Consider the following 72,089-nt stretch of genomic DNA (forward strand, 5'->3'; position numbering starts at 1 on the left):
TGAACGAAGTATCCTCTAGTAGCGAGGCCACTGCTCTTGCCAAATCCTTGGGCGAGATGACAAACATCCTAAAGCAACTCCAATTGGGTCAACAACAACCTCATCAACAACACCCTCCACCACCCTCTCAACAATATAGTCAACAATTGGTCCCCCAAAAAGTGTGTGGCATTTGTTCTTGCTATTCCCACTACACGGACGAGTGCCCAAGTATTCAAGAAGACAACACCTTGGCGGCTACCCACAACTTTTACGACCGCCCGAATCAAGGATACTGATAAACCCCATTTGTAGGGTTTATCTTGTGCTTGATTTAAGGGATTTTATGACTTTTTACCCACATTTATTCAATGAAATAGCATGGTTTTATAACTTCTCCTTTAATTGTGCTTAAGAGTGAAAACATGCTTTTTAGGACTTAAAATAGCTAAATCTAATTCTCCTTGATTCCATTAGATGCCTTGATATGTTTGTTAAGTGATTTAAGGTTTAGGAGGCAAAGATTGGATCAAGGGAATGAAGAAAGAAGCATGAAAAGTTGGAGAACTCATGAAGAAATGAAAGAACCAGAAAGCTGTCAAGCCGACCTCTTTGCACTTAAATGACCATAACTTGAGCTACAGAGGTCCAAATGATGCGGGTCTAGTAGGGTTAGAAAGCTAACATCCGGGGCTTCGAAACGATATAAGATTTGCCATAGTTGCTACACGTATGGTGGCGCGCACGCGCATAGTACGCGCACGCACCGTTGCTGCCACCTGGTTCACTTAAAGCAAAACGTGGCCAGCGATTTTAGAAGCCTTGTGGGCCCAATCCAACTCATTTCTGATGCTATTTAAACCAAGGATTGAAGGGGGAATGGGGATACTTTTCATACTTTTGATCATTAGCTTAGTTTAGTAGTTAGAAGTAGTTTCTAGAGAGAGAAGCTCTCACTTCTCTCTAGGATTAGGATTAGGATTAGGTTTAGTTCTTAGATCTATATTTTAATTCATCTTCTTCAACTTCTATCTTCTCAATTCCTTGTTGTTACATTCCTTCTTCTTCCATTCCTTTATTGTAATTTCCTTTATGTTATTCTTATACTTTGTTGTAGATCTACTATTGTTCCTTCCATTTTCTTCTAATTCAATAAGAGGTAATTCATAATAATTGTTCTTCTTTGCTTTTATATTGTTGATCTCTTGCCTTTGTAGTTAGATCTCTCCTTAATTCTTACAAATTCATGTGTTTACTTGTATTGCACTCTATGTGTTTGATAAAATGTCTCTTATAGCTATTAGTTAGATTTTGTTCCTCTTGGACTAGGTAGAGTAATTAGTGACACTTGAGTTATCTAATTCCTTTATTGATTGGTAATTGGAGAGATTGCTAATTAGTTTGGAGTGCACTAAAGCTAGTCTTTTCTTGGGAGTTGGCTAGGACTTGTGGCTCAAGTCAATTCATCCACTTGACTTTCCTTTATTTAGTAAGGGTTAACTAAGTGGTAGCAATGAACAATTCTCATCACAATTGAGAAGGATAACTAGGATAGGACTTCTAATTTTCATACCTTGCCAAGAGCCTTTTATAGTTGTTAGTTTATTTTCATTGCCATTTACTTTTCATGCTTCTTATCCAAAACCCCAAAACACATTTCTAACCAATAACAAGGCACTTTATTGTAATTCCTAGGGAGAACGACCCGAGGTTTGAATACTTCGGTTTATAAAATTAGGGGTTTGTTACTTGTGACAAACAATCTTTTGTATGAAAGAATTTTTGATTGGTTTGGAAACTATACTTGCAACGAGAATTCATTTGTGAAATTCTATACCGTCAAAAATCCAATCATCAGATACTACCAACAAGGCGGCAATTTCAACCAAGGGTATCCTCAACAAGGAGGAAACTACAATCAAGGGGGTGGAAATTCTAATCAAAATTAGAGGGACAACTCCAACCAATGGAGGGACAATTATCAACAAGGAGGTAGGGACAACAACAACAATGGAGGCAATCAAAGATGGAACAACAACAACTCACAAAACCGACCATACTCCCAAAACCAACCATACAACCAACAAAACCAAGGAAGAAACTACCAAACCTATCAACCACCACATCAACGACCACCACCTCAACCCAACCAATCACAAGCCCCTCAAATCACATACCCTTCTACTTCTCCCAATCAAGATGATACACTCCGGACCATTCTCCAAGGCCAAAAAGAGCTTCAAACCACACTTACTTCCGGCCTCACCGGTCTTACATCTACTCTACAAGCTCTTCTTGCACGCATGGACCCATCCTCTAATTCTGCTCCTCAAGCTCCGAATTCTAGTGCCATTCCCTCTCAACCTCAACCCAATCCCGAAGGTGACATTAATGCTATTACCTTGAGATCCGGGACTCAATTGAAAGAGAGGAAGGTAAAGGACCCAAGTCCGATCATAATCACTCAAGAGGAGGAAGGAATCGAGATAGAAGAAATAGAAGAGGAGGAGAAAGCACAAGTCATAGTTGAGGATGAAGAGACTCAACCAACAAGTGAGGCCCCCAAGAATAAGGGAGCCGTGGAAGAAGAAATTGACCAACCAATCCTATTTCCTACACTTGCAAAGAAAGCTAGGAAGCGTATGGAACTTGACCCCAAAATGGTGGAGATGTTCAAGAAAGTTGAGGTAACCATCCCCCTTTTTGATGCTATCCATCAAGTTCCTAAATATGCAAAATTCCTTAAGGATTTATGCATGAACAAGGATAGAATTCTTGAGTTAGAAACTATTCCATTAGGGAGTTCTATTTCCACTTTAATGGGAGCATTACCCGAGAAGTGTGATGATTCGGGCCCGTGCATGGTCACTTGCACCGTAGATGGGGTTCAATTTCTAGATTGTATGTGTGATCTCGGTACATGCGTTAGCATTATGCCTCTTTCCGTCTACCGTATATTGAGGCTGCCACCATTGAAGAGGTCGACGGCAAGATTTGTTTTGGTAGACAAGAGCATAATAACCGTGACAGATGTTGTGGAAGATGTATTGGTAAATATAAAAGGGTTGGTGTTTCTAATTGATTTTTACTTTCTTGAGATGTCATCAAGCGAGTCCGAGAGGGCATCATCTATCCTACTTGGGAGACCATTTTTGAGGACCTCTAAGTTCAAGTTAGATGCCTACTCGGGAACCTACTCGTTTGAAATAGATGGGAGAGTCGTGAGTTTTAGCCTAGAAGAAGCAATGAAACACCCACCGGAGAATCATTTTCTATTCCGGTGTGACCCAATTGACAACATTGTGGCCGAAGTACATCTTGCGAAGTTAGATGAGAAGCATATGATTGAAGACATAAGTGAAAATCCAAGTGAAGCGAACGCATTACCCCCATCCGGATCATCTGGAAGTTCAAACCTCAAGTCAAGACCAAAAGGTAGAATTAAAGCCATTACCACCCCACCTAAAGTACTCATATCTTGATGAAGCCCACAAGTTTCCCGTGATCATTGCAAGGGAACTACATCCTTAATAAGAAGAAAAGTTGCTGTGTATCTTGAGGAAGAACAAAAGGGCCATAGGGTGGAGCTTGGCGGATCTAGTGGGAATAAGCCCCCAAGTATGCGAGCACCAAATATTCCTCGAAGAAGGAGCTAGACCTGTTCAACAATGGTGCACGAAATTGTGATCATCAACAATGGTATTCAACTTGGTATGCGCATCTACTAACTCAGCACTTTCTTTTAGAACTTCGCATCACTAACCAGCAAGTGTACTAGGTCGTCCAAGTAATAAACCTTACGTGAGTAAGGGTCGATCCCACAGAGATTGTGGGTATGAAGCAAGCTATGGTCATCTTGTAAATCTCAGTCAGGCAGATAATAAATGGTGATAGAGTTTTCGAATAATAATAATAAATAAACAGAAAATAAAGATAAAAAAACTTATGTAGATCATTGGTGAGAATTTCAGATAAGTGTCTGGAGATGCTTTGTCCCTGTTAGATCTCTGCTTTCCTACTGCCTTCCTTCAATCCTTCTTATTCCTTTCCATGGAAAGCTGTATGTAGGTGACGAGCGGATAATTTATACGCTTTTTGGCATTGTTTTTAGTATGTTTTTAGTATGTTTTTAGTATGTTTTAGTTAGTTTTTAGTATATTTTTATTAGTTTTTAGTTAAAATTCACTTTTCTAGACTTTACTATGAGTTTGTGTGTTTTTCTAGGATTTCAGGTATTTTCTGGCTGAAATTGAGGGACTTGCGCAAAAATCTGATTCAGAGGCTGAAAAGGACTGCAGATGCTGTTGGATTCTGACCTCCATGCACTCGAAGTGGATTTTCTGGAGCTACAGAAACCCAATTGGCGCACTCTTAATTGCGTTGGAAATTAGACATCCTGGGCTTTCCAGCAGTGTATAATAGTCTATACTTTGCCCGATATTTAATGGCCCAAAAAGGCGTTCTAAGTCAGCTCAAGAATTCTGGCGTTTAACACCGGAACTGGCATAAGAATGGGAGTTAAACGCCCAAACTGGCACAAAAGCTGGCGTTTAACTCCAAGAAAAGTCTCTACACATGAAAGCTTTAATTCTCAGCCCAAGAAAACACCAAGTGGGCCCGGAAGTGGATTTTTATGTCATTTACTCATCTTTGTAAACCCTAAGCTACTAGTTCTCTACAAATAGGATCTTTTGCTATTGTATTAGAGAGATCTTTCGATCATGTTTTTATGATTGAACCCTCTTTGGGAGGCTGGCCATTCGGCCATGCCTAAACCTTGTTCTTATGTATTTTCAACGGTGGAGTTTCTACACACCATAGATTAAGGTGTGGAGCTCTGCTGTACCTCGAGTATTAATGCAATTACTATTGTTCTTCTACTCAATTCAGCTCATTCTTGTTCTAAGATATTCATTCGCACCCAAGAACATGATGAATGTGATGATTATGTGACGCTCATCATCATTCTCACTTATGAACGCGTGCTTGACAACCACTACTGTTTTACAACCAAACAAGGCTTGAATGTTTATCTCTTGGATTTCTTAATCGGAATCTTCGTGGTATAAGCTAGAATTGATGGCGGCATTCAAGAGAATCCGGAAGGTCTAAACCTTGTCTGTGGTATTCTGAGTAGGATTCAAGGATTGAATGACTGTGACGAGAGCGCGTTTAACATTTTCACTGAGAGGACGAGATTGTAGCCACTGACAATGGTGATGCCCAACATACAGCTTACCATGGAAAGGAGTAAGAAGGATTGGATGAAGACAGTAGGAAAGCAGAGAGACGAAAGGGACAGAGCATCTCCATACACTTATCTGAAATTCTCATCAATGAATTACATAAGTATCTCTATCTTTATTTTATGCTTTATTCATAAATCATCTATAACCATTTGAATCTGCCTGACTGAGATTTACAAGATGACCATAGCTTGCTTCATACCAACAATCTCCGTGGGATCGACCCTTACTCGCGTAAGGTTTATTACTTGGACGACCCAGTGCACTTGTTGGTTAGTTGTGTGAATTTGTGATAAAGAGTTGAGATTGCAATTGAGCATACCATGTTGATGGCACCATTGATGATTACAATTTCGTGCACCAGTAGGGCATCACCGTTGTCAATGGCTACATCCCAACCTCTTAGTGAAAAAGGTCCAAATGCTCTGTCACGGCATGGCTAATCATTTGTCAGTTCTCGATTATGTCGGAATAGAATCCATTGATTCTTTTGAGTTTGTCATCACGCCTAACAATCGCAAGTTTGAAGCTCGTCACAGTCATTCAATCCCAGAATCCTACTCGGAATACCACAGACAAGGTTCAGACTTTCCGGATCCTCATGAATGCCGCCATCAATTCTAGCTTATACCATGAAGACTCTGATCTCACGGAATGGAAGGCTCGACTGTCAGGCGAGGGCAACCATGTGTCGTGCATCAGGAATCCAAGAGATACACACTCTAGCTCTCGCTTGTAGAACGAAGGTGGTTGTCAGACATGCGTTCATAAGGATGGATTATGATGAGTGTCACGGATCATCACATCCATTAGGTTGAAGTACGAATGGTATCTTAGAACAGGAATAAATTGAATTGGATATAAAATATTAGTAACAGCATTAAAACTTGAGGTACAGCAGAGCTCCACACCCTTAATCTATGGTGTGTAGAAACTCCACCGTTGAAAATACATAAGTGATCAAAGTTCAGGCATGGCCGAATGGCTAGCCCCCAAAACAAAAACCAAGATGTAAAAAATCCAGATATGGAACCAAGATGTCAAATACAATAGTAAAATGTCCAATTTATACTAGACTAGCTACTAGGGTTTACAGAAGTAAGTAATTGATGCAGAAATCTACTTCCGGGGCCCACTTGGTGTCTGCTTCGGCTGAGCTAGAGCTTTACGCATACAGAGGCTTCTTTTGGAGTTGAACTCCAAGTTGTAACGTGTTTTTGGCATTCAACTCTGGTTCGTGAGGTGTTTCTGGCGTTTGACTCCAGAATGCAGCATGGAACTGGCGTTGAGCGCCAGTTTACGTCGTCTAATCTCAAATAAAGTATAAATTATTATATATTGCTAGAAAGCTCTGGATGTCTACTTTCCAACGCCATTGAGAGCGTTCCATTTAAAGTTCTGTAGCTCCAGAAAATTCATTTCGAGTGCAGGGAGGTCAGAATCCAACAGCATCAGCAGTCCTTTGTCAGCCTCCTTATCAGAGTTTTGCTCAGGTCCCTCAATTTCAGCCAGAAAATACCTGAAATTACAGAAAAATACACAAACTTATAGTAAAGTCTAGAAATGTGAATTTAGCATAAAAAATAATGAAAACATCCCTAAAAGTAACTAAATCCTACTAAAAACTACCAAAAAATAATGCCAAAAAGCGTATAAATTATCCGCTTATCACAACACCAAACTTAAATTGTTGCTTGTCCCTAAGCAACTAAAAATCAAATAGGATAAAAAGAAGAGAATATACTATAAATCTCAAAATATCAATGAATATTAGTTCTAATTAGATGAGCAGGACTTGTAGCTTTTTGCTTCTGAACAGTTTTGGCATCTCACTTTTTCCCTTGAAGTTTAGAATGATTGGCATCTTATGGGAACTTAGAATTTCAGATAGTGTTATTGATTCTCCTAGTTAAGTATGTTGATTCTTGAACACAGCTACTTTTATGAGTCTTGGCCGTGGCCCTAAGCACTTTGTTTTCCAGTATTACCACCGGATACATAAATGCCACAAACACATGACTGGGTGAACCTTTTCAGATTGTGACTCAACTTTGCTAGAGTCCCCAGTTAGAGGTGTCCAGAGCTCTTAAGCACACTCTTTTTGTTTGGATCACGACTTTAACCACTCAATCTCAAGCTTTTCACTTAGACCTTCATGCCACAAGCACATGGTTAGGGACAACTTGATTTAGCCGCTTAGGCCTGGATTTTATTTCCTTGGGCCCTCTTATCCATTGATGCTCAAAGCCTTGGATACTTTTTACCCTTGCCTTTTGGTTTTAAGGGCTCTTGGCTTTTTCTGCTTGCTTTTTCTTTTTCTTTCTAATTTTTTTGCCACTTTTTTTTTTCGCAAGCCCTTGCTTTTTCACTGTTTTTTCTTGCTTCAAGAATCAATTTCATGATTTTTCAGATTATCAATAACATTTCTCTTTGTTCATCATTCTTTCAAGAGCCAACAATTTTAACATTTATAAACAACAAGATCAAAAAATATGCACTGTTCAAGCATTCATTCAAAAAACAAAAAGTATTGTCACCACATCAATATAATTAAACTAAATTCAAGGATAAATTCGAAACTCATGTAAGAGAGGTGAAGGATTCATGGAATTATTCATAGCCTTAAGACATAGTTGCTAAATACTAATGATCATGTAATAAAGACACAAACATAGACAAACATATAGCATAAAATCGAAAAACAGAGAATTAAGAACAAGGAGTGAGTCCACCTTAGTGGCGTCTTCTTCTTGAAGGACCAATGATGTCCTTAAGCTCTTCTATTTCTCTTCCTTACCTTTGTTGCTCCTCCCTCATTGCTCTTTGATCTTCTCTAATTTCATGGAGAATGATGGAGTGCTCTTGATGTTCCACCCTTAATTGATCCATATTGTAACTCAAATCTTCTAGAGAAGTGTTGAGTTGTTCCCAATAGTTGTCGGGAGGAAAGTGCATCCCTTGAGGCATCTCCGGGATTTCTTGATGATGAGCTTCCTCATGCATCTCTTGAGATTCGTGGATGGCCTCTCTTGTTTGCTCCATCCTTTTCTTAGTGATGGGCTTATCCTCCTCAATAGGGATGTCTCCTTCTATGATAACTCCCGCTGAGTAACATAGATGGCAAATAAGATGAGGAAAATCTAGCCTTGACATGGTGGAGGGCGTTTCGGCTATTTTGTAGAATTCAAGAGAGATGACTTCATGAACTTCTACTTCCTCTCCAATCATGATGCTATAGATCATGATGGCCCGATCCACAGTAACTTCAGATCCAGTAGGGATGATGGAGCGTTGGATGAACTCCAACCATCCTCTAGCCACAGGCTTAAGGTCCAGTCTTTTCAATTGAACCGGCTTGCCTCTTGAGTCTCTTTTCCATTGAGCTCCTTCCACACATATGTCCATGAGGACTTGGTCCAACCTTTGATCAAAGTTGACCCTTCTAGTGTAGGGGCGTTCATCTCCTTGCATCATGGGCAAGTTTAATGCCAACCTCACATTTTTCAGACTAAAATCTAAGTATTTTCCCCAAACCATTGTAAGATAATTCTTTAGGTTTGGGTTCATACTTTGATCATGGTTCCTAGTGATCCATGCATTGGCATATAACTCTTGAACCATTAGGATTCTAACTTGTTGAATGGGGTTGGTCAGAACTTTCCAACCTCTTCTTTGGATCTCATGTCGGATCTCCGGATACTCATTTTTCTTGAGCTTGAAAGGGGCCTCAGGGATCACCTTTTTCTTGGCCACAACATCATAAAAGTGGTCTTGATGGGTTTTGGAGATGAATCTCTCCATCTCCCATGACTCGGAGGTGGAAGCTTTTGTCTTCTCTTTCCCTTTTCTAGAGGTTTCTCCAGCCTTAGGTGCCATCAGTGGTTATGGAAAAACAAAAAAGCTGTGCTTTTACCACACCAAACTTAGAATTGTTGCTCGTCCTCCAGCAAACGAAGAAAGAAGAGAAGAAGAAGAAGAAAATATGGATGAAAGGTGGAGGTGTGTAGGTTCAGCCAAGGTGAAGAAGAGAGGGTTGTGGTGTGTGAAAATGAGGAAGGATAGAGGGCTTTATATAGTGAGGGGAGAGGGGGTAGGTTCAGCCATGTAGGGTGGGTTTGGGTGGGAAAGAGATTTTGAATTTTGAAGGTAGGTGGGGTTTATGGGGAAGGGTAGATGGATGTGCGTGGTGAAGAGGTGATGGGGAAGAGAGATTGAGGTGATTGGTGAAGGGTTTTTATGGAAGAGTGTTATTGGATTGTGTGACGAGGAGAGAAGGTGAGTTGAGGTAGGTGGGGATCCTGTGCGGTCCACAGATTCTGAGATGATCTTGTGGGGTCCACAGATCCTGAGGTGTCAAGGATTTACATCCTTGCACCAATGAGGCGTGTAAAATGCCCTCTGCATGCAATCCTGGCTTTTAACGCCAGATTGATTCTTGTTTCTGGCGTTGAACGCCAGCTTCATGCTTGCTTTGGGCGTTCAACACCCATCTACAGCATGTTTCTGGCGTTGAACGCCAGTTCCATGCTTGTTTCTGGCGTTAAATGCCAGGATGTTGCTTGTTTCTAGCATTCAACGCCATATCCATGCTCTGTTCTGGCGTTGAATGCCAGCCAGATGCTCCTTACTGGCGTTTAAACGCCAGAAAGCTCTTCCTCCAGGGTGTGCTATTTCTTCTGCTATTTTTTATTCTGTTTTTAATTTTTGTAATTTTTTTGTGACTCCACATGATCTTGAACCTAATAAAACATAAAAGAAAAATGAAATAAAAATAAAATTAGGTAAATAAAAATTGGGTTGCCTCCCAATAAGCGCTCCTTTAATGTCACTAGCTTAACAGTGGGCTCTCATGGAGCCTCACAGGTGATCAGGTCAATGTTGTAGACTCCCAACACCAAACTTAGAGTTTGGATGTAGGGATTCAACACCAAACTTAGAGTTTGGCTGTTGCCTCCCAACACCAAACTTAGAGTTTGGTTGTAAGGGCTTTGTTTGACTGTGTACTGAGAGAAGCTTTTCTTGCTTCCTCTCCATGTATACAGAAGAACACCCTTGGGTCTTAAACACAAGGTAGTCCCCATTCAATTGAAGGACTAATTCTCCTCTGTTAACATCTATCACAACTCCTACTGTGGCTAGGAAAGGTCTTCCAAGGATGATGTATTCATCCTCCTCCTTCATAGTGTCTAAGATTATGAAATCAGCAGGGATGTAAAGGCCTTCAACCTTTACTAACACGTCCTCTACCAATTCATAAGCTTGTCTTACTGACTTGTTTGCCATTTGTAATGAGAATATGGCAGACTGTACCTCAATGATCCCTAGCTTCTCTATTACAGAGAGTGGCATAAGATTTATGCCTGACCCTAGGTCACACAGAGCCTTGTCAAAGGTCATGGTGCCTATGGTACAGGGTATTAAGAATTTACCAGGATCTTGTCTATTTTGAGGTAAAGTTTGCTGAACCCATGTATCTAGTTCACTAATGAGCAAGGGAGGTTCACCTTCCCAAGTCTCATTACCAAACAACTTGGCATTCAGCTTTATGATAGCTCCTAGATATTGAGCAACTTGCTCTCCAGTTACATCTTCTTCCTCTTCAGAGGAAGAATAGTCTTCAGAGCTCATGAATGGCAGAAGGAGATTTAATGGGATCTCTATGGTCTCTATATGACCTTCAGATTCCTTTATGTCTTCAATAGGGAACTCTTTCTTGCTTGAGAGACGTCCCATGAGGTCTTCCTCATTGGGATTCATGTCCTCTCCTTCCTCTATAGGTTCAGCCATGTTGATTATGTCAATAGCCTTGCACTCTCCTTTTGGATTCTCTTCAGTATTGCTTGGGAGAGTACTAGGAGGAGTTTCAGTGACTTTCTTACTCAGCTGGCCTACTTGTGCCTCCAAATTTCTGATGGAGGACCTTGTTTCACTCATGAAACTTAAAGTGGCCTTAGACAGATCAGAGACTATGTTTGCTAAGTTAGAGGAGCTCTGCTCAGAATTCTCTGTCTGTTGCTGAGAAGATGATGGAAAAGGCTTGCTATTGTTGAGCCTATTTCTTCCACCATTATTAAAGCCTTGTTGAGGCTTTTGTTGATCCTTCCATGAGAAATTTGGATGATTTCTCCATGATGAATTATAGGTGTTTCTATAAGGTTCACCCATGTAATTTACCTCTACCATTACAGGGTTCTCAGGATCATAAGCTTCTTCTTCAGAAGATGCCTCGTTAGTACTGTTGGATGCATTTTGCCATCCATTCAGACTTTGAGAAATCATGTTGACTTGCTGAGTCAATATTTTATTCTGAGCCAATATGACATTCAGAGTATCAATTTCAAGAACTCCCTTCCTCTGAGGCATCCCATTATTCACGGAATTCCTCTCAGAAGTGTACATGAATTGGTTATTTGCAACCATTTTAATAAGTTCCTGAGCTTCTGCAGGCATTTTCTTTAGGTGAATGGATCCACCTGCAGAATGGTCTAGTCATCTTAGAGAACTCAGATAGACCATAATAGAATATATCTATCATGGTCCACTCTGAAAACATGTCAGAAGGATACTTTTTGGTCATCTGCTTGTATCTTTCCCAAGCTTCATAGAGGGATTTACCAGCTTTTTGCTTGAAGGTCTGAACATTCCCTCTAAGCTTGCTCAGCTTTTGAGGAGGAAAGAACTTAACCAAGAAGGCCGTGACTAGCTTATTCCAAGAGTCTAGGCTCTCTTTAGGTTGTGAGTCCAACCATGTTCTAGCTCTGTCTCTTACAACAAAAGGAAAAAGCATGAGCATGTAGACTTCAGGATTTACTCCATTAGTCTTAACAGTCTCATAGATCTGCATGAACTCAATTAATAACTGGTAGGGATCTTCTGATGGAAGTCCATCAAACTTGCAGTTCTGTTGCATTAGAGCAACTAGTTGAGGTTTTAGCTCAAAATTGTTTGCTCCAATGGCAGGAATTGCGATGCTTCTTCCATCAAATTTGGAAGTAGGTGTAGTATAATCACCAAGCATCCTCCTTGCATTATTATTGTTAGGTTCGACTGCCATATCCTTTTCTTCTCCGAAAATTTCAGTAAGGTTGTCTCTGGATTGTTGTAATTTAGCTTCTCTTAGTTTCCTCTTCAGAGTCCTTTCAGGTTCAGGGTCAGCTTCAACAAGAATGCCTTTCTCCTTGTTCCTACTCATATGAAAGAGAAGAGAACAGAAGAAGAAGAGGAATCCTTTATGTCAAAGTGTAGAGATTCCTTTATGTTAGTAGAAGAAGAAGGGAATAGAGGAAGGAAAAGGTAAGAATCCAAACACAAGGGTGAGGATAGGTTCAGATTCTTGAGATGAAGAGAAGTGTTAGTAAATAAATAAATAAATAGAAGAAGATGAGGGGGAGAGAGTTTGAAAATTAATTTTGAAAAAGGGTTAGTGATTTTTGAAAATTAAAGGAAGAATTAAAATTGAAATTAAAAATTTAAAACAATTAGTTAATTAAAAAGAATTTTGAAAAATGGGTGAGATATTTTCGAAAAATTGAGAGGGAAAATTAGTTAGGTGGTTTTGAAAAAGATAAAAAATAACAAAAGTTAATTAGTTAGTTGAAAAAGATTTGAAAATCAATTTTGAAAAGATAAGAAGATAAGAAAAGATATTTTGAAATCAAATTTTTGAAAAAGATAAAATTTAAAAAAAAAGATAATTTTAAAAGATATGATTGAAAAAGATTTAATTTTTGAAATTAAAATTAATTACTTGACTAACAAGAAACTAAAAGATAAGATTCTAGAATTTAAAGATTGAACCTTTCTTAACAAGAAAGTAACAAACTTCAAATTTTTGAATCAATCACATTAATTGTTAGTAAAGCCTTTGAAAATTATGAATTAAAGATAAGAAAAAGATTTTAAAATTCAAATTAAAAATTTTCGAAAAATTGTACGAAAAATGAAAAAGAATTGATTTTTGAAAAAGTTTTGAAAAGATAAGATTTTTAAAATTGAAAATTTGACTTGACTTATAAGAAATAGCTAAGTTTTAAAAATTTTTGATTAAGTCAACTCAAATTTTTGAAATTTTGAGAGAAATAAGGAAAAGATATTTTTTTGATTTTTGAATTTTAATGATAAGAGAGAAAAACAACAAAAAGACTCAATGCATGGAAATTTTATATCAAAACACATTATGCATGCAAGAACACTATGAATGTCAACATGAACACCAAGAATAATTTGAAGATCATGATGAACATCAAGAACTTATTTTTAAAAAATTTTCAACAAAAAACAACATGCAAGACACCAAACTTAGAAATTTTTCATGTTTAGACACTATGAATGCAAGAATGTATATGAAAAACACCATACAACACAAAATAAGAAATTATGAAGATCAAACAAGAAAATTCATCAAGAACAACTTGAAGATCATGAAGAACATTATGCATGCATGCAATTTTTGAAAATTATTTTTTAAAAAAAATTAAAGCATACAATTGACACCAAACTTGTGACTTGACTCTAGACTCAAACAAGAAACACTATTTTTAGTTTTTATGATTTTATTAATTTTTTTGTATTTTATTTTATTTTATTTTTTGAAAAAATATAGGAAAAAGAAAATAAGAAACTCAAAATTTTTAATAAGAATTCCAGGAATCTTTCAATATTGGCCTAAAGCTCCAATCCAAGGGTTGGACATGGCTTAATAGCCAGCCAGCTTTAGGATATAAATCAGGCATACAACAACTGATATTTCAATTAACTTGCCTCTATGCTGATGGTTTGGAAGCCTCAGTTCAAAAGAATTAGACATGGCTTTACAGCCAGCCAGATTTCAACATGCTTCATGAAACTCTAGAATTCATTCTTAAAAATTTTGAAAAAATTTTGAAAACAGGTGAGAACATTTTGAAAAATATTTTGAAAAATATGTAATTTTTTTGAAAATATTTTGAAAAGAAAATAAAAGAATTACCTAATCTGAGCAACAAGATGAACCGTTAGTTGTCCAAACTCGAACAATCCCCGACAATGGCGCCAAAAATTTAGTGCACGAAATTGTGATCATCAACAATGGCATTCAACTTAGTATGCGCATCTACTAACTCAACACTTTCTTTCACAACTTTGCATCACTAACCAGCAAGTGTACCGGGTCATCCAAGTAATAAACCTTACGTGAGTAACGGTCAATCCCACAGAGATTGTTGGTATGAAGCAAGCTATGGTCATCTTGTAAATCTCAGTCAGGCGGATAATAAATGGTGATAGAGTTTTCGAATAATAATAATAAATAAACAGAAAATAAGGATAGAAAAACTTATGTAGATCATTGGTGAGAATTTCAGATAAGTGTGTGGAGATGCTTTGTCCCTGTTGGATCTCTGCTTTTCTACTACCTTACTTCAATCCTTCTTATTCCTTTCCATGGCAAGCTGTATGTAGGGCATCACCGTTGTCAATGGCTACATCCCATCCTCTCAGTGAAAAAGGTCCAAATGCTCTGTCACGGCAGGCTAATCATCTGTTGGTTCTCGATCGTGTCGAAATAGAATCCATTGATTCTTTTGCATTTGTCATCACGCCCAACAATCGCGAATTTGAAGCTCGTCACAGTCATTCAATCCCAGAATCCTACTCGGAATACCACAGACAAGGTTTAGACTTTCCGGATCCTCATGAATGCCGCCATCAATTCTAGCTTATACCACAAAGACTCTAATCTCAGGGAATGGAAGGCTCGGTTGTTAGGCGAGGGCAACCATGCGTCGTGCATTAGGAATCCAAGAGATACACACTCTAGCTCTCGCTTGTAGAACAGAGGTGGTTGTCAGGCACGCGTTCATAAGGATGGATTATGATGAGTGTCGCGGATCATCACATCTATCAGGTTGAAGTACGAATGGTATTTTAGAACAGGAATAAATTGAATTGGATAGAAAATAGTAGTAATTGCATTAAAACTTGAGGTACAGCAGAGCTCCACACCCTTAATCTATGGTGTGTAGAAACTCCACCGTTGAAAATCCATAAGTGATCAAGGTTCAGGCATGGCCAAATAGCCAGCCCCCAAAACAAAAACCAAGATGTAAAAAATCCAGATATGGAACCAAGATGTCAAATAAAATAGTAAAATGTTCTATTTATACTAGACTAGCTACTAGGGTTTACAAAAGTAAGTAATTGATGCAGAAATCCACTTTCGGGGCCCACTTGGGGTGTGCTTGGGCTGAGCTTGATCTTTACACGTGCAGAGGTTTCTTTTGGAGTTGAACGCCAAGTTGTAACGTGTTTTTGGCGTTCAACTTTGGTTCGTGATGTGTTTCTGGCGTTTGACTCCAGAATGCAGCATGGAACTGGCGTTGAGTGCCAGTTTATATCATCTAATCTCAAATAAAGTATGGACTATTATATATTGCTGAAAAGCGCTGGATGTCTACTTTTCAACGCCATTGAGAGCGCACCATTTGGAGTTCTGTAGCTCCAGAAAATCTATTTCAAGTGGAGGGAGGTCAGAATCCAACAGCATCAGCAGTCCTTTGTCAGCCTCCTTATCAGAGTTTTGCTCAGGTCCCCTCAATTTTAGCCAGAAAATATCTGAAATTATAGAAAAACACACAAACTCATAGTAAAGTCCAGAAATGTGAATTTAGCATAAAAACGAATGAAAACATCCCTAAAGGTAACTAGATCCTTCTAAAAACTACCTAAAAACAATGCCAAAAAGCGTATAAATTATCCGCTCATCAGACAACCTCAAAGGCGACTTAACCCTACCATTCTAGAGGTTATGAAAAAAGAGGTCACTCGACTACTAGAAGCGGACATCATCTACCCCATTTCGGATAGTGAATGGGTGAGCCCGGTCCAAGTAGTGCCAAAGAAATCCGGGGTGACCATAATCAAGAATGAGAGTGGGGAACTTATAGCAACAAGGGTGCAAAACTCTTGGAGGGTATGCATCGACTACTGAAGGTTGAATACGGCCACTAGAAAAGATCATTTCCCACTACCGTTCATCGACCAAATGCTTGATCGATTAGCCGGTAAATCTCATTATTGTTTTCTAGATGGTTATTCGGGGTACTTCCAAATACACATTGATCTAGAAGACCAAGAAAAAACAACATTTACTTGCCCCTTTGGAACTTATGCCTTTAAGCGTATGCCATTCGGCTTATGCAATGCATCGGCAACTTTCCAAAGGTGCATGATGAGCATATTTGAGAATTTTCTAGAGCAATGGATGGAAGTTTTCATGGACAATTTCAGCGTGTATGGTGACTCTTTTGATCATTACTTGGATAATCTTGAAAAATTTTGGATAGATGTACTAAATGAAACCTTGTCTTAAATTTTGAAAAGTTCCATTTCATGGTTAGGCAAGGCATTGTTTTAGGACATATTGTTTCCAAAGAAGGTATTTCTGTAGATCCGGCAAAAATCAATGTTATCTTTAGCTTGCCTTACCCCTCCTCTGAGAGGGAAGTCCGTTTGTTCCTTGGACATGCAGGATGTTACCGAAGATTTATCAAGGACTTTAGCAATGTAGCATTGCCTCTATCTCGACTTTTGCAAAAGGACATTGAGTTTGATCTAAGCAAGGAGAGCATGGAAGCTTTCGACAAGCTTAAAGTGGCATTGACACAAGCTCCTATCGTGAGAGGGCCGGATTGGAGTCGGCCGTTCGAAATAATGTGCGATGCTTCAAACTATGCGGTGGGAGCCACGTTAGCACAACGCGAGGGTAAGAATCCATATGTCATAGCCTATGCATCAAAAACACTAGATGGAGCCCAATCCAATTACACTACTACCGAGAAGGAAGTCTTGGCTATTGTTTTTGCTTTGGATAAATTCCGAGCCTATCTTCTTGGTTCTAAGGTAGTAGTGTACTCGGATCATGCGGCGTTAAAATATTTGTTAGCTAAGAAGGAATCCAAACCGAGATTGATTAGATGGGTTTTATTGTTACAAGAGTTTGATTTGGAAATCAAAGATAGGAGTGGTTCGCAAAACCTAGTGGCGGATCACTTAAGTCGCCTTGAACACACCACCGGTGATGCCACTCCTATCAATGATTCTTTTCCCTGGGCTTGCATTCAATCTCGGAAGTTATTCCTTGGTATGCCCCAACGGCAAACTACTTGGTTTCGCGTACCTTCCCTCCTAACCTCTCCAAGCATAAAAGGGATAAGCTAAAACGCGAATCCAAATATTATGTATGGGATGATCCCTACCTTTTGGAGATGTGGAGCGGGCCAAGTAGTCCGAAGGTGCATCCCCCAAATCGAATTCCAAGCAATCTTGGACACTTGCCATTCCTCCGAAGGAGGTGGACATTATGGACCTCAAAGGACGGCAAGAAAAGTCCTTGATTGTGGATTTTGGTGGCCAACTTTTCTTAAAGACTCTTCTCTTTATTGGAAATCTTGTTCTCAATGCCTTAGATTTGGTAATATCTCTAAGAAGGATGAAATCCTCTAACAAAACATGTTTTTTTGTGAAATCTTTGATGTATGGGGTATCGACTTCATGGGGCCATTCCCAAACTCTAATGGTTTTTTCTACATTCTACTAGCCGTCGATTACGTGTCCAAATGGGTGGAAGCAATACCCACCCGGACGAATGATGCTAATGTAGTTCTCTCTTTTGTGAGGAATAATATAATTTGTCACTTTGGGTCACCGCGAGCAATTGTGAGCGACTATGGTTCACACTTTCGCAACAAAAGAATAGAAGGACTCTTGAAGAAGTACGACATCATACATAAAGTTGCCACGGCCTATCACCCCCAAACGAACGGCCAAGTTGATGTTTCCAATCGGAAAATCAAGCATGTATTGGAAAGGATTGTGAAGCCTAGTAGAAAAGATTGGAGTGCCAAGCTTACCGACGCACTTTGGGCATACCGAACGGCATAAAAAACACCGATTGGCATGAGTCCCTTTCGGTTGGTGTATGGTAAAGCTTGCCACTTACCGGTAGAAATTAAACACAAAACATATTGGGCCGTCAAGGAATGCAATCTAAATTTGGGTGGGGCCGAAATTGAAAGAAAGCTTCAATTGGTGGAATTAGAATGTTTGAGATTAGAGGCCTATGACAACTCTAGGCTTTACAAAGAAAAGATGAAAGCCATCCATGATAAGAACATTAGGAGAAGGGAATTTAGACCCGGTGAACTAGTCCTCCTTTACAATTCAAGGTTGAGATTGTTGCTTGGAAAGCTAAGATTGAGATGGAAGAGACCCTATCAAGTAGAGAAAGCGGAACCTTATAGAGTTTACCATTTGCGCCACCCCTCAAGTCCGGATATTTTCAAGGTAAATGGGCACCGTCTCAAATTGTATCATGGTGAGCAAAGGAAGAGCACCAAGGAGAATGAGGTATTCCGTTTGGAATATGTACCTCTTAACAAAGAGCATTGAGCTAGTGGAAGTCCAACTTAAGGACGTTAAACAAAAGTGCTAGGTGGGAGACACCCCACCATGGTGAGATCTATCTTTTGCCCTCTTTGCATATAGCCATCGAACACTTCTTTGATTTGTGATTGCTTAGTCTTTGACTTGTTTAGTTAGACTTGATTTTATTGTTCATAGAAGTGTGCACTATGGATTACGTGAATGGTAGAAAACACCCCATTTCTAGGTCTTACATGAAGTCTTAGGTGTTTTTGGCCTTTGGCTAGCTACCTACTGAATTTGTGATGAGATGTGCATTCTTCATTCTAAAAAAAAGGTGGTAGAGACATGAGCGCACGCGGTGCGCGCACGCGTCCATAGCACGGATGCAGGCCCATACATTTTCCAGAGAGTTGGGCCGCTCTCGCGCCAACGTTAGGCCCCCAGCATAACTTAATTCGCACTGACGCGCACCGTGCGCCAGCGCGTCCATATGCTCAAAACAAAATGCGCGTGACCACGCACATGCCGCGTCCGCACCGAATTACTGCCGCAATTCCCAGGCAAAGGACCCGAGAGTTGCGCCAACTCCAAGCTAACTTCATGCCCCGCGCCCAACCCCCTTTGCGCGTGCGCACACTTGGAGCGAACGCACCGATCTGCCACCTCGTGAATCGATGCGTGAGCGCACATGCCGCGCCAGCGCCGATTGCCCTGCCGCACCTCTGGTTCATTTTCCAGAGAGTTGTGCCAAACCTAGGCCCGCTTTGTGCTAGAGGCACAACACCACTGCCGCGCCCGCGCACATGCCACGCGCGCCAATTTGATCACCACAGCCTCCGCGTGTCCGCACCCTGCACGTGAGCGCGCCACCACTCTTGCAGCCAACCTTTGGTACAAAGTCCAGAGAATTGTGCAACTCCTGGGCTAACATTGTGATACTATCACAACCACTTTCATGCGTGCACGCACCTGGCGCGCGCGCGCCCTTCCTGCCCCTGCCGACCTGCGCGAGCGCGTACAGTGCGCGCACGCGTCGATCTTGCGACGTGAGAAATAAACTAGCGCACCCATGTTGGAACCTCTCACCCCTTCTACCATTTTCCATCTCCTTTCTTCAAATCCTCTCATCTATACCATTCAACCCCCCTCTCAGCCACCTCCGGCAACCGCCCGCCTCCGGCGACCCCCATATTTTCTCTCTCTTCTATTTGTCCACCTTTCTTCTACTCCTCTCTCACCTATACCTCTATTACCTTTTTCCCTCCCAAGGTACTCTTACCTACTCTCCTCCTTGTTTGCTTATCTCTTCTCCCTTCCTTAGTTAGTTAATTTTGTTCTCTTTTAAGTAGCTTCTCTTCCTTTTCACTCTTTATTGCTTATTTGTTTTTGTTTTTGCTTTTCTACCTCTTTATGGATGTTGTGGGTCATGACTTCTTTTGCATTGCTGGATTACTTGTTATGCTGGATTTCATTGCAATTGTGGCGCACTATGATGACTAATCTTGCTTTGTGGGATATTACATTGCCCCATTCCCTTCATTTGCTCATTACAAAAAGAATGCACGCCAAGTGTTTGATGAAAAGCACACATGACCTTTTGAGCTCATTTTGACTCATTGCTTTCCAATTAGTGCTCTTCTCTACTAACTTGGATTTTCCTTTATGCATTCTTCACATTTCACATTTCTGCTTGCCCACCTCATTATGACTTGCCTTCCATTATTGATGTCTGGGTGTACGCTTCTCATGCCTCTTACTTGCATGCTTATACTTCCCTTTCATCACATGCTAGTGATATGCCTTGTTTACAAATATTGTCTTGGTTACATGTTGCAGCTGTCATGTAGTAAAGACACTTATTCCCTTATGGCATAATATCCTACTTGCATGCTTCTCATTTATTTGTGTTTCTTTGGGTTTGATGTTTCTCCCCTTTTCACTTTCACAGGATGGTCATCAAGAAGGACAAGGGGAAGCCCCCAAGAAACCAACTGCCAATAGAAAGCACCAAGAGCCTAAGGCCAAGCCCCTCCTGAAGAAGGCAAGGAACACCGCCAATATTGATGCATTAGAGAAGGACAATCCTCCAAAGGACTCAAACAAGTTTCCAAACCGCTACTGCGAACTCATCTACCCCATAATGACCAAGCGAAACTATCACCCGGAGCCCCTTCTAGTCCTTCCGGCTCACATCGCTCCGATGGTGATGCCCCGCATTGAGCGGAGGCAATGGAGGTTTCTAATGAGACAACAAAAGGAAGCCAACTTATCCTGGGTGGTGGAGTTTTACTCCAACAACCACTCACCCCTTCTCACATCAATTTTTGAGCACCGAAAGCAAGTCCCGATCATGATGGAAGCCATCCAAAGAGTGCTTAAGACCGGGCCATTAGCAGACGGGTATGATGCTTATCAAGAAGTTTTGTCGGCACGCTGTGAATGTGGGTTCGATTGGAATGCGATTCTTTGAGTAATAGCCATACTCGAAGCCTCTTGGATTCGAGGGACTATAAAGCAAATGCCTAAGGGCATCGATGCCCGTTACCTCACTCAAGAAGCCACGGCATGGGCACAAATCCTAGCTCACTACGTGCTTCCAAGCACCCATAAGTCATCCATTACCGCCGAGCTTGCCTTATTGGTTTGGTGCATCTTAACCGAGAAACCAGTTGACATCCCGCATGCCATTCGACAAGCTTTGGGCCGTATTCATGTAAAGGAAAACTTGCCCTTTCCCGCCATGGTAACCAAATTAGTCGCAACGGCCGGTGTTCACCGCAAGACCAAGGACTGGAGGGCCTTAATCCCGGCCGAAGGTGATGTTGTTCCGACGAAACGGTGCATCAAATCCCCGGTGGGTACCGAGGACCTTGGCATGGCCATTCCCACTTGTAACCCTACTACTTCATCCACACTACCAAAATCATCCAACCAACGCCTTGAAGACCTTCACAGGAAGTTGGACCGTTATGAGCGGCGAAACCAACGCCGATATGCTCACGTGAAGAAGCTTTTAAGTGTTGTCACCCCACCTATGGAGGAACCGGATTTCTCCACGACCACTGCAACCTCCAGCGAAGACAGCATTGATGAAGGAGATGAAGGACATTCCAGATCCAGCAACCCACTGCACATCACTTATAGCACGGAGGACCGTGCTAAGTTTTAAGTGTAGGGAGGTCGGCCGACCGATCTTTGTAGGTAACACCCGAATAAACTTTTGAATCTCTTTGTTAGTTAGGATAGGTTACATGATTAGGTTTTCTTTGACACCATTTGCATGATAAGTCCACTTGGTTGGAGTAATGAATTCTCTCCTAGGAAACTAAAATTTTAGGGCAACCTTACCAATTTGAAAAAAAAAACTTTTGATGCTAAGCTTGTTCGAAGATTCTACTTTGGAACATGGATTTCGAGTTAAGAACACAAGCAAGTGAGTTTTGAGCCTTGTTGCGTGGCTACATCTTATAGTCACTTATCTTCCTTCTTGTTTCACTTATAGCCTTCTTGTGATCCTTACTTTGTTTGACTCTATATGTCCATTGTTATATGTGTGAATGCATGTATATGATTGGGGCCATCAATTCACTTAGCCACTACCCAAAATAGCCTTACCATATGAACAACCCTTGTAACCAACTTTGAGCCTACGCTTAACCCACTCATTCTCATTCCTAGCACATTACAAGCCAAGAAGCGTAAAATCATGAATGTCCCTATATGGATCTTTGATTAGCTTAGGCTAGTATGTGTGAGCATCTTTCAAAGAGTGGCGAAACAGGGTGGGACATCGGTTGAGAAAAAAGGATGTTTTCGTTTTATATCTCTATATTTGGGAATCGGGTACATACTCGTGCGTTAATTAAATGTAAGACCTTATGCATTGATAGTCCTGAAAGAAAGAATGAAAGAAGAAAAATAAGAAAAACAAAAGAAAAAGAAAGGAGAGAAAAGAAGGAAAAAATAGAAAAGAAAGAAAAAAAGGGGGACAAAATGCCCCAAAGTAAAACTCAATAAAGAATCAATGCATGAGTGTTGCGAAATGAAAAGGGAATGCATGAGTATGTGAAAAAGTGAGGAATGGTAGCTAGACTAGTGTACAATTGTATAGGGTATTATATAGGTTAGGTGGGAAGTTTAGGTTAATCAAAGGATCCAATTTTTAGCCCACTTAGCCAAATATATAACACCACCTTGACCCTAGCCCCATTACAACCTAGGAAAGACCTCATGATACATGTGCACATGCATGCAACAATTGTTGATTGTTAGAGGAAGAACAAATTTTGGAAAAGCATGAAATAAGGGAGCATTGAGTGATTAACCCGATACACTGAGCGGATAGAGTGCAACCACTTCCGGTGAGGGTTCAAAGCTCTAACCCTTGTTCCCGGCTCTCACACGCATTCTTCATGCAAGTTGCGCATATCTTACTTTGATGATTAAAATTGGTAAGTTTCGTGCATTGCCTACCATCTTGCCCTATATGCTTGGATGTATCTTAGGAAGATCGAGTTGCTCTTAACCAAGTGGATAGTAGCACCCATCTTAGTAGCACTCATGTAACTAGATTGCATATTATGAATCTCTTGCCTTTGTGATGCTTTGGTCTTTTACTTTTCTCTAAGAATGAGGACATGCTACAATCTAAGTGTGGGGAGGTTGATAAACCCCATTTTTAGGGTTTATCTTGTACTAATTTCGAGGGTTTTTATCAATGATCCTATGCACTTATTCATATGAAAATGGGAGGATGGGAGCATGCATAAAGGAAAGGAGAGAATGGGAGCATGCATAAAGGAAAGGAGCATGGAAAATTGAGCTTTGGAAACTTTAGCAGCGATGCGCGCGCGCACATGTCGTGTCCGCGCAGATTCAAGCCGCCAGGAGCCAAAGCCAGGAGCCAAGCTACAAACCGGCACGTTTAGCGGCTGGACTATAATCCTGATGGACGTGCCCGCGCGCTTTACACCTGTGCGTGGATTGCGATCGTTCTAGGGGCGCGTGCGCGTGCTGTACGTGTACGTGCCGATGCTCACACATGATTTTTTATGAAAGCACGTGACCAGAGCGTGGAGGCAGTTAGAGACCCTGTTGGGAAAAGCTTAAGAAGGCCAAAGATTGAAGGGTTAAGGGACGTTTGACTCATTTTACATGTTCTTAGATATTTTCCTAGAGTTGGTTACATTTTGGGTAGAGAGAGAATCTCCAACCTCTTTCTAGGATTTCATTCTCCACATTCTCCACTACAATTCTCCTTTGATTTTCTTGGTGAGATCCATTGTAATACACTTTTATTTTGATGCAATTAGTAGTTTCTACTCTTCTCCTATTCTCAATTTGTGTTCTTTGATCCTCTCACTTTGGATCTAGCTTTGACTTTGTTACTTGGATTTGGAACTAGTGAATTGAGGTACTTTCATATCCATTACTTGTAATTGTTCAATTGTAGATTATTGTGTGATTTAGATCTCTTCATTTCAATTCTTCGTTCCAATTTCATAATGCCTCTTATGAATACTCACCAAATATTTGATAAAATGCCAACACTAGTTATGGAGTAAAAGTTTTTCACTTGGCTTAGGGTTTGAACCATTAGGAAACTTGAATAGTGGATGTCAATTGTTGATTGAGAATTAAGGATTGCTAATTGGCTTGGGATGTACTAAAGCTAGATTCCCTTGGGGTGAAGCTATGACTTGTGACTCAAGCTAGTCACTTTCACTTGAATCTCCTCTACAATTAGAGGTCAACTAAGTGGAGCAAGACTTAATTGTTATCATCATTGAAGGAAACTATAGTGATAGGATTTTCAATGTTAACCCTTGGCCAAGTCCTTTAATATTGATTGTTTGTTATCCACTTTTGTTAGCTTGAACAGTACATCAATCTTAAAAAACACAACAAAAGCTTCCTAATCAATAACATGCATTCTATAGTAATTCCAAGGGAGGACGACTCGGGAGATTAATACTCTCACTTGTAGATTGTAGAATTGTTTGATGCGAGATTTAATTGTCGATTAGACTATACTCATGATTGTATTCACTATTAAATTCTATATCGACATACAAAATTTTGTTTATCAATGAGCGGACATTTTAAACGCTTTTTGGCATAGTTTTCATGTAGTTTTTAATATGTTTTATATAGTTTTTATTAAGTTTTTATAGGTTTTAGTATTAAACTCACATCTTTTGAATTCCACTTTGAGTTTGTGTATTTTTGTACCATTCCAGGTATTTTCAGACTGAAATTGAGGAGCTGGAGCAAAAGTCTGATTCAGAGACAGAGAAAGCACTGCAGATACTGTCCAAATCTGACCTCTATGCAATCGGAAGAGATTTTCTGGAGCTATAGAAGTTCAAATAGAGCGTTCTCAATGGCTATGGAAAGCGAACTTTCAGAGCTTTCCAGCAATATATAATAGTTTATACGTTGTTTCGGATTAGAAGGCCCAAAACTGGCGTCCAACGCCAGCTTCCTACCCCCTTTTTGGCGTCCAGCACCCAAGGAGTAAAACCCAGCGTCCAAACGCCCATAAAGGACCCCCCTGCTGGCGTTTCATGCCCAAAAGACCTCATAGCACGTGGATCTCAGTAAAGCTCAGCCCAAACACTTCTCAAGTGGGCCCCAGAAATAGATTTTAGCACTAAAAAGACTGTTCTACCCTTACTAGTCATTAGTTTAGTATTTAAGTGATTTAATTCATGTTATTCAGGACTTTTGGAATCACTTTTACAATCACAGACATTTTACCATTGTATTTCACATTATTATGAGTTTCTAAACCTCCCAGGTTGAGGGAAGGAGCCCTGCTGAGTCCTATGAATTAATAAAAGTATTATTGTTTCTTCTTCGATCCTTGTTTGATTTATCTCTAAGATGTATATCCGATCTTCATCGTGGTGAATAGGATGATCGAACAGTCAGCTCTGTTCATCACACTAAGACGAACGTGCCTGACAAACACCGTCGTCTACTTGGGTTCGTGTGAATACGTGGCTGGAAAGCACGAACCAACGGCTATGTTTATTCATCTCTCAGACGACTAATCCACGATTTCATTGGGGACTTCTCGAGACACTAGTTCAGCTAATTTTGGAGGAAATTAGGGTCTCCATGGTATAGGCTAGAATCCAAAGAAGCAGCATTCTCTGATCCAGAAAATTCGACCTTGTCTGTGGCATTTTGAGTAGGATTGCCAAGAGAATGAACTGCTAGAGCTTCACCCTTCGTCAGATTGAATGACCACGGGCAATGGCGATAAGATCAATGACCACGGGCAATGGCTTTGATCATATACAGCCTGTCATAGAAGAAGATCACTCACAAGTAAAGAAGACAGTATTACCAAAATTGATTCAGAAAGACAAAGTAACTCCAAACCTTAACTATTCTCTTTTCATAGTTTACACAACTTCTGAGTTTTAATTACTCCTTTTCTCTATTTCCATTACAGACTCTATTTGATATAAAAAGTAATTTATACAACATTAAACATGTCAAATCCTTCTAATCTGCCTGACTAAGACCTACAAGATAACCATAGCTTGCGTCAAGCCACAATCCTCGTGGGATCGACCCTAACTCGCTCAGGTATTACTTGGATGACCCAGTGCACTTGCTGGTACAACAGTGGGAAAGTGTGGGGATTCGCATACACCAAGTTTTTGGCGTCGTTGCCGGGGATTGTTGAGTTTGGGAAAACTGACGGATTGTCTTGCTCCCTAGATCAGATAATTTTTATTTTCTTTTCTTTATCATTCCTAATTGAGTCTTTTTATTTTAATTGAGTCTTTATTTGTGTTCTTCTTGAGTCTTTTATTTTTTATTTATTTATTTTCTTCTTCTCTATTTTTTTGAAAAAAATAAAAAAGTTTTTCAAAAATATTTTTATTTTCTTTGTTTAATCTTTGTTCTTAGTTTGAGTCTTTTTGTTTATGTTCTTGGTAAATTTTCGTGTCCTTTGAGTCTTTGTATTTATTAAATCTTGTTTCAATTTTTAAGTTTGGTATTTTCTTGTTGTTTTTCTTTAATTTTTGTAAATTTCTTTTCAGTTTTCTAAAAATTTTAAGTTTAGTGTCCTTTTTATGTTCTTGTGTTCTTTAAATTTCTTAAATTTTGTTCATTGTGTTCTTGTTAGTCTTCAAAGTGTTCTTGAGTCTTTTTGTGTTTGATCTTAAAATTTTTAAGTTTGGTGTCCCTTAGTGTTTCCCTCCAAAAATTTTCGAAAACAAGGGGTGCTAGATCTAAAAATTCTAAGTCTTGTGTCTTTTACTTGTTTTTCACTTTCATCATTAAATTCAAAAATAAAAAATATCTTTTTTTATCTTTTTACTTAATTTTCGAAATTTTAAAATAAAAATTCAGATTTTAATTTCAATATTTTTATCTTATCTTATCTTTGTTGTCAATTTTCAAAAATCAAAGCTTTTCAAAAAAAAAAAAAATCATACACTTATCAAAAATCATATCTTTTTCAAAATACTATCTTATCTTTTTCAATCTTCAAAAATTTAAAATTTCAAAGTTGAAATTTCAAAATTCAAAATTTAAAATTCAAATTTCAAATCTTAAATTCAAATCTCTTTTTAATTAGTTATTTATCTTCTCTTTCATCTTTTTCAAAACTTCCTAACTAACTCCTCTATCTCTCAATTTACGAAAACTTCTCTTCCACCTCTCTTTCTTCTTTTTCGAACTTTTATTTCTTTTAAATTAATTAATTTTAATTTTGATTTAAATTTATAAATAAAAATAAAAATAAAAATATTTTAATTATTATTTATCTTCTCTACTTCTATCTCTTCTTCTACTCCTTCTATCTTCTTCCTTCTTCATCTTCTACCTTTCTTAATCATGAACCCAAGTGGGAATGAAGAGTTCAGAAGAACTCTAGGATCTTATACAAATTCCACTACTGACTTCTATGGAAGAAGAATTAGCATACCTCACATCAAAGCTAGCACCTTTGAGTTGAACCCTCAACTTATTACTCTAGTATAGCAAAACTGCCAGTATTCTAGACTTTCTCAGGAAGAACCTACAGAATTCGTGGCAGATTTCTTAAATATTGCTGACATAATACACAGTGAGGGAGTAGACCAAGATGTCTACAGATTATTGCTTTTTCCTTTTGATGTAAAGGATCAAGCAAAAAGGTGGTTGGATAACCAGCCTAAAGCTAGTTTAAAAACTTGGAAACAGTTAGTGGATAAGTTTTTAAATAAATACTTTCCCCCAAGAAAGATGACCCAGCTGAGGCTGGACATCCTAGACTTGAAACAAGAAGATAGTGAATCTCTTTATGATGGCTGGGAGAGGTATAGGAGGATGCTATGAAAATGTCCCACTGAAATGTTTTCAGAATGGGTACAGTTGGACATCTTCAACTATGGGCTTTCAGACATGGCTAGAATGTCTTTGGAACACTCTGCAGGTGGTTCCGCACACATGAGAAATACCATTGGAGAGACTCAAGAGCTTATTGAGACAGTTGCCACTAATCAGCATCTATACTCATCTCATGAGGCCTCTATAAAAGGAAAGGTTAAGGTAGTAGATGCTAAACCTAACCCTCCAGAGCAGGATAGCTCATTGACTCAGCAACTGCATGCCCTTGCCCAGTAACTGCTAGAACTACAAGAGGCTCTGCGAGAAACTCAAGCTTCTAATAGGAATGTAGAAGCCCAATTGAGTCAAACAAGGTAGCAGTTATCTAAGCAGATAACAGATGAATGTTAGGCTATTCAACTGAGGAGTGGGAAAACCTTAAGCACCGAACCTCAGTACAATAAGAACGAAAAGCCCATAGAGGATAACCAGGTCTCTGAACAAGGTAATTCTGGGCATTTAAACGCCCAGAGAGGTATCCCTCTTGGCATTGAACGCCAGGAAAGGGTGGAGACTGGGCATTCAAATGCCCAAGGAGGTATCACTCCTAGCATTGAACTCCAGGAAAGGGCAGAGAATGGGTGTTCAAACGCCCAAGAAAGGGGATAGCAACAAGGGCGTTGAATGCCCAAGCACAGAAGGAAAATCACATACTAATAACAACCCTCCTAAGCAAGCTAGTAATCCCCCTTCTAGCACAAATGGCATTCGGCCTTCATCAATCATGATTGATGAGTACAAGCCTAAGATTCCATACCCTCAGAAACTCTGTCAAGAGGAAAAGGATAAATAGTTTGCCTGCTTTGTGGAATATCTCAGAACATTAGAGATCAAGATTCCTTTTATAGAGGCTCTTGAATAGATTCCTTCTTATGCAAAATTCATGAAGGAAATCTTAAGTCATAAGAAGGATTGGAGAGAGACAGAAACATTTTTCCTCACTCAAGAGTGGAGTGCAATCATTCAGAATGGCTTACCAGAGAAGCTTAAAGATCTTGGAAGCTTTATGATACCATGAACTCTGGGTGATGCTTGTACAAGGACAGCTCTCTGTGATCTTGGGGCCAGCATTAACCTAATACCTACTTCTTTAATAAGGAAGCTTTGTTTTACTGATGAAGTTAACCAACCCGCATATACCTTCAACTTGCTGATGGTTCTATTAAGATACCATCAGGAGTAACAGAAGTCATGATTGTCAGGGTTGGGCCCCTTGCCTTTCCCACTGACTTTTTGGTGTTGGACATGGAAGGGCACAAGAGTGCATCTCTTATTCTAGGGAGACCCTTCCTAGTTACAAGATGGACCCTCATTAATGTTGAAAAAGGGGAAGTAACCCTAAGAGTCAATGAGAAAGAGTTTGTACTGAATGCTGTCAAGGCTATGCAGCATCCAGACATTCCTGAGGAATGCATGAGCATTGATCTCATTGATTCCCCGGTGGAAGAGGTCAACATGGCCGAAAGCTTAAAGGAAAGACTAAATGAGATCCTTGATGATACTCAGCCTGATTCAGAGGAAACTCTAGAACCCTCTGAGCTAAAGGAGAAGCCTCCAAAGCTTAAGCTTAAGCCATTACCTTCCTCTCCGAAATATGCATTTCTGGGAGAGGGAGATACCTATCCTATAATCATAAGCTCTGCATTAGAGTTGCAAGAAGAAGAAGCACTAATTCAAGTGCTTAAAACATATAGGACCGCCCTTGGGTGGACTATAAGTGACCTTAAGGACATTAGCCCGGCCTGATGCATGCATAAAATTCTACTGGAGGATAATGCCAAACCAGTGGTAGAACTACAGAGGTGATTGAATCCGGCTATGAAGGAAGTAGTGCAGAAGGAAGTCACTAAGCTCTTTGAGGCTAGGATTATTTATCCCATTTCTGATAGCTCTTGGGTCAGTCCTGTCCAGATTGTTCATAAGAAGGGAGGAATGATAGTGGTTCACAATGAAAAGAATGAGCTGATTCCAAAAATAATAGTTACAGGGTGGCGTATGTGCATTGACTACAGAAGACTCAATGACACCACCAGGAAAGATCACTTTCCTTTACCCTTCATTGACCAATTGCTAGAAAGACTAGTAGGTCATGCTTTTTGTTGTTTCCTGGATGGATATTTCGGGTACAATCAAATAGCATTACAATCAAATTAACTATTCTAGATGATTGTTATGGCCTTGATTGGTTTGACAATTGTGGGCTTGCTTTCTTGAGAAGTGCATTCTTTGCAAGGGTGCTCATTTGTATTGAATTTGGAGAGAACGTTGGTGATCAATGTTTGAGTCAAATATTACTTTAAAAGAAGAATTTATGGGCGCAGCCAGCAAGGTTTGACTTAACGTTGGAGTCCAACGTTTGCCTAGTCATGCATACGCCTCACCCACGCGTATGCGTCATACTGAATTTTGTGCGTGTGCGTCGCTCAAGCATTCGTGTGACAGGCTAAACTGCGCGTCCACGCATACGCGTCATCGACGCGTACGCATCGTTGCACTTTTCCAACTCAAATTTTTAGCTTTTTATCGTAGACGTTGGGGGTACGTTAGTTCACCAACGTTCCCTCCAACGTTGGCACGTCAAAAATGTTGCTTTCCTTTTTTTCTTGGGCAAGTTTGAGTCAAAGTTGGAGGCCAACTTCAGCTCCAACTATGCTCCTTGAATTTGGTAGTTTGAGGCAAAGTTGGAGGCCAACTTTGGCTCTAATGTTACTTTCTCTCCTTCTTCCTTAGCCCTTCTCTGCTTCTCCTTTAAACTTTTTTCTTTCTTCATGCTTGTTTTGTGCTTTTTACTTTCTTTTTCCACCAATTTCTGCAAAATGGATCAGCTTAAAGAGATGAAAGTAATCTATGATTTAAGCACAAAAATACTAAATAATTAAGCATGATTAGTCAAAATTAAAGGTGAAAAAGCATAGAAAAACAAGCCATGAAGCCCTGGCACCAAGTACCTCCCTACCTTCACCAGCACATTTTCTACCACAACTAGTGCTTGTTTCTAGGTCTTATCAGCCAACTGAAGAATTATGTTTGTTGGTTTCAAGTCATTGATTTGTAGCTTCCTCATGAGGGCCACCGACATTAGATTTGTGCTGGCTCCAAGATCACAAAACCCTCTGTCAATCCTTGTATCTCCTATAACATAAGGGATATGGAAGCTCCCTGGGTTTTTCTTCTTTGTAGGTAAGTACTTCTGGATAAGGGCACTGCACTCTTTAGTCGTCACTATTGTTTGTCCACCCTTCAAGGGACTCTTCTTGGTTAACAACTCCTTCATGCATTTGATATACGATGGCATTTGTTGGAGGGCTTCAATGAAAGGAATGTTGATATGAAGAGACTTAAATGTGTCTAGAAACCTAGAATACTTCTTCTCTTTCCCACCACCCTTTAGCCTTTGAGGGAATGGTGCTTTTGGCATATAAGGTTTCAAAACTTCCTTCTCCATAGGATCCTTCCTTTGTGCAGGATCGTTTCCTTGTTTTGTCCCTTCCAATTTCTCCTTTGGGAACCTTTTGTTGTGCTCTGTTGGCCTGATAGCTTCTTCTTCCAAGATATCTTCACTCCTTAGAGTGATTGCCTTATATTCTTCCCATTTCAGATTCCTTGTTTCTCCTCTTGGATTGTTCTCTATGTCACTTGGGAAGCTGTCTATTGGTTTGGGAATTTGCTATGAAAGGTATCCTACTTGGGATTCAAGCTTCTTGATGGCAGCTCCTTGATTTTGTATATTGGGTGTCACCTCCTCCTTGAAAGCCTTGTTTTCCTTAGATTCCTTGCAAAGTTCTTCAAGAAAGGTCTCGATCCGGGAGATTCTATCCTCAGCTGATGATTGTAATGGTAGGTTGGAAAGTGGAGGTTGAGGGTGGCCATTTTGTGCTTGATATAAAGGCTGGAAAGAAGTGTTATGTTGGGCTTGATATGGTCTTTGGTTGGAGTGTTGGTAAGTAGAATTGTTGTACTGGTTGGAGTTTTGAGGTCTATGGTCTTGAGTTTGAGTTTGCTGGTTTTTCCACCCAAAGTTTGGGTGGTTCTTCCAACTAGGACTGTAGATTTTAGAGTGTGGATCATAGGGCTGTCTTGATGAGTTTCCAACATAATTAGCTTGTTCCCGATCACATCCTTCCTCTGTGTTCAGCCTTTCTTGAGCAGGTGGTTGAGTGTTGACTGCTGCAACCTGGTTTCTCTCCATTTGCTTGGTGAGTTCTTCCAATTGGTTGGTAATCAACTTGTTCTAGGCTAGCAATGCATCCATATGGCTCAAATCCATCACTCCTCTATTGGTGCTCCTTTCTGAGGTATAGAAATACTCATTATTAGCCACTATTTCAATGATATCTATGGCCTCTTCTATGGTCTTTTTGGTATTGAGAGAGCTTCCTGATGAGTGGTCCAGGGCTTTCTTTGCTTCTCTAGAAAGACCTTCATAGAATATGTGCAGCTGCACCCACTCCTTGAACATATCAGGTGGACATCTTCTTGTTAGCTCCTTATACCTTTTCCAGGCTTCATATAAGGTTTCTCCATCTAACTGCATGAAGGTTTGCACCTCCGTTCTCAACTTGATTATCCTCTTTGGAGGGTAAAAATTTGTTAGAAACTTGTTGACAACATCCTCCCAGATAGTAAGACTCTCCTTTGGATAGGACTCCAACCACTTAGATGTTTTGTCCCTAAGAGAGAAGGGGAACAAAAGCAATCTATAGGCATCAGAATGAACACCGTTGGCTTTCATAGTGTCACAAATTCTCAGGAATGTGGTTAGATGTTGGTTGGGATCTTCTTGTGCACTTCTTCCAAATGAATAATTATTTCGAACCAGGGTGATGAGTTGTGGTTTTAGCTCAAAGTTGTTGGCATGTATGGTTGGTTTTAGGATGCTACTTCCACAATTCCCTGGGTTTGGGTTGATGAAAGAGCCAAAAACTCTTCTCTCCTGCACTACATAATTGCCAGCACCCTCTCCAAAATGATTGTGTACTTCTTCCTCCATGGTAACATCTAGATCTTCTTCCACCTCTTTCTCGCCAAATATTCCTTTACCTCTGGTTTTCCTTCTCAATCTAAGGAAGGTCCTCTCAGGTTCAGATTCAAAAGAGGGTGTAGCTCCTCTTCTTCTACCTGTCATACACACAGCAAAACAAACACAAGAAAACAAGTGAAGGAATCACTCTTGTTAAGATTGTGGTTAGAGAGATTGGTGCAATTTATCAAACAGTTAGTGGATTAGTGTGCAAGAATGCAAATAAACAAGGAAAAACAACTAATTGTTGAGAATGAAAGTAAACAAACTGAAATTAAACTAATCAACAAAAGAAAAGAAAAGTGTTCAATCTAGTTATCCTCCGATTTAATCATTGTCAATGCAAAATCAATCGCCGGCAACGGTGCCATAAACTTTATGCATGAAATCTGTATCTCTACAAATTCCCTTCGGCAAGTATACCAAATTGTCGTCAAGTAAAAACTCACAGTAGAGTGAGGTTGAATCCCACAGGGATTGATTGGTTGAGAAACCTTAATAAGCGGAACGTTGTAGTTGAACTAAGCAGATTTGAGTTGCGATTTGTAGAGATTTAAATGGCGGGAAATGTAAATAACAAGAAATACAAATGACGGAAGAGTAAATGGCTGACTGTAAATAGCATAAAGTAAATCACAGGAAGTAAATTGCAGAAAAGTAAATGGGAGCAGGGATGATGAACATCAAAGTAAACAACAGAATATGGAGAATAGGAACATAAGAATGGGGACGCTTATTGGGTTTAGGAGATGTTGCATTCTCCAGATCAAGTTCATTCTCATCTCTTCCTCAATCCATGCAACTCATTGATCTCATAGCAATCTTAAGTGATTAAATCCCAATTCCTGGGCAATTCAATCTCTCTAAGCTTGAACAATTGCCCAATTCCATAATCTAATTGCTCATGGAAAGAGATGAAGTACGATCACTGATTATACCACTGTTTTTTTAGATCAAAGTATTGGGAGGATTATATGTCACTATATCCGTCCAACCCCTAACCTAGTCCAACATGAGAAAGCATTTCTAGGATAATTTTCTCATTCCTCTTCCAAGGCTCAGAGGAAATCCAAGTATGAGCAATTTCTCTTCCGAGACAATTGCTTAATTAGATGAAGATCCAAAGCTTTCAAGCAAATCAAAGAGAATGAATAGAAGAACAATAAGAACTATTATTGATCCATTGAATTACAATAGAGCTCCCTCCCCCAATGAAGTGTAGTTTAGTTGATCATAGCTCTGGGAATGGAAAATGGAAATGCAAAGTTCATTGAAAGTAAATTAAGTACAGAGAAAAGTAAATTCTGAGTGTTTACAATCCTAGATTCCCCAAGTCCCAATCCCCTTTCTAGTTCAAAACTACTTCTATATATACTACTTCTCTGATCCTCAGTTGAGTCTGTGATGAGCGGATAATTTGTACGCTTTTTGCCATTGTTTTTAGTATGTTTTTGGTATGATCTAGTTAGTTTTTAGTATATTTTTATTAGTTTTTAGTTAAAATTCACTTTTCTGGACTTTACTATGAGTTTGTGTGTTTTTCTGTGATTTCAGGTATTTTCTGGCTGAAATTGAAGGACCTGAGCAAAAATCTGATTCAGAGACTAAAAAGGACTGCAGATGCTGTTGGATTCTGACCTCCCTGCACTCGAAGTGGATTTTTCTGGAGCTACAAAAGCCCAATTGGCGCGCTCTCAACGGCGTTGGAAAGTAGACATCCTGGGCTTTCCAGCAATATATGATAGTCGATACTTTGCCCAAGATTTGATGGCTCAAACCGGCGTTCAAAGTCACATTCAAGATTTCCAGCGTTAAACGCCGGAACTGGCACCCAAATGGGAGTTAAACGCCCAAACTGGCACTAAAGCTGGCGTTTAACTCCAAGAAGAGTCTCTACACGAAAATGCTTCATTGCTCAGCCCAAGCACACACCAAGTGGGCCCGGAAGTGGATTTTTATGTCTTTTACTCATCTCTGTACACCCTAGGCTACTAGTTTTCTATAAGTAGGACCTTTTACTATTGTATTTTCATCTTTGGACGTCTAGTTCTTAGATCACATCTGGGTAGCTACCTTTGTTTTGATGCTATCTTAGATCATTGGGAGGCTGGCCATTCGGCCATGCCTAAACCCTGTACTTATGTATTTTCAACGGTGGAGTTTCTACACACCATAGATTAAGGTGTGGAGCTCTGCTGTACCTCGAGTATTAATGCAATTACTATTGTTCTTCCATTCAATTCCGCTTGTTCTTGTTCTAAGATATCACTTGTTCTTCAACTTGATGAATGTGATGATCCGTGACACTCATCATCATTCTCACCTATGAACATGTGACTGACAACTACCTCTGTTCTACCTTCGATTGGGTGAATATCTCTTGGATTCCTGATTGCACGATGCATGGTTGATCGCCTGACAACCGAGTGCTCGCCTGACAACCGAGCCAACCATTCCGTGAGATCAGAGTCTTCGTGGTATAGGCTAGAACTGATGGCGGCATTCAAGAGAATCCGGAAGGTCTAACCTTGTCTGTGGTATTCTGAGTAGGATTCAATGATTGAATGACTGTGACGTGCTTCAAACTCCTAGCAGGCGGGGCGTTAGTGACATACGCAAAAGAATTGATGGATTCTATTCCGGCCTGACCGAGAACCGACAGATGATTATCCATGCTGTGACAGAGCATAGGCGACGTAATCACTGAGAGGATGGGAGGTAGCCACTGACAACGGTGAAACCCTACATAAGCTTGCCATGGAAAGGAGTAAGAAGGATTGGATGAAGACATTAGGAAAGCAGAGAGACGGAAGGGAAGGCATCTTCATGCGCTTATCTGAAGTTCCTACCAATGAATTACATAAGTACCTCTATCTTTATCTTTATGTTTATTTCGTTCATCACCATATCCATTTGAGTTTGCCTGACTAAGATTTACAAGATGACCATAGCATGCTTCATACTAACAATCTCCGTGGGATCGACCCTTACTCGCGTAAGGTTTATTACTTGGACGACCCAGTGCACTTGCTGGTTAGTTGTGCGAAGTTGTGTAATGCCATGGTATTGAGCTACCAAGTTTTTGGGGTTCATGACCGGGGATTATGTGAGTTGTGAACAAGTATTGTTCATAATTTTGCGCACCAAGTTTTTGGCGCCGTTGCCGGGGATTGTTCAAGTTTTGAGCAAGCTTTTGGTCCGGTAACATCAGTGCCAAGATCCGGCAACAGCACCAAGTTTTTGGCGCCGTTGCCGGGGATTGTTTAGTTTGGACAACTGAAGGTTCATCTTGTTGCTTAGATTAGGTATTTTTTTTTCGAAATTCTTGAAGATGAATTCTAGAGTTTCATGATGATTTGTTGAGATCTGGCTGGCTGAGAAGCCATGTCTAATCTCATTGGACCGAGGTTTCAACTTATCACCACAAGAGCTTGTTGATTTTTTATCAATCTTGCTTTTGGAGCAGTGATCTGCTAAGGCTTGGCTGGCCTTTGGCCATGTCTAGTGTTTTGGACCGAAGCTTTCTTTGAAAGCTTGGCTGGCTGTGAAGCCATGTCTAATTCCTGGACCGGAGTCTTAGACTAGCATTGCACTGATTCCTGGAATTCTCATTAAGAATTTTGATATCTTTTTTTTCACTTAATTTTCGAAAAACACAAAAAAATCAAAAAAATCATAAAAACAAAAAATTTCTTGTTTAAGTCTAGTGTCTCATCTTAAGTTTAGTGTCAATTGCATGCATTCATTCATGTGTCCTTAAGGATCTTCAAGTAATTCTTGATGATTTTCTTACTCTGATCTTTGAATTCTATTGACTTGAGTGTTTTGTGTGTCTCATATGCATTTTCATTTTGTTAGTGTCAGCAGTATACAAACTGCTAAGTTTGGTGTCTTGCATGCATTGTTGTTTAATTCTTGTTGCATTTTGATTTTTCCTTATTATTAAAAAAATCCAAAAATATTTTTAATTTGTGTCTTCTCAAGTCAATGATACAGAGAATTGAAGATTCAGAACATACAGCAGAGGAATTACACAGAAAAAGCTGGGCGTTCAAAACGCCCAGTGAAGAAGGATAGACTGGCGTTTAAACGCCAGCCAGGGTACCTGGTTGGGCGTTTAACACCCAAAAGGGTATAGTTTTGGGCGTTAAACGCCAGAATGTGCACCATTCTGGGCGTTTAACGCCAGGATGGCACAAGGGGGAAGATTCTGTTTTTCAATGCAATTTTTTTTCAAGTTTTTAAAGTTTTTCAAAATCAAATCTTTTTCAAATTATATCTTTTCAATCATATATTTTCAAAATCAATTTCTTTCCGTTTTCAAAGATACTTACTATCAATTAACGATTTGATTCAACATTTCAAGTATGTTGCCTTTTCTGTTGAGAAAGGTTTAATGTTTGAATCATATCTTTTCCTGTTAGTCAAGTTTTTAATCTTCAAAATCAAATCTTTTTAAAATGTTTTTCAAATCATATCTTCTCAATCACATCTTTTTAAAACTAATCATATTTTCTTAACCACATCTTTTTCAAAATAATTTTCAATCAAATCTTCTTGATTTCTAATTTCAAAATCTTTTTCAAAAAAAATCATTTTATTTCTTTCCCACTTTCATTTTCGAAAATTAAGTAATGTTTTTCAAAAATGTTTTCAAATTTTTTACTTAATTTTCGAAAATCACTTCCCTTCTTCTCATATCCTTCTATTTATGGACTAACATTATCCCTTGATGCAAAATTCGAACTCCATCTCCTTTGATAAGTTCGAATTTTCTACTTCTGTCTTCTACTCTTCTTTTCCTCTGACACCTAAAGGAATCTCTATACTGTGACATAGAGGATTCCACATTTTCTTGTTCTCTTCTCTTTCATATGAGCAGGAGCAAAGATAAAGGCATTCTTGTTGAAGCTGATCCTGAACCTGAAAGGACCTTGAAGAGAAAGCTAAGAGAAGCCAAAGCACAACTCTCTTTAGAGGACCTGACCGAATTCTTCAAAGAAAACGAACACATGGCAGCCGAAAACAACAATGACAACAATGCAAGGAAGGTGCTGGGTGACTTCACTGCACCTACTCCCGATTTCTATGGGAGAAGCATCTCTATCCCTGCCATTAGAGCAAACAACTTTGAGCTTAAGCCTCAACTAGTTTCTCTAATGCAACAGAATTGCAAGTTCCATGGACTTCCATTGGAAGATCCTCATCAGTTTTTAGCTGAGTTCTTGCAAATCTGTGACACAGTCAAGACTAATGGGGTTGACCCTGAGGTCTACAGACTTATGCTATTCCCTTTTGCTGTAAGAGACAGAGCTAGGACATGGTTGGACTCTCAACCTAAAGAAAGTCTGGACTCTTGGGAAAAGCTAGTCAATGCCTTCTTGGCAAAGTTCTTTCCACCTCAAAAATTGAGTAAGCTTAGAGTGGAAGTCCAAACCTTCAGACAGAAGGAAGGAGAATCCCTCTATGAAGCTTGGGAAAGATACAAACAATTAATCAGAAAGTGTCCTTCTGATATGCTTTCTGAATGGAGCATCATAGGTATTTTCTATGATGGTCTCTCTGAACTATCCAAGATGTCTTTGGATAGCTCTTCTGGAGGATCTCTTCATCTGAAGAAGACGCCTACTGAAGCTCAAGAACTGATTGAAATGGTTGCAAATAACCAATTCATGTACACTTCTGAAAGAAATCCTGTGAACAATGGGACTAGTCAGAAGAAAGGAGTTCTTGAGATTGACACTCTGAATGCCATTTTGGCTCAGAATAAAATATTGACCCAACAAGTCAATATGATTTCTCAAAGTCTGTCTGGAATGCAAAATGCACCAAGCAGTACTAAGGAAGCTTCATCTGAGGAAGAAGCTTATGATCCTGAGAACCCTTCAATGGAAGAGGTGAATTACATGGGAGAACCCTATGGAAACACCTATAATCCTTCATGGAGGAATCATCCAAATCTTTCATGGAAGGATCAACAGAGACCTCAACAAGGTTTCAATAACAATAATGGTGGAAGAAACAGGTTCAGCAATAGCAAGCCTTTTCCATCATCTTCTCAGCAACAGACAGAGAGTTCTAAGCAGAATACCTCTGACTTAGCAACCATGGTCTCTGATCTAATCAAAACCACTCAAAGTTTCATGACTGAAACAAGGTCCTCCATTAGAAATTTGGAAGGACAAGTGGGTCAGCTGAGCAAGAAAATTACTGAACTCCCTCCTAGTACTCTTCCAAGCAATACAGAAGAAAATCCAAAAGGAGAGTGCAAGGCCATCAACATGGCCGAATTTTGGGAGGAAGAAGAGGCAGTGAACGCCACTGAGGAAGGCCTCAGTGGACGTCCACTGGCCTCCAATGAGTTCCCCAATGAGGAACCATGGGAATCTGAGGCTCAAGAACCATAGGCGTTATTCAAAGCAACGCCAAGCAATCCTGGGGAGCTAGTTTAGAGCCTCGAGCACGTTGCTGGCCTAGAGATGAGGGGCGTGTTTGAGGACAACGCAGGCAAACAACGCTGAATGGAAAACTTGGCCCAGGAAAAGGAGATGCACGTTGCCAACGCCAAGTTATGAAGGCGTGTTCCTTGGCAACGTAGCAAGCAACTTTGGCACCAAAGGGGAGCTCGAGCACGTTGTTGAGCTAGGAACCATGGGCGTGTTCCTTGGCAACGCATACAAGCTAGGATTATGGGCACACGAGAGCGTTGCCAACGCCACTTTCATTGGCGTGTTCTAAGGCAACGCCAGGAATGGTTGCTTGGCTAGGTACCAAGTGTTGGATGCCAACCAAGTTGCCAACGCCAGGAAGGGTGCCAATCAAGTTGCCAATGCCAGGAAGGGTGCCAATCACGTTGCCAACGCCAGGAAGGGTGCCAACCACATTGCCAATGCCAGGAAGGGTGCCAACCACGTTGCCAACGCCAGGAAGCATAGGCGTGTTCAAGGACAACGCCAAGCAACAAGCATAGAGCCTTGAGGAAGGCTCGAGCACGTTGCCAACGCCAGCTTCCAAAGGCGTGTTTGAGGGCAACGCAGCAAGCAAAATGTGGCAAGGAAGCTCACTTGAAGAAGCACTCGAGCACGTTGCCAACGCCATCTTCCAAAGGCGTGTTTGAGGGCAACGTGACAAGTAAAACTGAAGGCTAGAGATGAGCCCTGGAGGGGGCACGGGCACGTTGCCAACGTGCTAGCAAGGAGGCGTGTTTGGCAACAATGCCAGCCTCATGTCTCTGCTTTGGGAGGCTAGGCACGTTGCCAACGTGGGAGAATGGGTGCGTTTTTGGCAACAACTTGGCAGCTTGACCTTACCTTCTTTGAGGAAGCATAACTTGAGCTAGGAAAGTCCAAATGAGGTGATTCCAATGGCATTGGAAAGAAGACATCAAGAGCTTTCCAATGATGTATAATAGTCCATATTGAAGCAGAGGATTGACACCCAAATTCTGGGCTACATTTAGCATGAAAGTAGAGGAAGAGCAAGTTGTTAGCAACAACTTGGGCTAGCAACGCCCAAGTCTGAAAGTTCACTCCCAGGAAAATGTGATGCACGTTGCCAACGTGCATTAAGGCTAGCGTTATTGACAAAAACGCCAAGCCATTGGGCCAGAAGCATGATGAATGAACTCTTCCTTTCCAAGTCTAGCAACACTTCTTCCAATTGAGCCAAGAATTCAACAAAGAGGAAGCCCATATTGCTAACCCAATTAAAGATCTTTGAAAGAGTTTTGGGACTAATATAAATAGAGATTGAGTTTGTACTTTGAGGGGACTTTTTGACACTTAGACTTTTTAGACTCTTAGCACTTTTATTTTGAGAACTCTCTAGCACTTCCGGGAGGATACCCGGAGAGCTATTTTGGTTCTTCTTGGAACTTTTCTTCTTCACTTTGAAGCTTTAAGCATTTCCTTATTCTTCTTCATCTTTCTTTACACTTAGTTTAATTTTGGTTTATGGCAATTGTTATTGAAATTGGAGCTATGACTCACTAAACCCCACTTTCATTAGGGGGAAGAGCTCTGCTTGTTTGAATGTATTGATGAACTCATCTTTTCCTCCTCAATTCTAGTGGTTAATCTAAAGAGGGAACTCTTGTTCTTCAAAGATTCAACCACCATCGAGAGAGGGGTTAATCTATATGAATTATGTGGTGAATTTGAGGAATGAGCCACATAATTCAGTTTAGAGTTCATCCTTTCATGATTTCCTTAATCAATACACCTTGGTTGGTATGTGAGATGTAACTTTCCTTGGTTGAGATTATGGGAGTTGTGTGGCTGGATTAGAATTGAGCTTCATCTCTTCTCATGAACAACTAGATCACGAGAGTGGCAATTGGTTATGTTGAGAGAAATTGAATCACCAAGAGATTGGGATTCAATTACCCATTTGCCATGGATCTATACCCATGATTGAGAAGGACTTGACTAACATCAATTCATGAAAACTTGCATCTCTGATCCCTAATGATCCGCTCCACCATTAATTCTTATTTCTTTTGCTTCTAGTTGTTTGACTACCCATAACCCAATTCCCTTCTACATTCTGTCAATTTACTATTCTTGTTATCTACATTCTGTTCCTTTAGTTCTTGCTATTTACTCTTATGTTCTTTAAATTTCTGCAACCTTTAATTCCTTGCAATTTAACTTTTATGTCATTTAAGTTTCTTGCATTTTAAGTTTCCGTTATTTACTTTCACTTTATTTCTCTCTTCTAGTTCTTTACATCCTTTGCCATTTAAATTCTTGCAATTATGTTCAAAAATCAAAATGCTCATGAAATCAAAACTATGTTTGCTTGACTAAATCTACCATTTAACTAAAGTTGCTTAATCTACCAATCTCCGTGGGATCGACCTCACTCTTTGTGAGTTTTATTACTTGATACGACCCGGTATACTTGCCGGTTATACGTGAAATCTCATTTTTACGTATCAGACCATAGAGATTCCATTGGACTTACTTCTGCCATTCATGAGCTCTGATGAGTATTCTTCCTCTGAAGAGGATGAGTATGTCACTGAGGAGCAAGTTGCTAAATACCTTGGAGCAATCATGAAGCTAAATGACAAGTTATTTGGAAATGAGACTTGGGAGGATGAACCTCCTTTGCTCACCAAGGAACTGGATGACTTGTCTAAGCAGAAACTGCCTCAAAAGAGACAGGATCCTGGGAAGTTTTCAATACCTTGTACCATAGGCACCATGACCTTCAAGAAGGCCTTGTGTGACTTAGGGTCAAGTGTAAACCTCATGCCTCTCTCTGTAATGGAGAAGTTAGGGATCTCTGAGATGCAAGCTGCAAAAATCTCACTAGAGATGGCAGACAATTCAAGAAAACAAGCCCATGGACTTGTAGAAGATGTTCTGGTTAAAGTTGAAGACCATTACATCCCTACTGATTTCATAGTCCTAGAGACCGGAAAGTGCATGGATGAATCCATCATCCTTGGCAGACCCGTCCTAGCCACAGCAAAGGCTGTGATTGATGTTGATAGAGGAGAGTTGATCATTCAAGTGAATGAAGAATCCTTGGTGTTTAAGGCTCAAGGATATCCCTCTGTCATCATGGAGAGGAAGCATGAAGAGCTTCTCTCAAAACAGAGCCAACCAGAGCCCCCACAGTCAAACTCTAAGTTTGGTGTTGGGAGGCCACAACCAAACTCTAAGTTTGGTGTTGAACCCCCACATTCAAACTCTAAGTTTGGTGTTGGGAGGTTCCAACATGGCGCTGAGTATCTGTGAGGCTCCATGAGAGTCCTCTGTCAAGCTACTGACATTAAAGAAGCGCTTGTTGGGAGGCAACCCAATGTTATATTTTATCTATTTTATTTTGTTATTTTTTCTTTTTTTTGTAGGTTGATGATCATGAGAAGTCACAAAATCAATGAAAAAAGCAAAAACAGAATGAAAAACAGGAAGAAAAACAGCACACCCTGGAGGACGCACCCACTGGCATTTAAACGCCAGTGAGGTTAGCTGTTGGGCGTTTAACGCCCAGTCTGGCACCATTCTGGGCGTTTAACGCCAGAAAGGGGCACCAGACTGGCGTTAAACGCCAGAAAGGGGCAAGAAGCTGGCGTTAAACGCCAGAAATGGGCACCAGTCCGGCGTTTAATGCCAGAAATGGCTAAAAATGTGATTTTTTTTGCCATTTGGTGCAGGGATGACTTTTTCTTGACACCTCAGGATCTGTGGACCCCACAGGATCCCCACCTACCCTACCACTCTCTCTCTCTTCTTCACCCATTCACCAATCACCTCAACACCTCTTCCCAAAAACCCTTCACCTATCAAATCCCATCTTTCTCTTCACCACTCAGATCCATCTTTCATAAAATCCCACCTACCTCACCATTCAAATTCAAACCACTTTCCCTCCCAAACCCACCCTCAAATGGCCGAACCCTCCCCTCCCCCTCTCCTATATAAACCCTCCTTCACTCCTTCATTTTCACACAACATACACACCACTTCTCCCCTTCTTGGCCGAAAATTAAAGCCATTCCCTTTCCCCTCACTTCTTCTTCTTCTACTCTCTTCTTTCTTCTTTTGCTCGAGGACGAGCAAACATTTTAAGTTTGGTGTGGTAAAAGCATTGCTTTTTGTTTTTCCATAACCATATATGGCATCCAAGGCCGGAGAAACCTCTAGAAAGAGGAAAGGGAAGGCAAAAGCTTCCACCTCTGAGTCATGGGAGATAGAAAGATTCATCTCAAGGGTGCATCAAGACCACTTCTATGAGGTTGTGGCCTTGAAGAAGGTGATCCCCGAGGTCCCTTTTTCACTCAAAAAGAGTGAATATCCGGAGATCCGACATGAGATCCAAAGAAGAGGTTGGGAAGTTCTTACCAACCCCATTCAACAAGTTGGAATCTTGATGGTTCAAGAGTTCTATGCCAATGCATGGATCACCAAGAACCATGACCAAAGTGTGAACCCGAATCCAAAGAATTATCTTACTATGGTTCGGGGGAAATACTTGGATTTTAGTCCGGAAAGTGTGAGGGTGGCGTTCAACTTGCCTATGATGCAAGGAGATGAACATCCTTACACTAGAAGGGTCAACTTTGATCAAAGGTTGGACCAAGTCCTCACAGTCATATGTGAAGAGGGCGCCCAATGGAAGAGAGATTCAAGAGGAAAGCCGGTTCAATTGAGAAGGCATGACCTCAAACCCGTGGCTAGAGGATGGTTGGAGTTCATCCAACGCTCAATCATTCCCACTAGCAACCGGTCCGAAGTTACATTAGACCGGGCTATCATGATCCATAGCATCATGATTGGAGAAGAAATAGAAGTTCATGAGGTTATAGCCCAAGAACTCTATAAGGTGGCAGACAAGTCCTCTACCTTAGCAAGGTTAGCCTTCCCTCATCTCATTTGTCACCTCTGTTATTCAGTTGGAGTTGACATAGAGGGAGACATCCCCATTGATGAGGACAAGCCCATCACTAAGAAAAGGGTGGAGCATCAAGAACACTCCATCATCCTCCATGAGATTAGAGAAGATCAAAGACTCATGAGAGAGGAGCAACAAAGACAAGGAAGAGACATTGAGGAGCTCAAGCACTCCATAGGATCTTCAAGAGGAAGAAAGAGCCGCCATCACTAAGGTGGACCCGTTCTTTGATTTCCTTGTTCTTTATTCTTCTGTTTTTCGAATTTTATGCTTATGTTTGTCCATGTTTGTGTCTTGTGATCATTAGTATCTTAGTATCTATGCCTTAACGTTTTGAATGTCCTATGAATCCATCACCTTTCTTGAATAAAAACGTGCTTAAATTGAAAAGGAAAGAATTGCATGAATTTTGAATTTTATAACAGTTTAATTAATTTGATGTGGTGGCAATGTTTTTGTTTTCTGAATGTATGCTTAAACAGTGCATATGTATCTTGAATTTGTGGTTCATGAATGTTGGCTCTTGAAAGAATGATGAAAAAGGAGACATGTTACTGAAGATCTGAAAAATCATTACAATGATTCTTGAAGCAAGAAAAAGCATTTCTATTCAAAAAAAAAAAAGAAAACGAAAAAAAAGAGAGAGAAAAGAAAGAAAAATAAAGTTGTGATCCAAGGCAATAAGAGTGTGCTTAAGAACCCTGGACACCTCTAGTTGGGGACTTTAGCAAAGCTGAGTCACAATCTGAAAAGGTTCACCCAATTATGTGTCTGTGGCATGTATGTATCCGGTGGTAATACTGGAAGACAGAGTGCTTTGGGCCACGGCCAAGACTCAATAAATAGCTATGTTCAAGAATCATCATACTCTACTAGGAGAATCAATAACACTATCTGGATTCTAAGTTCCTAAAGAAGCCAATCATTCTGAATTTCAAAGGATAGAGTGAGATGCCAAAACTATTCAGAGGCAAAAAGCTAAAAGCCTAATTAATACTAATCTTCATAGATGTTTTTGGAAATCATTGCATATTCTCTTCTTTTTATCTTATTTGATTTTCAGTTGCTTGAGGACAAGCAACAATTTAAGTTTGGTGTTGTGATGAGCGGATAATTTGTACGCTTTTTGGCATTGTTTTTAGTATGTTTTTGGTATGATCTAGTTTGTTTTTAGTATATTTTTATTAGTTTTTAGTTAAAATTCACTTTTCTGGACTTTACTATGAGTTTGTGTGTTTTTCTGTGATTTCAGGTGTTTTCTGGCTGAAATTGAAGGACCTGAGCAAAAATCTGATTCAGAGACTAAAAAGGACTGCAGATGCTGTTGGATTCTGACCTCCCTGCACTCGAAGTGGATTTTTCTGGAGCTACAGAAGCCCAATTGGCGCGCTCTCAACGGCGTTGGAAAGTAGACATCCTGGGCTTTCCAGCAATATATGATAGTCCATACTTTGCCCAAGATTTGATGGCCCAAACCGGCGTTCAAAGTCACCTTCAAGATTTCCAGCGTTAAACGCCGGAACTGGCACCCAAATGGGAGTTAAACGCCCAAACTGGCACTAAAGCTGGCGTTTAACTCCAAGAAGAGTCTCTACACGAAAATGCTTCATTGCTCAGCCCAAGCACACACCAAGTGGGCCCGGAAGTGGATTTTTATGTCTTTTACTCATCTCTGTACACCCTAGGCTACTAGTTTTCTATAAGTAAGACCTTTTACTATTTTATTTTCATCTTTGGACGTCTAGTTCTTAGATCACATCTGGGTAGCTACCTTTGTTTTGATGCTATCTTAGATCATTGGGAGGCTGGCCATTCGGCCATGCCTAAACCCTGTACTTATGTATTTTCAACGGTGGAGTTTCTACACACCATAGATTAAGGTGTGGAGCTCTGCTGTACCTCGAGTATTAATGCAATTACTATTGTTCTTCCATTCAATTCCGCTTGTTCTTGTTCTAAGATATCACTTGTTCTTCAACTTGATGAATGTGATGATCCGTGACACTCATCATCATTCTCACCTATGAACATGTGACTGACAACCACCTCTGTTCTACCTTCGATTGGGTGAATATCTCTTGGATTCCTGATTGCACGATGCATGGTTGATCGCCTGACAACCGAGTGCTCGCCTGACAACCGAGCCAACCATTCCGTGAGATCAGAGTCTTCGTGGTATAGGCTAGAACTGATGGCGGCATTCAAGAGAATCCGGAAGGTCTAACCTTGTCTGTGGTATTCTGAGTAGGATTCAATGATTGAATGACTGTGACGTGCTTCAAACTCCTAGCAGGCGGGGCATTAGTGACAGACGCAAAAGAATTGATGGATTCTATTCCGGCCTGACCGAGAACCGACAGATGATTATCCATGCTGTGACAGAGCATAGGCGACGTAATCACTGAGAGGATGGGAGGTAGCCACTGACAACGGTGAAACCCTACATAAGCTTGCCGTGGAAAGGAGTAAGAAGGATTGGATGAAGACATTAGGAAAGCAGAGAGACGGAAGGGAAGGCATCTTCATGCGCTTATCTGAAGTTCCTACCAATGAATTACATAAGTACCTCTATCTTTATCTTTATGTTTATTTCGTTCATCACCATATCCATTTGAGTTTGCCTGACTAAGATTTACAAGATGACCATAGCTTGCTTCATACTAACAATCTCCGTGGGATCGACCCTTACTCGCATAAGGTTTATTACTTGGACGACCCAGTGCACTTGCTGGTTAGTTGTGCAAAGTTGTGTAATGCCATGGTATTGAGCTACCAAGTTTTTGGGGTTCATGACCGGGGATTATGAGAGTTGTGAAAAAGTATTGTTCACAATTTCGCGCACCAGTCTGCAAGCATCTTGATGTGGGCCCTTGGCCTTAGTTGAGGTAGTTATCAAACTCCTTGGGCTTTGCTCAGTTTGCTGGAAGAGTTTGAGTGAGGCAGTAGTCACATTAGTTAGGATATTAGTGTGATTAATGTCATGTGCAAATCCTAGCTCGAAGACGTTAGTGACACCAACTTGGTCACTAACGTCCCAAAATCCCTTAGAAGCCCACGTTAATGGTGGCATTAATGGCACTAACCTGGCCACTAACACCACTCATTCTCCACCATTACTGGCGTTAGTGACATCAACGTCACCACTAATGCCAGGCCTTGCCCTTTCTTCCACATTAATGCCCATGTTAGTGGCATTAACGTGGCCACTACCGTGGGCTTCCTTGCCTTGCTTTAGCCCATCGAAGATGTTAGTGACATTAACACCCTTACTAACGTCACAAGGCTCCCTTCTTCCATATTAATGGCTCACATTAGTGGCACTAACGTGGCTCTTTCTTCCCTTGAGCTCCTCTTCGATCACGTTAGTGGTGTTAAATTCACCATTAACATCCGAAGTTGCCTCTCTTTCATGTTAATAGCTCACGTTAGTGGGACTAATGTGCCCATTAACTTGGCTCATTCTTCCCTGAGCCTTCCTTCGCGTATGTTAGTGGCACCAACGTTGCCACTAACGGCTCTTCTCTTCCTCTTGCCTACGTTAGTGCCCACGTTAGTGGCACTAACGTGGCCACTAATATGAGTCTTATCTACTTCTTCTTCCTGAAATCAATCAAACAATTTGCATCAAAGCCTTGCTCTAACAATAAGATAATGTATCATTCATTGCATCATTCAATCCTTGCATTATTCTCATCAAAATGTTTAGAATTCACAATGTTTGATTGAATCAAGATATGAATGTATAATCAACCAAATACTTGCTTATTGCCTAAGAAAATGCATGAAACTATCCTAAAACATACACAAAATGGCTTGTGAAACTAGCCAAGATGCCCTAGCATCACAAATAACTCACTAGAAATGGCAGACAAATCAATAAAGAAAGCATATGGCTTAGTAGAGGATGTATTAGTAAAGGTTGAAGACATTTACATCCCTACAAATTTCAGAATCTTAAATACTAGAGAAGATGATAATGAATCCATCATCTTTGGAAGACCTTTCCTAGCCACTGCCAATGCTATCATTGATGTAGCTAAGGGAGAACTGATTCTACAACTAGGGGAGGATCACATCTTGTTCAAGATGCCTCACCCCAACTCTCCCTCTGAGAAAAAGAGAGATAATTGTGCAACACTTAGTGTTCCAACCATTTCTTTCAGTGCAGAGATTTACTAGGTCCCCAAACATCAATTATAAGTTTGGGGTTGTGATGCAAATGCATATTTGCATTATTAGTTAGTTAGTTTAGTTAGTTTTAGCTTAATTTCACTCATTTTCTCTAAATAAACAAGTCCTTTTATGAGTTTTGTTTCCATGCATGATGATATCAAGGAACATGTTAATTCTAGCCAAATTCATGCAAATGTTTTAAGGAATGCATATATGAATGAGTATGAATGAATCTCATGGAATTGGTGCATGAATTGGTAAGACTTTGAAGCTATTTCCTTTGTTGATGATAGGTGATGAAACAAGGAAGCATGGAAGCAAGAAGGATGCAAGCTGGGCAAGAAGTTGGCGTTGCCAACTTGGAATCCACGTTGCCAACTTGGGATTGGAGTTGCCAACTCCACAACACAAGGCAAGATTGGCAACCCTGGAGGCAACCAAGGCAAGAAGTTGGCGTTGCCAACTTAGGATTGGCGTTGCCAACGCCACACACAATCACACCAAGCAAGATTGGCAACCCTGGAGGCAACCAAGGCAAGAAGTTGGCGTTGCCAACTTAGGATTGGCGTTGCCAACGCCACACACAAGCCACAAGCAAGCAAACTTGGCCCTGGAAGCAAGGTTGGCGTTGCCAACTCTAGAACCAAGTTGCCAACGCCACACACAAGCCACAAGCAAGCAAACTTGGCCCTGGAAGCAAGGTTGGCGTTGCCAACTCTAGAACCAAGTTGCCAACGCCACACACAAGCCATGAGCAACAAGAACAATATGCCAAGATGCAAGAAGCCATCAACAATTCAGCTATGGAACATGAAAAAGCCATGGAGAAAGTGATACAAGAACAAGCTCAACTAAGGATAGAGCAAGCTCAGCAAAGAGAACTTCTCCATAGGTTGGATGCTAGACATGAAACACTCTACAGAGATTTCAATGAAAACAGAATGTTCAAGGAAGCCAGGCACAAGGACAGACTTGACTATGACATATGCACCCAAGAAAAGCTTAGTTACCTCTGCTCCACACCCCCATTGATCAACCCACAAATCAAATGTTTTAATGAGGCTCGGAAGATATTTGAACAGCAAGAACTAGCAAGGGTGAGATTCAATCAACAGAGGCTACAGGAGACAATGATAAGCTCAGGAATTTGGCAAAAAGAAGATCCAAAGGGGAATGCAACGACACAACAACAAGGAGAAAGGAGGAGCAAAAAGAAAGAAGATCCAAAAGGAGATGCAGCAACACAACAACAAGGAGAAAGGAGAAGCAAAAGAAAGAAGATCCAAAAGGCAAAGGAAACAAGGAGAATCAAGCAAAGGAAAAGGGACATGAAGACTAAAGGTGGTGAAGTTCCTATGTTTTCTTTATGTTTATTAAATAAAGAAGATGTATGTCTGAAATATGGTATACCTTCTAGGATGCATTTTCTTTTGAAGCATTGTCTTTTATGTTGCCCATTCCATGCATCACCACTCACAGATTTGGAATGGTTGCTTGTCTTTAATACTTTTACTTGTCATTGGAATAAAAGATGTAGTTTGAGCAAGAACAGAGAGAAATCTAGTTTAAAAAGGATCATGTTGTCCCATAGGAAAAGTGCTAGTATATTTATTGTGAAAGAATCAAGGTTCAATGAACTCAAAAGAATGCTTGCTATACAAGACTAGTTTGGTTAAGGATCACAAAGACTTTAACAGTAAAAGCACAAATAACCTTGACAATAAAGAAAATAGAGTACAAAGAATGAAAGGCTAGGCATCAATGACAAAATTTGGATATGTGTCTGTGGTGATTGATGTTAAGAGATATACTTGGGCTAGTAAATCCGAGGGGTGCTTCATCACCCGGTAACTTGAGTTAACTAACTCGGGATTATCGATTGAAAACCCACAATCAAGAGTAGCTCTATAACAGAACATTTAGCAACCCAAAGAGGTGCTGGACACCACTATCCAAACAAAAATTTCAATGTTATATGCCTGTGACTGAATGTGTTAAGGAAAGAGGCTTGAGTGAGTAAATCTTTAAGAGTGTCTCAACACTTAACAACTTGAACCAACTGGTTTGGGATTGTTGATTGAAAGCTTATGCTAAAGAGCCGCCTTAAGACAAGATTTCGAGCTTAATTGAAAAAAAAAAAAAAGAGAAAAAAGAAATAAGCAAAAAAAATTGGTTCAAGGATCATGTGCTAAGGTATGAAAGAAGTCTAGTGAAGTTAACCAATTTAGTAGTGAAGCAAGCATTTTAATTGAAAAAGTTGAATAGTTGTGTTCAATTACAATAAATTAATGACCACACAAGTGAGGATGACATGCTCAATGAGAAATTACTCTCTGGAAGAACATTCAAGTCTTACATCTTAAATCTTGTGACAAAGTCCTTTATATTTTGCTTGAGGACAAGCAATACTTTAAGTTTGGTGTTGTGATGCAAGTGCATATTTGCTTATTAGTTAGTTAGTTTAGTTAGTTTTAGCTTAAATTCACTCATTTTCTCTAAATAAACAAGTCCTTTTATGAGTTTTGTTTCCATGCATGATGATATCAAGGAACATGTTAATTCTAGCCAAATTCATGCAAATGATTTAAGGAATGCATATATGAATGAGTATGAATGAATCTCATGAATTTTGCTGAATTGGTAAGACTTTGAAGCTATTTCCTTGTTGATGATAGGTGATGAAACAAGGAAGCATGGAAGCAAGAAGGATGCAAGCTGGGCAAGAAGTTGGCGTTGCCAACTTGGAATCCACGTTGCCAACTTGGGATTGGAGTTGCCAACTCCACAACACAAGGCAAGATTGGCCCTGGAGGCAACCAAGGCAAGAAGTTGGCGTTGCCAACTTAGGATTGGCGTTGCCAACGCCACACACAATCACACCAAGCAAGATTGGCAACCCTGGAGGCAACCAAGGCAAGAAGTTGGCGTTGCCAACTTAGGATTGGCGTTGCCAACGCCACACACAAGCCACAAGCAAGCAAACTTGGCCCTGGAAGCAAGGTTGGCGTTGCCAACTCTAGAACCAAGTTGCCAACGCCACACACAAGCCACAAGCAAGCAAACTTGGCCCTGGAAGCAAGGTTGGCGTTGCCAACTCTAGAACCAAGTTGCCAACGCCACACACAAGCCATAGCAAGCAAACTTGGCCCTGGAAGCAAGGTTGGCGTTGCCAACTCTAGAACCAAGTTGCCAACGCCACATACAAGACACAAGCAAGGAACTTGGCCCTGGAGAAGCAAAGTTGGCGTTGCCAACTTGAAGCTGGCGTTGCCAACGCCCACACAAGGAACTTGGCCTGGATTTGGAGCCTCGAGCACGTTGCCAGCCTAGAGATGAGGGGCGTTTTTGAGGACAACGCAGGCTAACAACGCCAAACAATCAAGCTTGGCCCTGGAAGAAAAGGAGCTGGCGTTGCCAACTCAAGATGGGCGTTGCCAACGCCACACAACCAAGCAACAAATGAAGCCATGGAAGAAAAGGAGCTGGCGTTGCCAACTCAAAATGGCGTTGCCAACGCCACACAAGAAAGTTTGGCCAGGCACCAAATTTTGGTGCCAACCAGGCTGCCAAACGCCCATTGGCGCACCAACCAGGCTGCCAAACGCCCAATGGCGCACCAACCAGCGTTCTAAACGCCCATTGGCGCACCACTCACGTTGCCAACGCTGGATGGGCGTTGCCAACGCCAAAACAAGGCAGCCTGAACATGTCCACTTCAATGGAAGATATCTTGAGCTACAGAGATCCAAATTGAGTACTTCCAGTTGCGTTGGAAAGCTAACATTCAGAGCTTTCCAACCATATATAATAGTCCATGGTGGAGCACAAGATTGGAGCCAAACCAGAGTCATCTTTAGGCCCTAAAAACAAGAACATGAAGTGAAATTCAAGAAAGCTAGAGATTGGCCTGGGGTGTGGGTCGAGCACGTTGCCAACGTGCCACAAGGGGGGCGTGTTTTGCAACAACGCCAGCCCCAAGTCCTTGCCTTGGGAGAGTGATGCTCGAGCACGTTGCCAACTTGGGGTTGAGGGTGCGTTATTCACAACAACTTGGCAACAACTTGGCAGCTTGACCTTACCTTCTTTGAGGAACCATAACTTGAGCTAGGAAAGTCCAATTGAGGTGATTCCAGTGGCATTAGAAAATAGACATCAAGAGCTTTCCAATGATGTATGATAGTCCATATTGAAGCTGAAGGTTGACACTCAAATTCTGGGCTACATTTAGCATGAAAGTAAGGCCAAGAAGAGGAAAAGCAAGTTGTTGGCAACAACTTGGGCTAGCAACGCCCAAGTCTCATACTTCATGCCCAGGAAATTGTCCTGCACGTTGCCAACGTGCATTTGGCCTGGAGTTAGTGCCAATAACGCCCCAATGGGCCAGAAATGATGAATGACTCTTCCCTTCCAAGTCAGCAACACTTCCAATTGAGCCAAGAATTCAACAATGAGAAGCCCACATTGATAACCCAATTAGATCTTGAAGAGTTTTAGGAGTAGTATAAATAGAAGAGATTGATGTACTTGTAGGGGACTTTTACTTTTACACTTTTACTTTACTTTTTACACTTAGTCATTTTACCTTTTTAGCACTTGTATTTGGAAACACTTTTGGAACTTCTCTTCTTGAATTTTTTTCTTAATCTTCAAGCATTTACTTATTCTTCTTCATCTTTCTTTGAAATTTAGTTTAACTTTGATTGATGGCAATTGTTGTTGAAATTGGAGCTATGATTCACTAAACCCCTTTCATTAGGGGGAGGAGCTCTGTTGGTTGGAATGAATTGGTGAACCCATCTTCTCTTTCTCAATTTTAGTGGTTGATCTAAAGAGGGAACTCTTGTTCTTCAAAGATTCAACCACCATCGAGAGAGGGGTTAATCTATATGAATTATGTGGTGAATTTGATGAATGAGCCACATAATTCAGTTTAGAGTTCATCCTCTCATGATTTCCTCAATCAACATACCTTGGTTAGTATGTGAGATGTAACTCTCCTTGGTTGAGATTTTGGAAATTGTGTGGCTGGATTAAAATTGATCTTCATCTCTTCTCATGAACAATTAGATCACGAGAGTGGCAATTGGCTATGTTGAGAGAGATTGAATCACCAAGAGATTGGGATTCAATCACCCATTTGCCATGGATCTATACCATGATTGAGAAGGATTTGACTAACATCAATTCATGAAAACTAACATCTCTAATCCCTAATGATCCTCTCTATCATTAACTCTCATTTCTCTTGCTCTAGCTATTTGATTACCCAATTCCCAATCCCTTTCTACATTCTGTCTATTTACTACTCTTGTTATTTACATTCTGTTCATCTACTTCTTGCCATTTACTTTATGTCTTTAAATTCTGCACCTTTAATTCTTGCCATTTACCTTTGATGTTATTTAAGTTTCTTGCAATTTAAGTTTCTGTCATTTACTTGCACTTCATTTCTTTATTCTAGTTCTTTACATTCTTTGCCATTTAAATTCTTGCAATTATGTTTAAAAATCAAAATGCTCATGAAATCAAAACTATGTTTGCTTGACTAAATCTACCATTTAACTAAAGTTGCTTAATCTACCAATCCTCGTGGGATCGACCTCACTCTTAGTGAGTCTTACTACTTGATACGACCCGGTATACTTGCCGGTTGTACGTGAAATCTAATTTTTACGTATCAAGTTTTTGGCGCCGTTGCGGGGATTGGAAAGATTGACAATGATTAAGTGAAAGGTGGTTTAGATTAAGCATTTTCTTTTGTGTTTTCATTAAGCCCACTAACTGTTTGATACTTTGTTTCACTAACTCCAATTTCATCTAATTTTAGCGTGTTGCATTTGTGATTTTGGTTCTGTTTGTGTATGTCAGGAACAAGTAGACGTGATATTGAGGACGAGAGAACCCGCCGAAGGTTAAGGAGAGCAGAAAGAGGAAAGTTCATAGTTGGTGAAGAAGGGTCAGAGGAATCAGAGGGAGAAGATCAAGTCATGGATGATGAGATGCAAAACCCTCCTGGAGGGGTCAACAATAATGGTGGACAAGCTAGAAGGGTGTTATCATCATTTACTATCCCTGATCCAAGACATTGTGGGAGTAGTATTGCTACACCAAATGTTCAGGCCAATAACTTTGAGCTAAAACCTCAGCTCATCACTTTGGTACAGAACAATTGCTCTTATGGAGGGGGACCTCTTGAAGACCCAAATCAACATCTCTCTGTTTTTCTGAGATATGCAACACAGTGAAGACAAATGGAGTGCATCCAGATGTTACAAGTTGTTGCTATTTCCGTTCTCTTTGAGGGATAAAGCTACTCAATGGCTAGAATCATTCCCCAAGGAAAGCCTCAATGATTGGAATGAAGTGATGGGCAAGTTTCTAGCAAAGTTCTACCCACCTCAAAAGATATCAAGTTGAAGACAGAGGTCCAGACTTTTAGGCAAATGGAAGGGGAGTCATTGTATGAAGCCTGGGAAAGGTATAAAGCACTAATGAGAAGATGCCCCCCTGACATGTTTAGTGATTGGGTTAAGCTCCAAAACTTCTATGAAGGCTTAAGCTTTGAAGCAAGGAAGGGACTAGATTACTCATCAGGAGGATCACTCAACATGATGAAAACTGCCGAGGAGGCCCAAGACCTCATTGAGATTGTGGCAAATAACCAATACTATTACTCATCAGAGAGGCAACACAATCCGCCCCCAAAGAAAGGTGTAATGGAGCTTGAAGGTGTTGATGCTATCTTGGCACAAAACAAGTTAATGCACCAACAAATCCAACAACAAATGGAGATGATAACAAAGAGAATGGATGGTTTGCAACTTACGGCAGTGAACACAACAAATCAACCATTGCTTGAATGGAACCAAGGTGAAGGGACCAATGTTGAACAACCACAAGAACAAGTTCAATACATGCAGAATACTTCAAATTCTCATGATGATTTCATGGAGATACATACAACCCATCTTGGAAAAATCATCCCAATCTTAAGTGGGGTGAAAATCATTGGCAAAAGAATAGCAACCACAACCAAAACCGTCACATAAGCAACCAAAATCACCATGCCAACAACACTAACCAATATAGAAAACCACAAAACACATATCAACCACCCCATCATAACTCACAAACCCACCAAAATAACTTCTCTGCACCAACATCCAACACACAGAATTACCACACTAATCCACCCAACAATTTCCAACAACAATCACCCCCCATCATACCCCCAATTGACCATCATGAGACTAGAATTGCAAGTCTTGAAGCTACCTTGCAAGCACTTGCTCAAACCACTCAAGCCTTAGCTAAGGGACACAAGGAACATGAGGTCATCATGAAGAACATTGAGAGACAAGTGGGACAGCTAGCCAAACAAGCCGAGAGACCAACCAATGTTCTTCCAAGTGACACAATACCCAACCCAAGAGAAGAATGTAAGGCTCTGCAGTTAAGGAGTGGCAAGGTAGTTGGTGAAAGTTCAAATAAAGAAGCAACAAAACCCAAAGAGCAAGACACAGTGGAGAGGCAAGATGAAGAGAAGGCTTCAACATCTAACAAAAGCAAGGAGGTTGTCAAGCCACAAGGCAATCCACCAAGTCAAGGAGGCAACCGTGATGGCAAGGAGGGTATGAATTCACAAAAAGAAAACAAAAATGAAGGAGTGAAAGCTTATGTACCCAAGCTTCCATACCCAACTAGGATACACAAAGGAGCAAAAGACCAACAATTCCCAAGGTTCTTAGAGATCTTCAAGAAACTTGAAATCAACATCCCATTGGCAGAGGCTCTAGAACAAATGCCATTATATGCAAAGTTTCTTAAGGAATTGATCACCAAGAAGAGAAGTTGGCAAGAAAAAGAAACCGTGATTCTCAATCAAGAGTGTAGTGCCATCATTCAACAAGGGTTACCTCCAAAACTCAAAGACCCTGGCAGCTTTCTCATACCTTGCACGATTGGGAGCATGGCTGTTGACAAATCACTTTGTGACCTGGGAGCAAGCATTAACTTAATGCCACTTACCATGATGAAGAAAATGATGATTGAAGAGCTCAAACCCACAAGGATGTCACTTCAACTTGCTGACAGATCCATCAAAGTACCAAATGGAGTAGTTGAGAACCTCTTGGTGAAGGTGGGAAACTTCATATTCCCAGCTGATTTTGTGGTCCTAGACATGGATGAAGAGGGAAATAATTCAGTCATTCTTGGTAGACCCTTTTTGGCTACAGCTAGAACAATCATAGATGTGGAAAAGGGAGAGACGATTTTCAGGGTGCATGATGAGCAAATGACCATAAATGTCTTCAAAGCAATGCAACACCCTGTTGAGAAAGAAAGTTGCATGAGGGTTGATGTAGTAGATTCTTTGGTTGAAGAAGTGCTTGACACAAACCATCAAATGAAACAAGAGGAAGTCCATAACATCAAGGGACAAGAAGAAAACACGTTGGAAGCATCAAAGGAACCAAGTGAAGCCACCAAAGAAGAGGCACCACAACAAGAGTTGAAACCACTACCCCCTCATCTTAAATATGCATTTCTTGGTGAGAAAGATAGCTTCCCAGTGATCATCAACTCCACATTGAATGAAGAGGAAGAAGAGAAACTCCTTGTGGTTTTGAGAGCTCACAAAGAGGCGTTGGGGTGGACCATTGATGACTTGAAAGGCATAAGCCCTGCTGTATGTATGCACAAGATACTCTTAGAGGAGGGTTCCAAACCGGTGGTACAACCTCAAAGAAGATTGAATCCCACAATGAAGGAGGTTGTTCAAAAGGAAGTTCTGAAGTTGTGCAAGGCTGGGATCATTTACCCTATATCTGACAGCCCATGGGTTAGTCCAGTGCAAGTAGTACCTAAGAAAGGAGGCATGACTGTCATTGTTAATGAGAAGAATGAGCTTATTCCAACACGAACAGTGACAGGATGGAGGATGTGCATCGACTATAGGAGGCTGAATGATGCCACACGGAAGGATCACTTCCCTCTACCTTTCATTGATCAGATGCTTGAAAGGTTGGCTGGCCATGCTTATTATTGTTTTCTTGATGGATATTCTGGGTATAACCAGATTGTGGTTGACCCCATGGATCAAGAGAAGACATCCTTCACTTGTCCCTTTGGAGTTTTTGCATATAGGAGAATGCCATTTGGACTTTGCAATGCCCCAGCTACCTTTCAAAGATGCATGCTATCAATCTTCTCAGACATGGTAGAAAAATTCATTGAGGTCTTTATGGATGATTTCTCTGTTTTTGGTGATTCCTTCAATACTTGCTTGCACCATCTTACCTTAGTCTTGAAAAGATGCCAAGAAACAAACTTAGTCTTGAATTGGGAGAAATGCCATTTCATGGTACCCGAAGGCATTGTTCTTGGTCATAAAATTTCAAGAAAAGGTATAGAGGTTGACAAGGCAAAAGTAGAAATTATAGAAAAACTTCCTTTGCCAACTAGTGTGAAAGCTGTTAGGAGTTTCTTGGGGCATGCTGGATTTTATAGGAGATTCATCAAAGATTTTTCAAAAATAGCAAAGCCACTAAGCAATTTGCTGGTGGTAGACAATCCTTTTATCTTTGATGATGAATGTAAACATGCTTTTGAAACTCTAAAGGCTAAGCTCACCACAGCACCAATCATCACACCCCCAACTTGGGGACTACCCTTTGAACTCATGTGTGATGCAAGCAACCTTGCAATTGGTGTTGTGTTGGGGCAGAGGAAGGAAAAGAGGCTTCATGTTATCTACTATGCAAGTAAGGTATTGAATGAAACTCAAAGAAACTACACCACAACAGAGAAAGAGTTACTAGCCGTGGTGTATGCCTTTGATAAGTTTAGACAATATTTGATTGGATCTAAAGTCTTAGTGTATACTGACCATGCTGCCATTAAGTATCTTATGTCAAAACAGGATGCCAAACCAAGGCTAATTAGATGGGTGCTACTCCTACAAGAGTTTGACATTGAGATCAAAGATAGAAAGGGCAGTGAAAATCAAGTTGCTGATCACTTATCAAGGGTACCACAAGATGAATGCCAAGACAACTTTCCATCAATAAATGAAGAGTTTCCAGATGAACATCTCTTGCAGATTCAACATGTCCCTTGGTTTGCAGACATGGCCAACTACAAGGCAGGAAGAATCATTCCACAAGAGTACACAAGACAACAAGTTAAGAAGCTGTTGCATGAGGCTAGGTTCTTCTTTTGGGACGAACCATTCTTGTTCAAAAGATGCCCAGATGGAATGATAAGAAGATGTGTGCCAGAAGGTGAGATGAAGGACATACTATGGCATTGTCACAACTCTAGCTATGGTGGTCATTTTGGGGCTGAAAGAACTGCTGCAAAGGTCCTTCAAAGTGGTTTCTATTGGCCTTCAATCTTCAAGGATGCTAGGGAGTTTGTGAGCCAATGCAATGAATGCCAAAGAACAGGGGGTTTGTCAAAGAAAAATGAGATGCCCCAAAAGTTCATTTTGGAAGTGGAACTCTTTGATTTGTGGGGAATAGATTTCATGGGACCTTTTCCTCCATCCTACACGTTCAAATACATCCTGGTAGCAGTAGAGTATGTCTCCAAATGGGTAGAAGCAATAGCCACCACCACATGTGATACCAACGTGGTCTTGCAATTCCTCAAGAAGAACATCTTCACAAGATTTGGAGTACCCAAAGGGCTTATAAGTGATGGGGGAAGCCACTTTTGCAACAAGCAACTCAATTCCTTACTCCACAAGTATGGTGTTACACACAAAGTAGCTACCCCATATCACCCACAAACCAATGGACAAGCTGAACTTGCCAACAGAGAGCTAAAAAGGATCTTGGAGAAAACTGTGGGAACAACAAGAAAGGATTGGGTTAGGAAGCTGGATGATGCACTTTGGGCATATAGGACAGCCTTCAAGACACCCATAGGAAAATCTCCATTTCAATTGGTGTATGGAAAGGCATGCCACCTCCCTGTAGAGCTTGAACATAAGGCTTTCTGGGCCACCAAACTTCTAAATCTAGATGCTCAAGCAGCAGGAGAGAAGAGGTTGCTACAACTCAATGAGCTTGAGGAGTTCAGATTGGAAGCATATGACAATGCCAAAATATACAAGGAGAGAGCAAAGAGATGGCATGATAAGAGGATCTCTCAAAGAACATTTGAACCAGGCCAAAAGGTGTTATTATTCAATTCAAGATTGAAGATCTTCCCTGGGAAGCTGAGGTCTAGATGGACTGGTCCATACACCATCACCAAAGTATCACCTCATGGCTATGTTGAATTGCTTGATGAAGCCTCAAAACAAACATTCACAGTCAATGGACATAGGGTGAAGCATTACTTTGGTGACCCTTGGAGCAAGGAAGAGAGTGTGCAACTCCTAACATGAGCAAAGAAGTTGCAATGTCAAGCTAAGGACAATAAACAAAGCGCTTCATGGGAGGCAACCCATGCACAGGGAGTCTTTTATTTTCATGTTTTAGTAACCAATAATGATCAAGTAGATTAGTACATGGTGTATGCAAGGCACTAAGTTTGGTGTGGCCAATCTTGAAGTAATGGCAAATGTGTGTTCTATAACACTTAGCCACAAACTAAGTTTGGTGTCCATACATACACGAAAATGCTAAGCTATGAAAGTTTTGTCATCTACTTTAGTTATAAAATAAAAAAAAAAAAAAAAAAACGTGAAAAAAGCATATAATGTAGGTAAAATACTAAGTTTGATGTGGCTACCTTTGAAATTAATTCCATAGAACACTTAGTCACAAACTAAGTTTGGTGTCTTTACTTACATTATTAATGCTAGGAAAATTAGATTAGGGAATCAATTCATAATTTTTTAATTTTAGCTTAGTTAATTTTGCATAGGAATATCATCATAAGCTTTTAGCTATTAATATCACTTTAAGAATCTCAAGCCTTTGGCATTTTGTTGCAGGAAAGAAAGAAAGAAGTGATGGGGAATCTTGGAAGCATATAATGAAAGAAGGAAAGAAATGATGGGGAATCTTGAAGAAAGATCACGGATAGATAAGGAAGGGTAGTCACATGAATTTTGAACTTTGTGCATGGGGAAAAAGAAATCAACATGCATTGTGCACAAGGAAGCATGCCATGACCGAGCCTTAAATACCTTCCCACCAACTTTCACTTTAAATACTTCAACCATATTCATTCATCATTCATTCTTCTACCCACCAACTTTCACTTCACTAACCGAACTCATACTCAACCTCCAACCTATCCATGTTTCACAAATTCTAACCTTGAACCTCATCTGTACCCAACAAAACTCCTCTTGAAGCATCACATTTCTCACATAACCGAAACACTCAATCTCCTTCACCATCATTTTCTAAGTCACCATGCTTACCTCATATCTCTCATTCACAATCATTTTCCTTGTGCTTGAGGACAAGCATTCAACTAAGTTTGGTGTTGGGGAGATTCAACCTTGCAAGTGAATCTCAATGGCCTCATCATCAAGAGAGAGGAGAGAAGATGAATTTGATGAAAGAAGATTCAAATCCAAACACAATGAGCGGATCTTTAGTTGGATGTCAAGCAAAGATGTTGTTCCAGAGCTACCATTCAAGCTTGAAAAAGATGAATACCCTGAGATACAAAAAATAATCAGAAAAAGGGGATGGGAGCTTCTCTGTGACCAACCTCAAGAAATAAGCATGCTTCTCATCCATGAGTTCTTCACTAATGTGATAAGAGAATATGATGATGAAGAACCATACATGAGCTATGTAAGGGGTGTGGATGTTGATTTTAGCCCGGACACCATCAATAGGGTGCTAAGGGTCAAGCACAAACAGTTCAAACGACCTAGCTATGAAGAAAGGGTTGAAAATGACCCAAGATATGTGGATGTGGTGAGTGACTTATGCAGAGTAGGCACGGATTGGGTATTGGATTCACATGGCCGACCACTCAAACTTCGGAGAGGTGATCTCATACCTCAAGCAAAAGGATGGCATGACATAGTGAGGAGGTCATTGATCTCTACTTCAAATAACTCTGAGGTAACGGTGAATAGAGCTATAATGATCCATTGCATAATGAAAGGAGGGGAAATCAATGTTGGAGACATTATAGCCAAGAACATCATTGAAATAGCTCAAAAGGTCAAACAGGACAGCTGGCTAGGATATCCTAGTACTATTCTGCGCCTATGTGAAGAAGCTGGAGTGCCTCTGGGAGAATTTGAAGAAACTGATTTGGTCTCTACTGGAAAACCTCTTACCAAAGAAAGGTTGGAGTTCATCACCACAACCCAATTGGAAAGGCAACCTTTAGCAAGAAGGAAGAAAAGGAAAGAAGTAAGACAAGAGGAGGAGCCTCAAGAAATGGATGAATCCCACACCTTGAACATGAACCAACTCCAAGCCGCCTTGGAAGGGATTTCTGGGCAATATTCACAAATTCAAAGAAGCCAAGAGGAACAAGCACAACAACAAAGGGACCTTTGGCAATTGATGGATCAACAAAGAGGGGTTCAAGTTCAATGGATGAACCAACAAAATGAGTACCAAAAACACATGATGGAGTTGCAACAAGAACAATATGCCAAGATGCAAGAAGCCATCAACAATTCAGCTATGGAACATGAAAAAGCCATGGAGAAAGTGATACAAGAACAAGCTCAACTAAGGATAGAGCAAGCTCAGCAAAGAGAACTTCTCCATAGGTTGGATGCTAGACATGAAACACTCTACAGAGATTTCAATGAAAACAGAATGTTCAAGGAAGCCAGGCACAAGGACAGACTTGACTATGACATATGCACCCAAGAAAAGCTTAGTTACCTCTGCTCCACACCCCCATTGATCAACCCACAAATCAAATGTTTTAATGAGGCTCGGAAGATATTTGAACAGCAAGAACTAGCAAGGGTGAGATTCAATCAACAGAGGCTACAGGAGACAATGATAAGCTCAGGAATTTGGCAAAAAGAAGATCCAAAGGGGAATGCAACGACACAACAACAAGGAGAAAGGAGGAGCAAAAAGAAAGAAGATCCAAAAGGAGATGCAGCAACACAACAACAAGGAGAAAGGAGAAGCAAAAAGAAAGAAGATCCAAAAGGCAAAGGAAAACAAGGAGAATCAAGCAAAGGAAAAGGGACATGAAGACTAAAGGTGGTGAAGTTCCTATGTTTTCTTTATGTTTCATTAAATAAAGAAGATGTATGTCTGAAATATGGTATACCTTCTAGGATGCATTTTCTTTTTGAAGCATTGTCTTTTATGTTGCCCATTCCATGCATCACCACTCACAGATTTGGAATGGTTGCTTGTCTTTAATACTTTTACTTGTCATTGGAATAAAAGATGTAGTTTGAGCAAGAACAGAGAGAAATCTAGTTTAAAAAGGATCATGTTGTCCCATAGGAAAAGTGCTAGTATATTTATTGTGAAAGAATCAAGGTTCAATGAACTCAAAAGAATGCTTGCTATACAAGACTAGTTTGGTTAAGGATCACAAAGACTTTAACAGTAAAAGCACAAATAACCTTGACAATAAAGAAAATAGAGTACAAAGAATGAAAGGCTAGGCATCAATGACAAAATTTGGATATGTGTCTGTGGTGATTGATGTTAAGAGATATACTTGGGCTAGTAAATCCGAGGGGTGCTTCATCACCCGGTAACTTGAGTTAACTAACTCGGGATTATCGATTGAAAACCCACAATCAAGAGTAGCTCTATAACAGAACATTTAGCAACCCAAAGAGGTGCTGGACACCACTATCCAAACAAAAATTTCAATGTTATATGCCTGTGACTGAATGTGTTAAGGAAAGAGGCTTGAGTGAGTAAATCTTTAAGAGTGTCTCAACACTTAACAACGTGAACCAACTGGTTTGGGATTGTTGATTGAAAGCTTATGCTAAAGAGCCGCCTTAAGACAAGATTTCGAGCTTAATTGAAAAAAAAAAAAGAAGAAAAAAAGAAATAAGCAAAAAAAATTGGTTCAAGGATCATGTGCTAAGGTATGAAAGAAGTCTAGTGAAGTTAACCAATTTAGTAGTGAAGCAAGCATTTTAATTGAAAAAGTTGAATAATTGTGTTCAATTACAATAAATTAATGACCACACAAGTGGAGATGACATGCTCAATGAGAAATTACTCTCTGGAAGAACATTCAAGCCTTACATCTTAAATTCTTGTGACAAAGTCCTTTATATTTTGCTTGAGGACAAGCAATACTTTAAGTTTGGTGTTGTGATGCAAATGCATATTTGCATTATTAGTTAGTTAGTTTAGTTAGTTTTAGCTTAATTTCACTCATTTTCTCTAAATAAACAAGTCCTTTTATGAGTTTTGTTTCCATGCATGATGATATCAAGGAACATGTTAATTCTAGCCAAATTCATGCAAATGTTTTAAGGAATGCATATATGAATGAGTATGAATGAATCTCATGGAATTGGTGCATGAATTGGTAAGACTTTGAAGCTATTTCCTTTGTTGATGATAGGTGATGAAACAAGGAAGCATGGAAGCAAGAAGGATGCAAGCTGGGCAAGAAGTTGGCGTTGCCAACTTGGAATCCACGTTGCCAACTTGGGATTGGAGTTGCCAACTCCACAACACAAGGCAAGATTGGCAACCCTGGAGGCAACCAAGGCAAGAAGTTGGCGTTGCCAACTTAGGATTGGCGTTGCCAACGCCACACACAATCACACCAAGCAAGATTGGCAACCCTGGAGGCAACCAAGGCAAGAAGTTGGCGTTGCCAACTTAGGATTGGCGTTGCCAACGCCACACACAAGCCACAAGCAAGCAAACTTGGCCCTGGAAGCAAGGTTGGCGTTGCCAACTCTAGAACCAAGTTGCCAACGCCACACACAAGCCACAAGCAAGCAAACTTGGCCCTGGAAGCAAGGTTGGCGTTGCCAACTCTAGAACCAAGTTGCCAACGCCACACACAAGCCATGAGCAAGCAAACTTAGCCCTGGAAGCAAGGTTGGCGTTGCCAACTCTAGAACCAAGTTGCCAACGCCACATACAAGACACAAGCAAGGAACTTGGCCCTGGAAGAAGCAAAGTTGGCGTTGCCAACTTGAAGCTGGCGTTGCCAACGCCCACACAAGGAACTTGGCCTTGGATTTGGAGCCTCGAGCACGTTGCCAGCCTAGAGATGAGGGGCGTTTTTGAGGACAACGCAGGCTAACAACGCCAAACAATCAAGCTTGGCCCTGGAAGAAAAGGAGCTGGCGTTGCCAACTCAAGATGGGCGTTGCCAACGCCACACAACCAAGCAACAAATGAAGCCATGGAAGAAAAGGAGCTGGCGTTGCCAACTCAAAAATGGCGTTGCCAACGCCACACAAGAAAGTTTGGCCAGGCACCAAATTTTGGTGCCAACCAGGCTGCCAAACGCCCATTGGCGCACCAACCAGGCTGCCAAACGCCCAATGGCGCACCAACCAGCGTTCTAAACGCCCATTGGCGCACCACTTACGTTGCCAACGCTGGATGGGCGTTGCCAACGCCAAAACAAGGCAGCCTGAACATGTCCACTTCAATGGAAGATATCTTGAGCTACAGAGATCCAAATTGAGTACTTCCAGTTGCGTTGGAAAGCTAACATTCAGAGCTTTCCAACCATATATAATAGTCCATGGTGGAGCACAAGATTGGAGCCAAACCAGAGTCATCTTTAGGCCCTAAAAACAAGAACATGAAGTGAAATTCAAGAAAGCTAGAGATTGGCCTAGGGGTGTGGGTCGAGCACGTTGCCAACGTGCCACAAGGGGGGCGTGTTTTGCAACAACGCCAGCCCCAAGTCCTTGCCTTGGGAGAGTGATGCTCGAGCACGTTGCCAACTTGGGGTTGAGGGTGCGTTATTCACAACAACTTGGCAACAACTTGGCAGCTTGACCTTACCTTCTTTGAGGAACCATAACTTGAGCTAGGAAAGTCCAATTGAGGTGATTCCAGTGGCATTAGAAAATAGACATCAAGAGCTTTCCAATGATGTATGATAGTCCATATTGAAGCTGAAGGTTGACACTCAAATTCTGGGCTACATTTAGCATGAAAGTAAGGCCAAGAAGAGGAAAAGCAAGTTGTTGGCAACAACTTGGGCTAGCAACGCCCAAGTCTCATACTTCATGCCCAGGAAATTGTCCTGCACGTTGCCAACGTGCATTTGGCCTGGAGTTAGTGCCAATAACGCCAAGCCAATGGGCCAGAAACATGATGAATGAACTCTTCCCTTCCAAGTCTAGCAACACTTCCAATTGAGCCAAGAATTCAACAATGAGAAAGCCCACATTGATAACCCAAATTGGAGATCTCTGAAGAGTTTTAGGAGTAGTATAAATAGAAGAGATTGATGTACTTGTAGGGGACTTTTGGACTTTTACACTTTTACTTTACTTTTTACACTTAGTCATTCTTACTCTTTTTAGCACTTGTATTTGGAAACACTTTTGGAACTTCTCTTCTTGATTTTTTTCTTAATCTTCAAGCATTTACTTATTCTTCCTCATCTTTCTTTGAAATTTAGTTTAACTTTGATTGATGGCAATTGTTGTTGAAATTGGAGCTATGATTCACTAAACCCCTTTCATTAGGGGGAGGAGCTCTGTTGGTTGGAATGAATTGGTGAACCCATCTTCTCTTTCTCAATTTTAGTGGTTGATCTAAAGAGGGAACTCTTGTTCTTCAAAGATTCAACCACCATCGAGAGAGGGGTTAATCTATATGAATTATGTGGTGAATTTGATGAATGAGCCACATAATTCAGTTTAGAGTTCATCCTCTCATGATTTCCTCAATCAACATACCTTGGTTAGTATGTGAGATGTAACTCTCCTTGGTTGAGATTTTGGAAATTGTGTGGCTGGATTAAAATTGATCTTCATCTCTTCTCATGAACAATTAGATCACGAGAGTGGCAATTGGCTATGTTGAGAGAGATTGAATCACCAAGAGATTGGGATTCAATCACCCATTTGCCATGGATCTATACCTATGATTGAGAAGGATTTGACTAACATCAATTCATGAAAACTAACATCTCTAATCCCTAATGATCCTCTCTATCATTAACTCTCATTTCTCTTGCTCTAGCTATTTGATTACCCAATTCCCAATCCCTTTCTACATTCTGTCTATTTACTACTCTTGTTATTTACATTCTGTTCATCTACTTCTTGCCATTTACGTTTATGCTCTTTAAATTTCTGCACCCTTTAATTTCTTGCCATTTACCTTTGATGTTATTTAAGTTTCTTGCAATTTAAGTTTCTGTCATTCACTTGCACTTCATTTCTTTATTCTAGTTCTTTACATTCTTTGCCATTTAAATTCTTGCAATTATGTTTAAAAAAATCAAAATGCTCATGAAATCAAAACTATGTTTGCTTGCCTAAATCTACCATTTAACTAAAGTTGCTTAATCTACCAATCCTCGTGGGATCGACCTCACTCTTAGTGAGTCTTACTACTTGATACGACCCGGTATACTTGCCGGTTGTACGTGAAATCCTAATTTTTACGTATCAGGTTGGGCAGCCATTAACAAGCACTGAGAACAAAGGTACTAAGAAGAAATTACCTAACGGGTAGAGGGACAAGAAAGTCCCCATTGAAGGCCTCTCACCTGGCATGAGAGTTATCTTCACCAAAAAGCCAATCATACCACATATAGTGAATTGTGTCCTGTCTCTAGAGCATGTGGAGCTCATTCATGAGAAGACAGGAAAAAAGTTCACTGTAAGGGGAGAAATTCTGAGCCCATCTGTGTAAGGAGCTAACCGTCAAGCTAATGACGTTAAAGAAGCTCTTGTTTGGAGGCAACCCAACCCTAATTAGTTATTTCTATTTCTTTTAATTCCTTAAATTTGTTTTTCATAAGTTATTTCTTTAGGTTCATGACTTTGTACAGCAGTCAGAACAGAGACAGAAAGGATATCAATGAAAACAAAACACTCTGGATGGAGTGTCTTGCTGGTGTTGAACGTCATCCAGGGAGTATTGGCTGGGCATTCAACACCCAAATTGCCAGCATAGCTGGCATTGAACGCCAGCCAAGGAGCACTGGCTGGGCGTTCAATGCCCCGAATGGCAGTAAAGCTGGCGTTGAATGCCAGCCAAGAGCATAATGCTAGGAGTTTAACGCCCATGCAGAGGGCAGGGATTCTGAATTCCCTAACCTCTCAGGACCCGTGGGTCTTACAGCATCTTTACCTACCCCACTGCTTCACTCTTCTTTTTCACACTTCCCCATACATTCTTCCCTATAAACCTTAGCTCAATCACATCCATATCACTTTCCCAAAACCATCATAACTCCCACCAACCCCCACCCACTTCAAAATCAAATTTTCCTCCCATTTACCCCACCCATGATCGAATCCCACCCTAGCCTACTCCTATAAATACCCCTCATTTTAGCCCTTCATACACACACATTTCATACACATCAATGCCCCCTTGACCGAATTGCTTTCTTCCTCCTTCTTCTTCTATTTTCTTCTTCTTCTACTCTATTCTTCTCTTTTATTTATTTTTGCTCGAGAACGAACAAAGCTCTTAAATTTGGTGTGGAAAAAGCATTGCTTTTTGCTTTCCATTACCACTTATGGCACCCAAGTTTGGAGAATCCTCTAGAAAGAGAAGAGGAAAGGCCATAGCCTCCACCTCCGAATCTTGGGAGATGGAGAGATTTATCACCAAAGCCCACCAAGATAACTTCTATGAAGTAATAATAGAGAAGAAGGTGATCCCTGAGGTCCCTTATAGGCTTAAGAAGAATGAGTATTCAGAAATCCGAAGAGAGATCCGGAGAAGAGGTTATGAAGTCCCAACTAATCCCATCCAAGAGGTCAGGATCTTATTGGTGCAAGAGTTCTATGCTAATGCATGAGTCACGAAAAATCATGACATTAGTGTTAATCCAAATCCCAAGAATTGGAGCACCATGGTCCAAGGGAGAATCTTGGACTTTAGTTCGAAAAGTGTGAGGTTGGCGTTCAACTTGCCTTTGATGCAAGGAGACCCACATCCTTACACTAGAAGCGTCAACTTTGATCAAAGACTAGATCAAGTGCTCTCAGACATCTGTGTGGAAGGAGCACAGTGGAAAAGGGATTCCCAAGGCAAGCCTACTCAACTAAGTAGACTTGACCTCAAGCCTATAGCTAGAGGATGGTTGGAATTTATCCAATGCTCTATGATCCCTACTAGCAATTGGTCAGAAGTGACCATTGACAGAGCCATCATGATCCATTGCATCATAATTGGGAGTGAGGTGGAAGTTCATGAGGTGATACCTCAAGAATTATACAAGATAGTTGAGAAGCCTTCCATCAAAGCAAGGTTAACTTTCCCTCACCTCATTTATCACCTATGCAATTCAGCTGGAAATGTCCTAGAGAGAGACATCTTCATTGATGAGGACAAGCCTATCACTAAGAAGATGATGGAGCAAACTAGAGAGCATGCACACGAGCCTGTACAACCGCCTCAGCATGAGATCCCTGAGATACCTCAAGGGATGTAATTTCCTCCTCAAGGCTATTTAGAACCAATTGCATAATTCTCTTGGAGAATTGAACACTAATATGGAGCAATTGAGGTTGGAGCATCAAGAGCATTCCACCACCCTCAATGAAATAAGAGAAGATCAAAAGGCTATAAGGGAAGAACAACTGAGACAAAGGCGTGACATTGAAGAGATCAAGCACTATATTGGATCCTCAAGGAGGAGTACTAGCCGCCATCACAAAGGTGGATTCGTTCTCTTAATCCTCTTCTCTTATGTTATTTTTTTGTTTTCTGTTATGTTTTATTGTCTGTTCTCTTGTTCTTGTTGCATGATCATCTATGACTTAAAGTTATAAAATGTTCCATATATCTCTCATCTTACTTAAAAGAAAATTTTATTTGAAAAGAATTGGGAGTTACATGAATTTCGAGTTTTATAATAAGAAAAGTCAACTATTTTGATGTGGTGGCATTGCTTTTGTTTTCTGAATATATGAATGAAGAGTGCATATTTGAAATTGGAATTAAGAATGTTGGCTCTTGAAAGAATGACGATGAAAGTGAAATATTATTGGTAATCTGAAAAATCCAAAAATTGATTCTTGAAGCAAGAAAAAGCAGCAAAAAGCAAAAAAAGCAATAAAAGAAAAAAATATATATATATGCTTATATATATGCTTGCAAAAAAAAAAAAAAAAGCAAAGCAGAAAAAGCAAATAACCCTTTAAACCAAAAGGCAAGGTAAAAAGATCCAAGGCTTTGAGCATCAATGGTTAGGAGGGCCTAAAAAAAACAAGAAGTTCTTGACCTAAGCGGCTCAATGGTGCACGAAATTGTGATCTCTAACAATGGCACTCAACTTGGCATGCGCATTTATAACTCAACACTTTCTTCACAACTTCGCATCACTAACCAGCAAGTGTACTGGGTCGTCCAAATAATAAACCTTACGTGAGTAAGGGTCAATCCCACAGAGATTGTTGGTATGAAGCAAGCTATGGTCATCTTGTAAATCTCAGTCAGGCGGATAATAAATGGTTATGGAGTTTTCGACTAATAATAATAAATAAACAGAAATTAAAGATAGAAATACTTATGTAGATCATTGGTGAGAATTTCAGATAAGTGCATAGAGATGCTTGTTCCTGTTGAATCTCTACTTTCCTACTGTTTTCTTTCAATCCTTCTTATTCCTTTCCATGGCAAGCTGTATGTAGGGCATCACCGTTGTCAATGGATACATCCCATCCTCTCAGTGAAAAAGGTCTAAATGCTATGTCACGGCACGACTAATCATCTGTCGGTTCTCGATCATGTTGGAATAGAATCCATTGAATCTTTTGCATTTGTCATCACGCCCAACAATCACGAGTTTGAAGCTCGTCACAGTCATTCAATCCCAGAATCCTACTCGGAATACCACAGACAAGGTTTAGACTTTCCAGATTCTCATGAATGCCGCTATCAATTCTAGCTTATACCACGAAGACTCTGATCTCACGGAATGGAAGGCTCGGTTGTCAGGCGAGGGCAACCATGCGTCGTGCATCAGGAATCCAAGAGATACACACTCTAGCTCTCACTTGTAGAACGGAGGTGGTTATTAGGCACGCGTTCATAAGGATGGATTATGATGAGTGTCATGGGTCATCACATCCATCAGGTTGAAGTACGAATGGTATCTTAGAACAGGAATAAATTGAATTGAATAGAAATTAGTAGTAATTACATTAAAACTTGAGGTACAACAGAGCTCCACACCCTTAATCTATGGTGTGTAGAAACTCCACCGTTGAAAATACATAAGTGATCAAGGTTCAAGCATGGCCGAATGGCCAGCCCCCAAAACAAAAACCAAATGTAAAAAATCCAGATATGGAACCAAGATGTCTAATACAATAGTAAAATGTCCTATTTATACTAGACTAGCTACTAGGGTTTACAGAAGTAAGTAATTGATGCAGAAATCCACTTCCGAGGCCCACTTGGTGTGTGCTTGGGCTGAGCTTGAGCTTTACACGTGCAGAGGCTTCTTTTGGAGTTGAACGCCAAGTTGTAACGTGTTTTTGGCGTTCAACTCTGGTTCGTGACGTGTTTCTGGCGTTTGACTCTAGAATGTAGCATGGAACTGACGTTGAGCACCAGTTTACGTCGTCTAATCTTGAATAAAGTATGGAGTATTATATATTTTCTGGAAAGCCCTGGATGTCTACTTTCCAACGCCGTTGAGAGTTTACCCTTTAGAGTTCTGTAGCTCCAGAAAATTGATTTCGAGTGCTGGGAGGTCAGAATCCAACAACATCAGCAGTCCTTTGTCAGCCTTCTTATCGGAGTTTTGCTCAGGTCCCTCAATTTCAGCCAGAAAATACCTGAAATCACAGAAAAACACACAAACTCATAGTAAAGTCCAGAAACATGAATTTAGCATAAAAACTAATGAAAACATCCCTAAAAGTAACTAGATCATACTAAAAACTACCTAAAAACAATGCCAAAAAGCGTATAAATTATCCGCTTATCACTCAACCAAGCTATCCCTAACTATATGCGTGTGGTGTGAAGGTGTCAAGTGAAAAGCTTGAGACTGATCTGTTAAAGTCGTGATCCAAAGCAAAAAGAGTGTGCTTAATAACTCTGGACACCTCTATCTGGGAATTCTAGCAAAGCTGAATCACAATTCGAAAAGGTTCACCCAGTAAAGTGTCTGTGCCATTTATGTATCCAGTGGTAATACTGGAAAACAAAGTGCTTAGGATCATGGCCCAGACTCTAAAAGTTGTGTTCAAGAATAAAAAAGAAATAAACTATTCAGAGTGAGATGCCAACACTCTGAGTTCCAATGGATAGTGAGATGCCAAAACTATTCAGAAGCAAAAAGCTACTAAGTCCCGCTCATCTAATTGAAAATGAGCTTCACTGAAAACTTTGAGATTTAGTGTATCTTACTCTTCT

General features: G+C 40.4%; 1 protein-coding gene and 1 non-coding gene across 2 annotated transcripts; both read right to left on the bottom strand.

Annotated features, from left to right (window-relative positions):
* Positions 1 to 31,017: 31,017 nt before the first annotated feature.
* On the bottom strand, positions 31,018 to 32,211 carry LOC112803597 (uncharacterized). Its single transcript, XM_025847080.1, has 2 exons — positions 31,762 to 32,211; positions 31,018 to 31,689 (listed from the first exon to the last, which is right to left on the bottom strand). Exons 1-2 carry the CDS (start codon positions 32,209 to 32,211, stop codon positions 31,018 to 31,020), a joined length of 1,122 nt encoding a protein of 373 aa, XP_025702865.1.
* Positions 32,212 to 38,456: 6,245 nt separating this feature from the next.
* LOC112804879 (small nucleolar RNA R71) lies at positions 38,457 to 38,564 on the bottom strand. Its single transcript, XR_003203497.1, has one exon. It is a non-coding gene; the product is annotated as a small nucleolar RNA R71 (small nucleolar RNA).
* Positions 38,565 to 72,089: the final 33,525 nt, after the last annotated feature.

This window comes from Arachis hypogaea, chromosome 5 (genome assembly GCF_003086295.3).
Source record: "Arachis hypogaea cultivar Tifrunner chromosome 5, arahy.Tifrunner.gnm2.J5K5, whole genome shotgun sequence".
Lineage (NCBI taxonomy): Eukaryota > Viridiplantae > Streptophyta > Magnoliopsida > Fabales > Fabaceae > Arachis > Arachis hypogaea.

Bases quoted from the DNA above. Each gene is read 5' to 3' on its own strand.
- LOC112803597 (XM_025847080.1), bottom strand. From the start codon at position 32,211: ATGGAGAGAAACCAGGTTGCAGCAGTCAACACTCAACCACCTGCTCAA. The intron at 31,690-31,761 runs GTGACACCCAAT...TACCTTTCATAG, and splicing joins ACAAGGCTTTCAAGGAGGAG to CAAATTCCCAAACCAATAGA.